At 39.2% G+C, this 68,592-nt stretch overlaps 1 protein-coding gene across 1 annotated transcript; it reads left to right on the top strand.

Annotated features, from left to right (window-relative positions):
- Positions 1-10,798: 10,798 nt before the first annotated feature.
- On the top strand, positions 10,799-37,355 carry SHCBP1 (SHC binding and spindle associated 1). The gene is made up of 13 exons (XM_043600793.1): positions 10,799-10,957; positions 13,582-13,749; positions 13,929-14,044; positions 15,466-15,674; positions 20,599-20,691; positions 23,666-23,899; positions 23,990-24,158; positions 24,469-24,589; positions 27,275-27,406; positions 28,048-28,166; positions 33,706-33,792; positions 34,172-34,313; positions 36,160-37,355. Exons 1-13 carry the CDS (start codon positions 10,849-10,851, stop codon positions 36,483-36,485), a joined length of 2,025 nt encoding a protein of 674 aa, XP_043456728.1. The 5' UTR covers positions 10,799-10,848; the 3' UTR covers positions 36,486-37,355.
- The last annotated feature ends 31,237 nt before the right edge of the window (positions 37,356-68,592 follow it).

Genomic DNA, 68,592 nt, shown 5'->3' with positions numbered 1-68,592 from the left:
CATTCAGTTAAAAATATGTCTGTCTCCAAATCAGATGATTCATGAGAGTCTGCCCTGCTCTGGAGTGTTCAGATTGCATATGGTGCTGTGGTAGTTCTGTCCATGTTAGGGTTGGCTCAGAGCAGTGGGATTTCTTGGGGCTGAGCCAAATGAAGGTGAGGTAGCACCTCTGTTACCCTCCTCCCCAGGTACCTTGGGGTACCTTTGGGGGCAGGGAGAAGCATACAGGCTAGGCTTGCTGTGGTCTTGGGTCAGTGGGAGAATCCAAGGACTGGCAACTGGTCTTCATTTGAAATATATATTCATACTGTGTATGTTTGTGTGTGTGTGTGTGTGTGTGTGTGTGTGTATACACATATATGTGTGTGTATATATATATATATGAAACTCATATATATATGTATTTGACACACACAAATATATTTGACACACATATATATGTACTTCATACATACACACACACACACACACACACACACGTATAAAGGCCTGAGAGCCAGAGAGCTGATGGTATAGGTTTCAATAGATTTTAGTCTTGGTGTGAAGGGTAGGAAAAGATCAATGTCCCATCCCAGCACTCAGGCAGAGAAAGGTGCCACATTATCTTCCACCTCTTCACCTTTTTTCCCTCTAAATCCTCCCTTCCTTTACCTTTATGGCCTTCAGTGGGTTGGATGAAGCTGTCCATATGGGGAAGGCAATCCTCTCTCCTCAGTATAGTGATTCAAATTCTATAAACATCCTCACAGACAAACCCCAAAATAATGTTTAACCAGAAATCTGAACACATAAAATTGACCCATAAAATTAATCATAAGTGCACTCTTTGTTAATATGACACCCATACATATCTCCTTAAACCACACTTAATCACCAAATTAAGACAATAACAAGATCATAGTTCCACCGACCATGACACAACTATCCTGTGTAAAACCAAAAACACACTAGCCCCTTCCCCAGAAGAGGAGGTAAAGTCTGTGAATGATGCTTACTCTTCTTGATATCCTGTAACTTAAATACAATGATTTAAAATCAGCATACTTTTTTTTAATGTTTATTTATTTTTGATACAGAGAGAGTGACAGAGAATGAGTGGGGGAGGGAGGGAGAGACACACACACAGAAATCTGAAGCTGGCTCCAGGCTCTGAGCTGTCAGCACACAGCCTGATGTGGGGCTGGAACTCATGAGCTGTGAGGTCCTGACCTGAGTCGAAGTCAGATGCTTAAGTGACTGAGCCACCCAGGCGCCCCTAAAATCAACATGCTTTTTGTTTTTTTAATTTGAGAAGGAGTGCACATGCAAGCGGGGGAGAGGGGCAAAGGGAGAAAAAGGGAGAATATTAAGCAGGATCTATGCTCAGTGCCGTGACCCTGGGATCATAACTTGAGCAGAAATCAAGAGTCAGCCGCTCAACTGACTGAGCCACCAGGTGTCCCTAAAGTGAACATATCTTATAATACATGATATGGAGTGGTAGAAGAAAGAAAACGTGTGTGTGTGTGTGTAAGTGTACACAATACATTCATAACAGAATAAGGAGGAAAGACTCATGCCAATTACAGTTCTTATTTCTGTAACTGGTCACATGATCATGGCTGGTATTTATAACAACTTTCTTTCACTCTTCATTCTGGATTCCCTTTGTTTTAAGCAAGCACCTCAGCTCATCATTGTTCTTTACCTGGTGGGTGACTCATATCTTCATCCCTGAAGAGTCTGGGTCATTAATAGTCCTGCCTGGTTGGCACAAGAACAGACACTCAGATCAATGGAACAGAATGGAGAACCCAGAAATGGACCCACAAACGTATGGCCAACTAATCTTTGACAAAGCAGGAAGGAATATCCAATGGAATAAAGACAGTCTCTTTAGCAAGTGGTGCTGGGAAAACTGGACAGCGACAGGCAGAAAAATGAACCTGGAACACTTGCTTACACCATACACTAAAATAAACTCAAAATGGATGAAAGACCTCAATGTAAGACAGGAAGCCATCAAAATCCTCGAGGAGAAAGCAGGCAAAAACCTCTTTGATCTTGGCTGCAGAAACTTCTTACTCAACACATCTCCAGAGGCAAGGTAAACAAAAGCAAAAATGAACTACTGGGACCTCATCAAAATAAAAAGCTTCTGCACAGTTAAGGAAACAATCAACAAAACTAAAAGACAACCGATGGAATGGGAGAAGATAATTGCAAGCTACATATCAGATAAAGGGTTAGTATCCAAAATCTATAAAGAACTTATTAAACTCAACACCCAAAAAACAAATAATCCAGTGAAGAAATGGGCAAAAGACATGAATAGACACTTCTCCAAGGAAGACCTCCAGATGGCCAACCGACACATGAAAAAATGCTCCACATCACTCATCATCAGGGAAATCCAAACCAAAAACACCTGTCAGAATGGCTAACATTAACAACTCAGGCAACAACAGATGTTGGCAAGGATGCAGAGAAAAAGGATCTCTTTTGCATTGTTGGTGGCCACTCTGGAAAACAGTATGGAAGTTCCTCAAAAAACTAAAAATAGAACTACCCTATGACCCAGCAATTGCACTCCTATGCATTTATCCATGGGATACAGCGTACTGTTTTGAAGGGACACATGCACCCCCGTGTTTATAGCAGCACTATCAACAATAGACAAAGTATGGAAAGAGCCCAAATGTCCATCGATGGATGAATGGTAAAGAAAATGTGGTATGTATATACACACACACACACACACATATATACATATATGTATACATATGTATATATATACACCACACATCTATATACATATATGTATATATGTATATGTATATATATGTATATATGTATATGTATATATGTATATATGTATATGTATATATACATATATACATATATGTATATAGATGTGTGGTGTATATATATACATATATGTATATATACATATACACACACACAATGGAGCATTAGTCGGCAATCAAAAAGAATGAAATCTTGCCATTTGCAACTATGTGGATGGAACTGGAGGGTATTACGCTAAGTGAAATTGGTCAGAGAAAGACAAAAATCATATGACTTCACTCATATGAGGGCTTTAAGAGACAAATCAGATGAACATAAGAGAAAGGAAACAAAAATAATATAAAAACTGGGAGGGGGACAAAACAGCAGAGACTCAAACATGGAGAACAAACTGAGGGTTGTTGGAGGGGTTGTGGGAGGGGGGATGTGCTAAATGGGTAAGGGGCATTAAAGAATCTACTTCTGAAATCATTGTTTCACTATATACTAACTAATTTGGATGTAAATTTTAAAAAATAAAAAATAAAATTAAAGAAAATAGTACTGCCTGGAGAGTTATTGTAGTCTTCCATTGACTTTAATCACAGGGCATGGTAATATAAGAGATATCCTAAAGGATCTCCAGTATTTCAGACTCTTCTTTACCTCCCTGGTCAAATTTCCCTTTGTTGATCAGGATCAATCACCCCAGATGGCACAATAACTCCCTTCTTTGCCTGTTGATTCAGAGGTATGAGGAACCCAGGGTGGCCTGGTAGCAGTCTTAACTTATAGTTCAATGGAATAATTGTTGTGTCTCCTGGTAGAAGCATCCCCCCCCCCCCCACACTGGAACTAATACCCCTAGGCTAGCAGACAATAATGTTCTGGTACAGGAAGCAAAAGTTTTGCTAATGGGTCATTAAGGGTAAGAGTAAGTGGTACCACTCTCATTTCTACCTCTTGATTCCTGGACTTATGAATCCTGGCTATGGAAGAAACAGTACACTATATTGGATGCTAGTTCAGAGTATATATAGACTTTTGGAAAGCTTTGCCCCAACTCTGCAATGTATTGCCATTAGCTGGTGCTTAACAGAGTCTTCCAAAGGCCATTCTGCTCTCTAAACCAGCTGCTTTAGGATGGTAGAAAACATGGTAAAAATTTCATGAGCATGGCCAATTGCCACATTTCTTTTGCTATAAAGTAAGTTCCTTGATCAGAAACAATGCTGTGTGGAATACCATAATGGTGGATAAGGCATTGTATCAGTCCATAGATAGTAGTTTTGGCAGGAGTGCATTGCATACAAAGAAGGCAAATCCATACCCAGACTAAGTACCTCTTCCAGTAAGAACAAGATACTACCTCTTTCATGTAAGTGGTCTAAGGTAATCAACCTGCCACCAAGTAACTGGCTTATCACCCTGGGAATGGTGCCATATCTGGGACTCAAGTGTAGGTTTTTGCTGTTGGTAGATTGGGAACTCAGCGGTGACTGAAGCCAGGTCAGCTTTGGTGAGTGGAAGTCCATGCATAACTTCTATTTTTGCTACCATGGCTACTTTGTTCATGAACCCATTGGGCAATGATGAGGTGGCTGGGGAAAGAAGAGAACTGGTATCCACACAACACGTCACCCTATCTGCTTGATTATTAAAATCATCTTCCGCTGAGGTCACCCTTTGTGAACATTCACTTGGGACACAAATATCTTCACATTTTTATGCCTATTCAGAGGGTTCTATCCACATATTTCTTCTCCAAATTTCTTTGTTAAAATTTTTCCAATTATGTTCCTTCCAAGATTTGACTATCCAGTTAAGCCATTGGCCACAAACCATGAAGCTGTATATAATCACAAAGTAAACAGGTGGGAGGGCTTCTCTTCACCACTGTCCTAAGGGATGTCCCAGAGATGGGCTGTCCTGCTGCAGCTGCTCACTTTCATGTGGTGCTTATATTTTGTGCAGAACCATCTGAAAACCAAGTCTTTTCTTCCTGTGTGAACTGATTATAGGGAACTCCCCAATGAGGCCATGGTTCAGGCTGGGAGAGACAAGGCAGTGTTGTAGGAGTGGGTATTTGGGTCACTTCTTCATGTAACTTACTTATGCATTCAGGGCCTGCTCAGGTATATACTGTTTCCATTTGATGATGGAGTGCTACTGTGTATGTCATGGCTTGGTGGGTCAAATATCACCCAGTTCATCACGGGCTGTCCTGCACTAGTTCTCTAGACTACATATGTCCAGACATTTGGAGAACTAAATGCCTGACCTGTTCTCTGCAGAGTTTTGAAGATCAGGATATAGGCATCACTTTTACTTAATATGTTAGACAAATATAAATAAATAAATAATAAAATAAAAATACATATGTATAAATGTATTTATATATATCTGCATATATCAAGTAATATGTATTTGAGCTATATGGCTTAAGTCAAGATTAAAAAAGCCCTGAATTGGAAGTCCAGCAGACCTTGGTAGAGTCCAGACTCCCCCATTTATGGATCCCTCTGACTTTGGGCAACTCATGAGAACTCACCAAACAAACTTCCTCTAGGTAAGTATCTCATAGTAAAGTTGGAGAGGGGGAAAGAAATTGGGCAGAGGACTGGGATCAAATGAAATCACTCTTGTAAACTAGAGAACACTATGCAAATGTGGGATGTTCCTGTTAGTTTTACCCAATCTATGTAGGCAGGTAGCAGATGTACTCAAATGCCAAAGTCCCTCTATATGCATTCTCATTACAGCAGCCAGAATGCTCTTGCTAGAGCACCAGTCAAATCACCTCTTTTCCTTGAAACTCATCAATGTCATCCTATTACATGTTGAATAAAATCTGAACTATTTATGAGGGCTAGTCTTTGAGGCTTTGTTACCCCAGCAGTCTCCTTGCCAGCCACTTCCTCCCTCACACTCTGTGCTGAAGGCTCAAGGACTATTTTCTGTCTGTGCAACACACCAAACTCTCTCCTGCCTCAGAGCCTCTAGAGCTGGGACTGCCCTCTTCTTGCATCACCTGATTCTCCTTCCTAGGTTCCCCTGTCTTTCTGAATATCCTGCCACCTCCTACCATGACTGTTTTTGCCTTATCCTGAAGGTTTCAGCCCAATATCCTCCCCTCAGTGAGGTCTTCTTATGCCTCCCAATGCAAAGATTTTCCTGCTCTGGGCTTCTCTCTCCTTGATCGTAATTGTTTTAGGTTCCGACTCTACATTCACTGGATGTTGTCTTGTTTAATATGTGTCTCTCCCACCAGACTGTGAGTTCCATGAGGAAAGAGCTAGGTTTATTTGTTCCCTTCTCATCCCCAGAGACTCACACAGGGCCCAGAGGCTCATGAGGAAACTTGCTGAAGAGCTGAAGAGTCATTTTCTTTTGAAAGTTTAAGTTGCCCTCTAGTGGAAAATACAACCCAAAATTCGCCCCTGGCTTTGGTTTGTTTCTGTTTTTGTCAATGGAGACCTAGATTTTCAAATCAGGATAGCAGGACCTAGAAGGTCTCTCCCTGCAGCAGAGTGGACATTGTGGAATACCTGCCTACCCTGGGCCCACAAGGAGCTCCCTACAACCGCAGATGGAGGGACAAGCTTCCCCCAGAAGGATCCCTCCCAGGGTCTGGGGGCTCTCCCTACCTTTCTGTGATGGTCAGAATTGGTCCTCTCTATCCTGATTTATCTCTGCTTCCAGAAACTCATGCATGTGGATGTGTAGTTACATTCTATAGTGGGATAGTGGGACTAGAGTGGGTCCCTGACTCCCAGAGGGTCAAACCCCTCAACTATACAATGAGTCACTGCCACAGAGGTGTTTCTATCCTTGGGGAAGCTAGTGGACTGGTTTGGGAGAAGAAGTTCCCCCCAGTACAGGTAGCCTTCAGTGACCTTGCCTCAGGAAATAGGTTAATGATGAATCTGTGGTTCTAGGAGGCCTCTGGGCAGCAGCAGCAGGAATGGTCCAGACCCCTGGCCACTTGATTCTAAAACTGAGCCTTTGGCTAATGGCATCGTAATATTGCATTTGTTAAAAAACAAAATTCAACTGAAAAAAATTTAAAGTCTTATGGGCATTATTCAGCAATTCATGAATTGAGCACCATCCTATCTAGCAGAGAGGAGCTCCAAAGAGCTGAACAAAATGGGAGATTTTATAGGCAGAAGGGGACAGACAGAGACAAGGAAAAAGTGGTTACCTCATCTTTCTCTGGAGGCAGAAGGGGTCTATCAGGCGGATTACCTCACTAGTGCTAACCAGGAAGTTCCAGATTTAATGGTTTAAGATTACAGTCCTGGGGGAGGTTGAAACTTCAGTTAAATTAGGTATTAAGTCTCAATTTGGTGATGTGGATTTAACCCAAGTGACTCCGTTTGGGGCGTGTTGTCCGTCTGTCTGTCTGTCTCTTAACACATTATATATAATGTGTTAAGTTTAATAAGTGAAGTTTAGTAGTAGTGCCAGCAATACAAACATAAATATGATGAGGTACTTGTCTTCAAAGAACCCATAGCAATGTCATGATTAATCTCAGAAGTTGCAAACTGATGGTCTACAGATATGTTTATTTGGCTGGCACAGTGTTTAAGTTTTTAAAAATTAGTTGCCAACCTTTTAGTATGGGAGATTTCTTATAAAAATCTGGATTTCTGGCTTCTCTTGGAAAACCAACATGGCAACATTAGATCTATACCCACCACTTCCCATGGGACTTATACCAGTGCCCACTTCTTATGTCACTTGCCTGGTCATTCGGGCATTTACCCTTGAGACCCTTGTAGTAGCAGCAAGAGGGGAGCAATTAATTTTGGAAGCAAATGAGAAGGTGGGTAAAGTCTTCTCAGATGGAGTGACTTCCCAGATGCCATCTTGACAACCTGACTGGGAGATGGTAGTGGTCATATGAGGCTGTGGCAGGGAAGGTGGGATGAGATGAGTGTCATATAAGCTGGCAAGTAAGCTGCACTTGGGTTTGGCTTCACGGCACAGTGAATGTGAATCATGGACAGGAATTCCTGGTCAAGTGTTCCAGCAGGAAGATGAAAACTGAACTAAATTCGGGAGAGAAGTTAGGTTTGAAGGCCTTTGTGTCAAATACAAATGCTGTTGTTTGGGGACCGGGGATCCTTTTGAAATGCAGATTTCCATCCAGCACATCTGGGGAAAGGAGAGAGACTCTGCATTTCTAACAAGCTCCTGGTCCCTGGGCTACACTTTGAGCTGTTGGGGCTTAGAGCACAGGCTGCAATCTAGTGAGCTGTGGGCCAGATTTGGCCTAGGAAATAAACTTTTCTGGGTTCCATAGTGTTTACGTTTTAAAAAAAATAGTTGTTACTTGAAAATCAAGCATTTTCACATAAAAACCCAAATTTGTCTTCTTTACTCATCATTCTCTATCACATTACTAAATTTTATTTTATTTTTTAGTATTTTTCATAATAGACTCTTGCTTGTTAGTTGTATTTTTCTTGTTTGTTGTGCATCTTCACTAGGCTATGAACTCCATGCAGACAGGGGCTTCGTCTTGTTTACCCGGTTGCTTACTTGTCTTGTTTGCAAAGAGTTTATACTCTATATGTTAATTATTTGTTGAGTGAATTAGCAAATCAACTTTCCTGTGTGCTCACAGTGATTGCCACAGTCCACACTTGGCCCTCTTCACTCACTTAAGTTACCTCCTGAGAAAGGTGGAGTCAGGACATGTCCTTGGGAAAACCCTAAGGTTTAGGAAATCTGAGGGGAAGGAAGAGGAACGAGGGCAGGAAGGAAGACTAGGAGAGTAAGGTCCCAGAGGCCAAGGGAAGAGAAGTGGGGTGGTGGGCATCAGTGCTGCTTGTGAGGTTGGAGGGAGCTATTGGCCTTCAAGAAAGCAGGAGAGAAAGGCACTATAGAGAAAGAAAGCATGGGGGCTGTATTTTAGGATTGCAACTGGGCTTTAGGAAGTTTTTGGGGGAGGGGAGTTAGTTTTGAGCCCTTGCATAGACCATAGTATAAGCACCTAGTGGAGAGAAAGAGAGCAAAGATATAAAAAAGAGTGGGAATAATGGGTGCCATCCCAATTTAGGGTAGGTGGAAGGTCAAGATGGGCCACAGGTGGAAAGGAAGAATGAAAAAAATCCTTCCCTTAGGATACGGGGAAAGGGGCAGGGAAGGCAAATTCCCAAGAAAGGTGTGCTCCTTATAGGTCTCCTTTTAGGGGAAAACTCTAAAAACTTTTGATATAATCAAACAGGTAATGTGTAAATATTAATGTAGGTTTGGAAATGCATCCAATTTAATAAATAATTTGTCCTTAATGGAGTTTAAAGCAGCATAGGTATTTTGTCTTTGATTCTGCAGCCTCCTGTTCCTTTCAAGACTTTTCCAGAAGCACTGGTTTGGGTAATATCTTGATGGTTGATGAAGTATTTGGTAATTGAACAAGATGAGAGCTATGTTGTCTCCAGGGCTGAGGGGGAAAGGTGAGAGAAATCCTGACACTTTTGGGGTTTGTGGGTGGGAGGGTTAAAAGGACAATAATGAGAAAGCTAGCTTAATCTTCAAGGCCTGGTACTTGTCTTGATTTTATTGTTTTGTGTGTTTTCACCTCATGGAACTCAATAAATATCTTCTCCGTGAACAAATAAGTGTAAGGTCAGATGCTGTACACAAGAGTTAAAGAAATTGCATTTTCTGGAAAAGCTAGTGGAATTAAGTGCAGGTTTCCACAGTTGGCTGTCCCCCACCCCCATTTCATTTCAGTCATAAGGGATCTGAGAGGCTTTAGCCCAAGGTCTTCCTTCAAGGCAGTAAGTGTATACATTTTCCCTATGACAAGACTGCGTAGCCTGTCACAACCAGGCTGTTGGCCTTCTGTGGGACTTAGCCCAGCTGGTGTTCTGGTAACCTCTGCTATAACTGGCCAATCTCAGCTCTGACTAGTCACCACCAGCTGAAGCATAACGGAGTGACTTCTAGAATTGGGCTGGTTTGTAATGTTGGCTGGGCTGGGTTAAATTAGGCAAGTTATTTTACTTCTTGGTGACTGTTTCCTCAAATGAAAAATGAGAAGAAAATTATTTCCTGTCTCATAGGATTTTTTTGAAGATTGTATAAAAAATAATGCAGGTAGGAATGTATAACATGATGACTATGGCTAACACTGCTGTATCATCTACAGAAAAGTTAAGAGACTAAATCTTCTCATCACAAGGAGAAAAAATGTTTTGCCTTTATTCTTTTCTTCTTTTATTTTTATTGTATCTATATTTGAAGATGGATGTTAGCTGGACCTACTGGGGTAATCATTTCACAATATATGTAAACCAAGTTGTTACTCTGTGTGCCTTAAACTTACAGAGTGATGTAGGTCAATTATTTCTCAATAAAACTGGAAAAAGAAAAGAGTGAAGGTAAAGCATGCAGGAGGGTGTCTTGCACACAATACTTAATGAATGTTAGCTGTTATTATTGGAGATTACAGTTGCCTTTGATTAATAAATATGGGTAAAGCATACTTTTACTTACTAAACTTAATTTGACATTCTTTGAAAATATTGCGTGTGTGCATGAGCGTGTTGTGTGTACATAGTAAATGAGAGAGGTGAGGGGAGGGGTTGAGAGATAATGAGGCTGATTTGTCGTGGTGAAAGGTTCGCAGCCACCGAGACCGATACACTATTACAACTGAGGATGCCCTGAGAGGTGAAGTGACTTGCTCAAGGTAATACCACTAGTAATGGCAAAAACAAGTCTACATACTGCTTTTTGATCCCCAATTCAGTGCATTTTCTAATACCCATTTCCAGGCATTGCTTGTTAGTGTTTCGGAAATCTTCCCGAATTATGTTCCAGTTAAATTTTGTCCCAGTAAACAAAAGACCAAGAGTTTGGACAAGAACAGCAGTCCGCTCGCCCAGTAGGTGGCGCAAGGCGCTGTTTCCGGGGTTAGTGGAAGCTGGAGGGGGCGGAGCTTGTTCGGAAATGGGGCTACGTAAGCCTTCCTTTAATTGGCCCAAGAGCCTCGGCCCAGTATCCAATCAGAAACGCCTGCGTCATTCTGTTACTGGGCTAGGCGGCAGCCCGCGGAAATTTGAAATGGCTGACGGGTTGCTGGCGGCTGGCGAGCTGGGGTCGCAGGCGATGGTTCCCCAGCCGGAGCGTACGGGCTGGGCGGTCGAGGAGTCGACAGCGCCTCTGGAGAAAGGTGAGCATCTGTTATGCCGGGCCCGAGGAGCCGCCTTCTAGCGGCGGACCCTTTCCGCGGGGTCCTGGGGGCGTCGGGACTTTCAAAGGGCGCCTGGGTCTTATTTGGGCTTCCGGACCCAGCTCTCAAGAGTGGCGGTGGTGACAGTGCGAGGCTCCGACCGCCCCTCAGGACGCCAAAGTCGGGAGGTACCCTGGGCATCTCCCCTTCTCCCTGTCCTATCTGGCTTCAGCTTCCGCGAGACTGGAGGGAGTTGAGCCTGGCCAGGAATTTCCAACCTGGATATCTGGGTGGGCTTCCGGGTGCTTTGTGCGTGTTCACCTGTGGAGAGACGTCTCCTGTTTTTCATCTCCAGCTCAAGGTAGATCATGAACCATCCTCCCTTAACTGAAAGATAAGAAACTTGAACCCTTGGCCTGGGTAGCCCTGCGCACCGAGAGTAGGTGACACGCCCAAAGTTAGGGGAGCCAATATGGGACAGTCTAAAAATAGAACCGAAGTGTAATTCTCAGTCCTGTCTACCTCTTTGTGGAGATTTCCGTTATTATTATTGTCCTGATATTTTTAAGCTGTTCAGAATTTTCCTTTAACATTTGCAGTTGGATTGTGTGGTGGAAAGAGACTTGGCAAAGTGAGAAAACATGTATGACTTAATTCCACTAGTAATCCCTCTTGTGACCTGGCAAAAGTCACTTGGCCTCAGTTTTCTTTTCTGGAAAACAGAGCCAATGGTCTTAATAGAATGTTGAAGATTAAGTGAAATAATGTGTGAAAAGTAATGCTTTCAAAGTGGCGGTAAAGAATTGTGCTGAAGTAAGGTATCCTTTGCTTTTTTGTATTGTGTTAAAATACACATAAAACAAAGTTTACTGTCTTAATTTTTAATTGTACAGTTCAGTGTTATTAAATATATTCAGACTGTTATGCAGCCATCACCACCGTCCATTTCCATAACTCTGTTATCTTCTAAACTGAAACTCTATTCCTATTGAATAATAATTTCCCATCCTCCTCTCCCTCATCCCCTGGCTATGATCATTATACTTTCTGTCTTTATGATTTTGACTAAGTACCTCATTATCAGTGAAATCATACAGTATTTCTCTTCCTGTTACTGGCTTATTTCATTTAGCATCATGTCCTCATGGTTCAGCCATGGTGTAGAAGATGTCAGCATTTCCTTCCTTTTTCATTCATTTCCTTCCATTCATCCATTGATGGACACTTGGATTGCTCCCACCTTTTAGCTATTGTGAATAATGCTGCTATGAACATGGGTATACAAATATCTTTTGGAGGTCCTGCTTTCAGTTCTTTTGGATATATACTCAGAAGTCAAATTGCTGGGTCATAAGGTAATTCTATTTTTAGGGTTTTGGGGGACCACCATACTGTTCTCCATAGCAGCCGTACCATTTTACATGCCTACAACAGTTTACAAGAGTTCCTCCTTCTCCATATCCTCACTAACACTTGTTTCCCTGATAGTTTTTCTTGTTGTTTTTTGATAATTGCCATCCTAATGGGTGTGAGGCAAAGGTATTATTTCTTTAACATTTATATATACTATTTATATATTACTATTGTGATTAATAAATAATTTAATTATCTTAATTTAATTGAAATAAGCATGCTATTTTCACCTTTCCTTTATAGGAGAGGAAATTGACGCACAGAGAGATTGCCCCACAGCTAGTGAGGTATTGATGCCCTTTTAGTTTAATGTGCATTGGCATTTGTGAGCAGTAGACCTCTGAGTACACTGTGGGTCATTTGTGAGGTCAAGTAGCTCTGGTGGCCTGAACAGAAGCAAAGAAGTCAAAGCAAGGAGAAAATACATGGAGCTGGGGGGTGGGGTGGGAAGACTGCTGTTAATAACAGTCTCAGATAACCTATGGAAATTATTTTGCCAGCTTAAATGCTACCCTCTGCATTGTTTATTTAGTAGCCATTTTGTCTATTAAAAACATCGCATTACACAGAATTAGATATGCCACTGGCCAAATCATGCCTTATAAAACATAATTACATACAGCCCAAACCTAATGTGATTAGCATTTTCTAATCTTTTCCTTAGACATAGTTACTGAAATTAGTGAGGAGGAACCTAGTAGCTTTAGCGAAGTAAGCCTTATGCATTAAGAATTTCTCATCCTTGTTTATTGAGGGGCCACTGACAGACTGATATTGAAGAAAATAAAGAAAGGCTTCAACTTATTTTGAGAAGGACTATAGGAAAGCAGCTCCTAACTTTAATGAAACTTTATGGAATTGTTTTGGGGAAAAAAAATACTGTAAGATATTTGACCATTATTATAAGTTGCTAGCTACAGTAAGAATCACAGCTTTATTCTTTAAAGGAGATCTTTGGTAACTTACAGTGAATCAAAAACAACCCTTTTCCTCTGCCTCTTTGAAAAACTTCACAGAACAACAAAGACCTAACCTATGAAACATTTTAAGTTCTTACTGTTTCAAAGTAGAACTTGGTTTTTGTGATATTTTCAAGTTTGGAAAACTGGTTTCTTATGACAGTGATAAAGGTAAATAAAGCATTGCTCCCAAATCCTTGTTTATATTTTGTTTGGAGTTTCTAAGCCTGCTTATTTTCATTGTTCTTGTAGCTCTGTTCCAAGATGAAGATTCATGCAGTGATTGTAGCAATCATGATAAGCGGGGTACTAGTTTACAAAGTTTTGTGCCTGAAGGAAAGACTCATTTCCCAGAAATATTCCAGACAAGTCAACTTTTGTTCTATGAGCGATTCAGAGCTTATCAAGATTACATTTTAGGTAAGTAGGGTTTTTTTTTTTCTTTTTTACTGCTTTTATCTTTTCAGTTTACACGTAGATTGTTTATCTCAGTCCCCCAGACTTGCCAGTTGATTCTGAGAAAGTGGATTTAAGTAGATTTGTTAACTTTTCTCTGCTTTATGCAGTCTCCATTCTTATTGTGTTTAATTTGTTTGTAGCTGACTGCAAGGCCTCTGAAGTAAGAGAATTCACAGCTGAGTTCTTGGAGAAGGTCCTTGAACCATCTGGATGGCGGGCAGTCTGGCACACTAATGTGTTTGAGGTGCTGGTTGAGGTAAATTTAATTCTGTTGTTAAGGCATTTGTCTCTTGCTAAAAGCACTTTCCTTCAGACTGTTACAGCCAAAGTGCTTATTTTTAATTAAAGTTTATGAGCTGATTGAAAATAGCATGTTTTTCACATCTAATTGTCATGGTGTATGGAATGTTCCGCAAATTTTAAAGGCAGCCAAGGAGGAGTTACCAGGGAATTGAGGTGGTGTAAGTTTCAGTGTCCTTTGACAAGGGGAAATGGTTTATAAATCTATGAAGTGGAGGAGGTATTTGAGACCATTTAAGAAATAAAGAGGCCTCATTATGAAGTCAACTGAGTTTCAATTAATTTTTTACCTTCTTAGTTGTAGCCCATTAAGTAGCTCAAACCCAACAGGCATTTAAAAACTGGCCTATTTTTTTTGCCTAACAAATTTGTAGATATGTGGTTAATCTCTTGATAATGTGTCCCATTGTCAAAAGTAAAAACAATCTTATTTTTCAGCTGACTGGGCCTTTTACACTAAATTTGCACTCTAATTACAGCTGTGAATTTTTCTCAGTGTTTGTTAACTAGACCACAAAAAACCCTGTTAAACTAAAATGTTAAACCAGGGAGTAAGAATACAAGTTGTTGCTGCAGCTCCTTTTTAAAATGACATCACTTTCTGCAGTGATTATGTATGAGGCAGTAGGTGGCAGCTGTTCCTGGGGACTTTTGAATTTTGGGTTATGCTAATATCTTTGGTTGCAGTAAAGGCCTATTAATTTGATTATGATAGTGTCGTTACAATCCATGTCTTCTGTCCATGTTCAATCTCCCACCTCTACCCTGACTTATTCTCTAAAAGTTATCAGAGTCATTGTTTTAAAAGAGAAATGTGCCATTCCTCTGCTTAAAACCTCTAATGCATTGCATTTACTAAAGCCTTGGTGTTGGCTTTGTGGTTTCTCTTTATCTAGAGAACACAAAACCCAAGTTCCTTCCAATGCCCTTTCTGTCCTGATCTCCTTGCCCCTCTCTCTCACTTCATCTACTGCTGCCCCTTCCCTTGCCCATTTCTTCCCTTTGGTTCCAGCAAGAAACACTGCCTTTCTCCTGCTCCAGCAGCCAGTCTGCCACAGGGCTTTTTCACCTGCCTGATCTTCAGATGGCTGCTTCCCTTTCATCCTATACTTTTTCCCTACCATCCCAGCAAAACCAGACCATCACCCCTGCTAGTTACGCTTTGTCAAATGCTTATAACAGTTTTCTTTGTCTTCTCAATTCTCAATTACAATGTAAGCTCCATATGGGTAAGAACCAGGCCCTTCTTGTTTATTTTTTATATTATGGAAGAAGGCTCTGTGTTCCCATTTCATGCTTTAAAAAATCAGGCTATAAGTAGTGTTTTATATTTGTCTTAATTTTTTATTTCCATGTAAGTAATATTTTAAATTTCAGGTCACAGATGTGGACTTTGCAGCCTTGAAGGCAGTAGTGAGGCTTGCCAACCCGTACCTCTGTGAATCTCAAGTGAGCACTTTTACCTTGGATTGTATGAATGAGCTCCTCGATCTGAAGGAACATCGGTTGCCCCTGCAAGAGCTGTGGGTGGTGTTTGATGATTCTGGAGTATTTGACCAGACAGCTCTTGCAGTTGAACATGTCAGGTAGGAAGAGAGTTGATAAAAATAACCTTGTGGCCTGAGACTGGATGAAATGCAGTAATTCTGGTCTGCATTATATACCTAGATTTAAAACTCAAACTATAAAGTTGGTCATTGCAGTATTTTAAAATGTTCAAAGATAGGGAAATCTTTTTTAAATTAAAAAAAATTTTAAAAAGATTTTAAGTTTTCATTTTGAGATAATTTCAGACTTATAGAAAAGTTGAAAAAAAAAAACCCAAAGAATTCCTGTATGGCCTTCATTCAGTGTCCTCAAATGTTAACAAAAGATACGGGATTCTTCGTTTGGTTTGTATATGTTTAGAAACTCTTAAAAGTTCTGGAGGCTAAGGCTTATGATTAAAGTACTTGAATATGAAGAAAGGAAAGAAAGTGAAGGAGGTGGTACACTATGTCTTCTACACCGATAAGACACACTTTTTTTCCCAAGAATGTATCTGACCAAAGATGTTTTCTCAGGCCGCTTCCAGGATACTTAGGGGATACTTATAGTGATTCAGCAGTTCCATTTATCACCCAATGCCCATCAAAAGTGCTCTCCTTAATCTCCATCACCTATTTCACCCATCCCCTCATTCACCTCCTTTCTGTTAACCATCATCAGATAAATCTTTTGTCAGATAGTTCCTGATACAGATAGTTCTTTTGAATCTTCTTTATTATAAGTATATTCACTAAGGAAGGCTGACTTTTGATTATTTAAAAATGGACTTCTATTCCTCTAGGAGCTGGGAGACTGGATTATAGTAGCATAGTGTCTTGTAGTTTTCACTTTTTATGCCATTAGTGAGTTAACCTGGTTTTGCTGAGCTTAATTTCGATGTTCCACAAAGAAGCAGAGTGTTTCAGGCCCAGCTTCCAAGATCTTATGGAAAATTTCTAATTGTACACAAGAACTTTTAACCCTAGATATTCAGTATTTGGCCAAGCAGTATAAATCTAAAGAACTGGCTTCTGTTCAGAACCAGTTCCTCTCACTTGAAAAAAATCTGTCAACTGAAGCCTTTGAAGGTAAAGGGATAATTGATGAGTTTAGGAAATTAGGAATCAGGGAATGAAGCTTTATGGGTATTGAAGTTGGTAGAAAGACAAGTATCTGGAATTAGTAATGGTATTTGAAGGTGAGCCTGGCTAAATTTATTCTTCATTTTGAGGACTCAGATTCTGGTCAATGCCCAGAAAAGTTATGAGGGTTCTCGTTTGTTTTTTATTCAATGAGTATTCAAGTGCTGGGTCCTGATTTGATTGGTGCATAAAACAGACACAATCACCACCACCAGCAGGCTTCATTCTAAAGGTGGGAGATGAATCTTAATCACATGAAGGTATAAATGTGATTGGAAACTGCAGTGAGTGCAATGAAGAATTAGAGTGTTCTAAGACTAGGTCAGGTGGCTGTTACATGGTTGTTTCCTGAGGAAATGACATTTGAACCTGGGTCTGAAGGGTTGGCTACGTGAAAGGGGTGTGGCAAGGGTGGGGAGGGAACAGGTTCAGGAGCTGAGTGAATTTAAGGAACTGGAAGGCCATTATAGCTGGAACACAGACAGTAATGGGGAAGACTTATGAAACTAGCTTAGAGGTTGTCAGGAGTCAGAAGATGTGGGACTTTATCGGCCAATTAATCATTTTATCTGTAAAAGCACTGCGGAAGCACTGAAAAAGGTTTTTATTCAAGGGTGAATAGGATCAGCTTTGTGTTTTAAAAGATTTGTTCTGGCTGCTGTGTGAAAAACAAATGGAGGGAGATGGAATAAGAAGATCGGGCAAGAGAGTGGGCTAGAGTGGGGTGTGGAGAGGACACATGGAAGCTTACTGAGAAGGTAGGATGGCTGGGACTTGGTGGCCGAGTGGATGTGGGGGATGAGGAGATATGAGTGGATAAGCCAGAAGTTAAGGTTTTGGTCTTGAGAGAATAAACACTGGAGGAGGTGCAGATGTGAGTGATGTGTGTGAATGCCCAGTATGGTACTGGTGAGGATAATACTTGAGCTAAGTCTTGAAATGTAAATATAAGTTCACCAGGTGGAGAAGGTGGACAGCCTGACCAGCATTTCACATGGAAGTTTGAAAGACCTTGTGAAATGGGAGTTTGCATGCAGGAGGTCTGACAAGAGAGGTGCTCTGTAGCCAGATTGTGAATCCAAGTAATACCGCCAAGCTCAGGAATTTGAACTTCGTTGTGAGGGCAGCAGCAGCCAGCAGAGTTTTTTAACTGAGTAAACGCATGCTCAGGTTCTTTTTTTTTTTTTTTTTTTTTTGAGATGACTAGAGGGTGAAGAGACCGGCAGTCCAATCTACAAGAATTAAGAGATGGCTTTATTTTCACTGCTCCTTCCTTTTCATAGCAGAACTTTTTTTTTTTTTTAAATTTTTTTAATGCTTATTTATTTTTGAGAGATAGAGCACTAGTGAGGGAGGGGCAGAGACAGAGGGAGACACAGAATCTGAAGCAGGCTCCAGGCTGTGAGTGGTCAGCACAGAGCCTGATGTGGGTCTCGACTCATGAACTGTGAGATTATAACCTGAGTCGAAGTCGATTGCTTAACCCAGGTGCCACCCACGTGCCCTCACAGCAGAACTTCTTGACAGAATTCTGTGTAGTCACAGTCTGCACCTCCTGGCATTCCAGTAATGCTTCTGCCCCACAGCACCACTGAAATTGTGCTTAAGGTCACCAAAGTCCTCCATGTTCTCCTTCCCAGTCATCTCTTTTCTGATCTCATCTTGCTTTCCCTCTTGGTCACATTCTAGTTATTTGATCACTCCCATCTTCCTAACACACACTCTTCCAGCTTCTTAGTCATCTTGGCTCTTCCTCTCTTGCTCAAAACTTTAAAATGTTGGAGTTACCCAGGGATCGGTCCTAGACTATCTACCCTTCTCTCTCTTTAATCAGCCTTGGAAGCACATTAGAATTACCTGGGAATTGCTTTTGTTTTTGTTTTTTTAAATATTTATTTCGGGGAGAACGCAAGCAGAGGAGGGGCAGAGAGGGGGTACAGAGGATCTGAAGTGGGCTCTGCACTGACAGGCTGACAGCCGCAAGCCCAATGTGGGGCTCGAACTCATGAACTGCAAGATCATGACCTGAGCCAAAGTCAGACGTTCAACTGACTGATCCTCCAGGTGCCCCTGGGGATTGTGTTTTATAGGAGTAGGCCAACTAATACATGAAGAAAGAATGATAGGATCAGAATATCACTGTTTTGCAACTTGTAATAAAATAAAGGTTCTAGGCAATAATTGTGGTTGGCTGCTACAACCATTGGTGAAAAACTGATGGGGAACTCTGTAGTAGATGGATCCGGTTGACAACACCTGAATCCACTGGTCATTCTTAACCTCATCATCAGAAGAGATGACCAGGTATCTTATGCTTCCTGATGGAAGTACATTGTGTCCGTCTTTATTTTTTTTTTTTAATTTTTTTTCAACATTTTTTATTTATTTTTGGGACAGAGAGAGACAGAGCATGAGCGGGGGAGGGGCAGAGAGAGAGGGAGACACAGAATCGGAAACAGGCTCCAGGCTCCGAGCCATCAGCCCAGAGCCTGACGCCGGGCTCGAACTCACGGACCGCGAGATCGTGACCTGGCTGAAGTCGGATGCTTAACCGACTGCACCACCCAGGCGCCCTTGTGTCCGTCTTTAAGTATCCTTGCCAAAACATCTTTCCCAAAGCTGATCAAGTCTTTAGATCTTACTTTCTGTTTACCAGAAGTAAAAGAAGAGGAAGAACATGTTAAATGACCCCATGGGGATGCAATCAATAAAATTCAGAGTGTGGGAAACTTAAATTGCAAAGAGAAAAGGAGGGAGGGATAATCTATAGAATAACTGTGATTTAATTAAATGCAATAGCTGACCCTTGTTTGGATCCTGATTTGAACAAGCCAATGATAAAACAATAACAGCAACAATAGCAGAAGAGACAGATAGGGAAAATTCAATACTGACTGGATATTTGGATATTAAATTATAACACTTTCTTGGTGTAAAGATTTATTTTAGAGCTATATGCTAAAATTTGTGAATGTTGTATGTTTGACATTTGCTTTAAAGTAAATCCAGTGTTGAGATGGTGGGGGTGGGGAGCAGAGAAGTAAGTGGGTAGGGTAGAGATGAAATAAAATAGCCTATGCATTGATAATTGTTGAACCTGGTTAATGCATAAACGGTGTTCATGATACTACTTGCTCTTGTGGATGTTTGAAATTTTCCATAATAAAAATTTGTTCAATCGCTTGGGGGGGGGAGGGGTTAAAAAAATATGGATCTTGCACCCAACCCCTGTCCCCCTCCTGCCTTTTGCAAAGGTTCTGATTTATCGGTCTGGGATAGGTTTGGGAATCAATTTTTAAAAGCTTCCTGGGGAACTCTAACATGCAGAATCAGGTTTGAGAACTGCTGTTTTATATTATTTCCCTAGATGATCTCATCTGTTGCTTTAATGTCATCAATATGCTGACAACTCCTAGATTTATGTCTTTAGCTCTGATATTTCCCTTGAGCTTTGGGCATATATATTCATATTCGCTCTTGACATCATCCACTTGGAGGTCACATAGGCATCTCAGTTCAAACTGTTTTCAACCCCAAACCTTTTTCTCTCCCAGTCTTTCCTATCTTAACAAATGACACTACCATCTACCCAATTACAGATGGTCAATAAATAGTTCTTCTGATTAAAAAGAGGTGGTAATGGAAACAGTGTTGTAGAAAACTTCTTCTTTAGTCAATCTAAAAAAGTTCTTGTATGACTCAAAACTATCAAGTCTAGCATTTATGCAGCATTCTCTATAATCACTGATACAGTTGTTGTGATTTACTCTTTAGCTTGCACTCTCCAAAACCCTAACACTGAGCCAGTGATTAATTTGAATGATATGAGTTTCCTTTTCAGATTTTTCTATCAAAACATTTGGAGGAGCTGGGATGAAGAAGAGGAGGATGAGTATGATTATTTTGTCAGATGTGTTGAACCTCGATTGAGATTGTAAGTATTTGCTAGTGACCTTGTCCATGTTGTAAAAAGAGCTGTCCATGGTTTATTTTACCTGTCTTGTGTATGTTACTCCAAGGGCCCACACACAGAAGCAGGCCGCTATACAAATAGGATAAACCATTGACGAGTTATTAAATGAAACCTGTACGAATGCAGAGAAACCTATTTTTAGTGTTTATACACTTGAGTCTAAAAGCTGAGTTCAGGGACACTGAAATTAAACAGCTCACTGTTTGGTAAGTCTGAATAAAACTCAGTTTGAGCTAATGTGTTTAAAAGAAACCCTGTGTTAAATTCAAAGACAATTATTTGAGAAATAGAGAAGTTAGTTGAATTATAAGATATTTCTTTTGCTTTAATTTTTTAAAAGAGTACTTTTAAAAATATTTGGCTTTATTCTAAGTTCCTGTAGTAAAAGACACTGGGCTAAACTAACAGAATTATCTCAGGATGTTTTGTCAAGTTCTTGTCCTTAAATCTTATTTGACAAATAGATAAAAATACTAAACAATTAATATTGGTGGTGCATAAAAATATACTAATTACTGAAACACAATCTTCTTCTAAGAAGAAGAAGAATTGTTATATTTTTATAGGGAAAAACACATTACAAAAAATGTAACTTAACTATGCAACCCACATAGTATTCAGATTTCCACTAGATGGTACTCTAAGACCAGGTAATTTTCTTGTATTCATGCGTGGTAATTTAATACCACTCTTACTGCAGTGCTGCAGTAAGAATAAAATTAGAACTTGCACTAAAAAAAAAAAAAATTATAGAAGGTGATTTTTTTTTCCCTGTGTGAAAGATGATTTTGCTACATAAGGTAAGGCAGTAACCCTTTACATTTTCGTGGAACCCAAATAGATTTGGTAAATTTCTCTTGATGTACATAGTAAATAATAAGTAAAAAACATGTGAAAAGTATGGTTAATGGTTCCTCCTGGTTTAGAATTATGTGTGATTTCTATTTAGCCTTTCCAGTTTTTTCCATCATGCATTTCCTATTTTCCCATAACGTATTCAATAAAATGCCAGAATTTCAATAAGCTTGCATATTTTCTAGTTTTGTTATGCTTGCTCTTAGAGAGCAATGATTGGTTTTGATTGAAGTGAAATGTAATGGTAGGTGAATAATGTGTATCTAGCAAATTTGATCTTTACTTGGAAAAGACTGTATTCTGATTTGACAGCTTTACATGTTCAAACAACAAGAGATGATTTACATATTTACCTTTTACATCCCTGGCAGATAAGAAAGTGTAAGGGAGGAATTGTTTTAAGTTATGGAGAAGAAAACTATGGTACTTGATGGGGAAACTGGAATGTTATCAAATGTAGGCAGACTCTTTAAAAAGGTCCCTGGGCAAAGAGAGGAGTAGCGTTATGAACATGCAGGATTTAAAGGGAATCAAACCATACTGTCTTGATTTTGCACTGTGAGGTAAATATTTTTCCTTTTTAATTCAAAATGCTGTACTTCAAAGCTTATGGGTCTGAGACACAGATGTTGGTTCATTGCTTCCAGACCACAAAGTATCACTTTAATGAGAAGACATAGCTGATTGGCATGGATATTGGAAATGCTAAGAAATTTATTTTAAAATTTGAGTCTTAATCTTCATAACTTAATCGACCTGATCAAGCAGTCAGTGGTTTGGTTCCCAATTTTTTGTTTGCAAAGTGGATTTCTAGAATATCTTTAAATGAGTATGGATTAACCAAAGCAGACAAAATCCTTGCTTTTCAAGCTTCACCTAATTCATTTACTTGAAAAGTGGAAAAAATTATTTTTTATTCATTTTAAGTACTGTTTGAATGTTAACTGTAATTTCATGTAAATTTGTTTAGGATGTGGTTCTGTTTTTCCCCCCTATCTTATTTAGAGCATGACTAAGTTAGAAAAACATCATCTAAGGCAATAGTTTTCAACCTCGACTGCACATTAGAATCCCCAAGGAACTTTAAAAAAAAACAAAACCTCTCTACTTCTGGAGACCAGTTTAATTGGTCTGAATGGGGACCTGAGCATTTGTATTTTTAAAAGCTCTCCAGTGATTCTAATATGCAGCCAAGGTTGAAAAACTCTAGCCTCAGGCATAGCTAGTCAATATACTTTTAAGTGAGAAATAAAGCAATTATTTTAAAACACTAGGTAATGACAATAATATTGCAGTTTATTTTCAAATCCATTAATTTCATGTCCATTAACTTGATTGTACATTCATAAATTATTTTATTGCATCTAGAAATACTTTTTGTTCTGTCTATATATTTGTGAAGATATACAAACTAATAATAAATTTTAAGTACCAGTAAGGTTGTCCAGTTCAAGGTTATTTTGTTTCAATCACTCTCTAGTTTAGTAATGGCAGCTTTATATTTTTTTCTGAGAATCTCAAAGGCTTATGTTTTTGAAATACTGTTATAATCTTCCTAAGGGAATATTCAGCATAATTTTTTGCTGTAGGGCTTTAAATGTGAGGAAGGACTAGATGACTTGAATCATTTTTATTTTTCAATCTTATAAATATGGTCATCTTCGACATTGTTATGAAACTACTTGAGATACTTCCCTTCCCATCCACACTCCCAGATTGCCCTCTGACATTCACTTAAGATTTTGAATCTAATATATGAGAAAATAATTTTTATTAAATAATGATTACAAATTGTGAAACATGGACTTTCAGTGTTTGTAAATAACAAATGCTTGGATCTAAGAATAAAACCCAGCAACTCCCCAAAGCAAGAAAAGCTAGTGACTTTAATAAAGTGATCCTTAAAACTTTCAATAGCTTCCACTTATAATAGAGTGCTATTCAGAAAGACTTAACATGTACTGAGTTATGTATTATAAAATGCTTTTCTTCCTGGTCTTTAAGGACTAAATGGGCTGTTTTAATGATAGGAAAATATATCAGAAAGGCAGTGTATTTCAATTTGCTTTTAAACTTGCAGGCATTATGACATCCTTGAAGATCGAGTTCCTTCAGGACTTATTGTTGATTACCGCAATCTGTTGTCCCAATGTGAGGACAGTTACAGGAAATTTTTAAATCTGAGAAGCAGTTTGTCAAATTGTAACTCCGATTCTGAGCAGGAAAACATCTCCATGGTTGAAGGGTTAAAATTATATTCAGAGATGGAACAGTTGAAACAAAAGCTAAAACTCATTGAGAATCCATTGTTGAGGTATGTGTATCTTTGTTATTCTTAGCTAGTTGGCATCTTTTCTAACCAGCTATCTTACTGAGAACTGATAGGTCTGTTGGTTTCTCTAAGATACGTGTTTGGTTATCAGAAGAATTCGAATATCCAAGCAAAGGGCATTCGTCCAAATGGTCAGAAGGTCACGCATGTGGTCTCCTCCACCATGATGACTGGTCTGCTGCGGTCTCTGCTCAGGGACAGGCTTTGTCAGGAGCCTTGTAAGGAAGAAACAGAAATTCAGGTAAAAGGAGTTTTTTTTGCTGCAGGTGGCTTTTTTTCTTCTAATTCAGGCCAGGTTTTCCTGAATTCTACAAAGCGTTTATAGGAGCTTCCCAGAGTTGATTTTTTGTGAAATGGGTAGTAGTGAGAGCCCTGCCTTTCATAAGCATTAGTCACTTACCAAGCACGTGTTGGGTTCAGTGCAGTAGCTGAGGAGATATTTTTTTTAAGTATGTGGTTTTGGCACTTTGAAAGTGAAACATGAGAGTACCTGGAGTGATATGTAGGTTGCTTTTGGGGCTGTATATTTGCAATATGTTGTTGTTTTCTAGTTCCATAGTGATCCATTGTCTGCTATAAATGCCTGCTATGAAGGTGACACTGTGATTGTTTGTCCTGGCCATTACATGGTACATGGCACATTCGCCATTGCTGACTCCATTGAGTTGGAAGGTGAGTCCGGAATATCATGCAACCAAACTCTCTGGCATGATAATGCTTAAGAAAACAGTAAATCACTGATCTTGTTGAAACTCCAAGAATATGATTAATTCTATTTGATTTCAAATGAATTTCCTTAAAATATTTTGAGTATTTAGGAGAGCCTGGGTGGTTCAGTTGGTTAAGCTACTAACTCCTGATTTTGGCTCAAGTCATGATTTCACAGTTGTGAGATTGAGCCCTGCCTTGGCTCTGTGCTGGCTGCTTAAGATTCTCTCTCTCCCTCTGCCCTTTTCCCACGTGTGCCCGCCTGCCACATGTGTCCTCTCTCTCTGTCTCTCAAAAAAAAAAAAAAATATATATATATATTAAATATATATATATATATATATTTAAAGTGTGTGGGACATTCACTCAGTGTTTGAGCAACTTGAGGTATGATTTTTTTGTGGCATTGTATGTGTTGGGAAAACAAGCACATAGAGAAAAAAAGACCATTACGAAGAAGCATATTTTCCAGAATGTAGGTGGTTTATGGAAAGGAAATTTCATTTCTAGAATAAAAATTTTCCCTAGGAATATTTTTTAAGGTTTAGTATTTTTTATTTCCTGCCTACTCTTCATTTCTTATATGTTATGGATGTGTTGATGCATGGTTTTTGTTTTAAATTTAACGTATTTCTGCGTAGGTGCAGGTCCAACTTGAAAGTGGACCAAAAATCTTTATCTTATTCATTCTTTAAACTTGCTGAATGTCAAATTCTACTTTGTATCTTGACCAAAGTATACTTATGAGAACATTAATGTTGAAAGATTCTATTAAAAATAACTTTTTAGGCTGTCATAATCTTATTGTACATTTAGAGTGATTCCTAAATTTAGGTTACTTTACAGTTGTTCTTCATGGTCCTGTGTATTTCCATAACATATTAAATTTAGATGCACCTGTTCAACTATTTACCAAAAAAGCTTCAAGTTAGCAATAAAGCTTGTAATGCAAAAAATCATATATCATTTTGGGACTTGTGCAGCTGTTCACAAACTGCTTAAGCTATGCTCTTTATCTTTATCTTGTCAAAACTTCTTAATGGAAGCAAGGCTGGGAGTTTAATTTCCTGCTGTTCACTAGTACATCACTTTACCCCCTTTTTTATGTATGTAATTTTTGTTCTTTCCCTTCTCCAAATATTTGATATATAATAGATGTGTGTGTATAAATAACACATCTGCAGGATAAATCACTGCAATAAAAACACTTTATTTTTTAGCATAGTGAAAATAGCATTGATATTATAGATTGTATGGTGGATAGCAGTTCTTCCTAGGTTGGTGAGGAAATTAATAATGAAATTGCCAAAGTGTCATAAATAACCATATAGATATCTGAGGATTAAGTGTAAAAATGACTATAGATTTACTAACAGGGGGCATTTCTGAGAATTTGGGGAATCAGGTGGTATATCTAGTGTGAATATATGGAGTACCTGTTTATGAGTAAGAAGATTAAGGCTTATCTGATAGCTTATCTGACTGATCTATAGCTAACACTTATCACAAGAGATATATAATTGAGTACCTACTATGTGCAGGGTGTTAACAGTACCTATAGTAGGGTTTTTCTTTCTTGTTTAGTACATTTGCTTAAATGATGGTTTTATGTTTTAAATTGCTAAGAATATGTAGCTTGTTAATGTAATAAGCTTAATTTTTTTCCTCAATATGGCAAATTTTTTTAGTTTTTAATTTTTTTGATGATAAACATAATGGTTATCGTAGAAAATGTTCCAACTGCAGGCAGACACAAAAGAAATCAGAAAGAGAAATTACTTACAATCCAATCATCCAGAGTCCACCACTGGCATTACCCCCAAATATGGAGTCCTCTTATATTCTTCTTCAGTGCCCCCAAAGGCTTGTCTGTGTCCTTTGAGTACAGAAAACTTTATTGGTTTTGCCTGTTTAATGTAATGACTGCTTTCATTTACTCAAAGGCTCATCTTAGACATTGAGACTTAGTTCTTACAGCTTTTTCTATGTGATTCCGTTTTATGATGAAAGTCAGACAACTTCTCTAGGTTTCTGACACTCCAGGTTTTGTAAGCCCATTCAGAGGTCTGGCCTGCATTATTAGTTTGGAATTTGTAGAGCTCCATTGTTTTTTATTGGTTCATGAGTAGACCTGTTTTTTCAATAACTGAAATTGTTTTAAGTCCATCTGTCAGGTTCTAAGTCAACCTGTTTAAGAGAATACTAAAATTTAAAAATCTTGAGAAATGCCTAGGATTTTTCAAACCTAATTTGTATTAGAATAATAGGATTTTAGAGTGGGGAAAAAAACTTTTAAGGGTTAAATGCATTTTTAAAACTTTTTGAACCAGCTGTGAGTATTTAGGATTATTTACTTTTATATAGCAGTTTTGTAAGCAAATTTAGTGCTGACCTGGTCTGAGATGGTTGATAGGGTAGTCTTCCTGATAATGGGAGCAAATTGAGGAGTTGTTATAATTAAAAATTGTATACCCTGGTTTAAATTAAACAAGATATGTGAGGAGATAATTAGATTTTACTTAAATGCAACTTGGTTGACTGGTCTCAAATATCATTTGTGGTCATTTGAAATAGAGAAATCTACTGTAGCAATTTTGTGTTTAGACATTTCCCCTCAAGCATCTTAAACACTCTTGCTCTCTTCCTTAGGATATGGTCTACCAGATGATATTGTGATAGAAAAGAGGGGCAAAGGAGACACTTTTGTGGATTGTACAGGTGCAGATATTAAGATCTCAAGCATAAAATTTATCCAGCATGATGCTGTAGAAGGAATCTTGAGTAAGTATCTGAATATTTCATGTATTATTTTGTTCCAGGAAGGAAAACTTTACTTTCCCTGGAAAATGCAATTTAATAAACTTACTCTTGAGTATATGGAAGACTGATTAATTATTTATGTACACATAACATGATGACTTAGGAAGCTTACTCTAAAGTAAAAAATAGTTCAGTCTATTCTGAAAATTTGTTAGTTTAATATTGGTTTCTTTGTGATCATTTTTTTCTTTCAAACATTCCAATATTGTGGTCTGTGTTCTTTGTTTTCGATTAGCCCTAAACTCAATGCAGCTATTTTCCCATTGTGCTGGTATTTGTTTCCTAGGATCTGTATTCCCTTTCTAGAATTGGTCTCCTTTTCTTCTCCCTTCCAGGATACTCATGAAAGTTACTTTCTGATACTTTTTTGGTAATGAAAAGTGCTTTTTAACTTGGTTTTACGTTTCTGAGATCATTCTTTTTTAAAATGCTGCTTTTAGATTTTAGTCATTGTTTTGTAAATTATGAATTTGTAATTCCAATAACAAAGTTTACATGGTGGCTAGTGAAATATTTAGACCACCTAATGTCAGCTCTAGACCATTTCTAATATTGGAAAACACACATTACTTAAAGCATTTGATTGCATGTTTTCATTCTAGTCATTCATCGTGGTAAGACCACATTGGAAAACTGTGTGCTGCAGTGTGAAACTACAGGAGTCACGGTGCGAACATCAGCAGAATTTTTAATGAAGAACTCAGATTTATATGGTGCCAAGGTAGGATAATCTCTTATCTTTTGGGAAAGAAGTTTAGGTTTAAGTTCTAAATAAGTAAAATGTGGGACCAAGATGTAAAGATGTACACTCCCGTTCTCTTTCCTCAAAGAAGTTCAGACACTGATATACACTAAATCAGCCAGAGTCAATTGTGTAAGGAAGAAAAATAAGAAATCTGACAGTTTCTCTAGGATAACTTTGAGATTTAGACCCTTCACATTTGTTAATTTTGCAAACAGTTTTGTAGCAATTGAAGCTCAGTTGCTCTTTAAAAAAAAATTTTTTTTAACGTTTATTTATTTTTGAGACAGAGACAGAGCATGAGTTGGGGAGGGGCTGAAGGAGAGGGAGACACAGAATCTCCGAAGCAGGCTCCAGGTTTTGAGCTGCCAGCACAGAGCCCGATGCGGGGCTTGAACTCATAGGCCACGAGATCGTGACCTGAGCCGAAGTCGGACACCCAATCGACTGAGCCACCCAGGCGCCCTGAGTTGCTTTTTTTAAATGAGACTTTTTATTTTGAGATTATTGCTGAGCTAATGTACTGTTGTAAGAAATTATACAGAATGGTCCTATATGTATACTCTGTACTAGTTTCCCCATAATTGTAACATCTTGGAAAACTGTAGCACAACAGGATAACATGATTCAGTCGAGTATTTCCATCACTCCAAGGATCCTGCATGTTGCCTTTGATAGCCACATCCACTTGCATCTCCTTCAGACCTCTTCCTTAATCATTGGCAAACTTTAGTCTCTTCTCCATTTCTATTATTTCGTCAAGAATGTTACGTAAACATAATGATACAGAATGTAACCTTCTGGGATTGGCTTTTTTCACTCAGCAAAGTTCTTTGGAGATTCATCCAAGTTGTTCCAGGTGCAAAGTGTTTGTTCTTTTTTTATTGCTGAATAGTATTCTAGCATATTCCAGTTTGTTTAACTGTTTACCCGTTGAAGGATATCTGGGTTTTTTCCAGGTTTTGGCTATTGTAAATAAAGCTGCTGCAAACATTTGTGTACAGGTTACTGTGTGAGCACTTTTCATTTCTCTGGCGTAAATGCCCAGGAGTGCACATGGTAGCTACATGTTTACTTTTTTTTTTAAAGACACGGCCAAACTGTTTTCCAGAGTAGTTACACCATTTTACATTCCCATCAGCAGTGTTTGAGTGATATAGTTTCTCCATATCCTTACCAGCATTTGGTTTTTTAAATTTTAGCCATTCTGATAGGTATGTGGTTTTACTTTTCATTTACCTAGTGGTTAATGATATTGAACATTTTTTCATATTCTTACATGCCATCCTTCTCTTCAGTGAAATGTCTATTCATGACTTCTGCCCATTTTCTAATCGGATTATTTGTTCTTTTTTACTGTAGATTTTGGAGAGTTCTTTTTATATTCTAGATACTAGTCCTCTGGTGGGTATTTGGTTTGCAGATTTGTATGCTAAACTGTAGCTTGTCTTTTCATTTTCTTCACTTGGGCTTCTACAAAGAAAAGCTTTAAGTGTCGGTGAAGTCCAATTTACTGATTTTCCCTTTTGTGGGGTAGTGCTTTTGGTGTTAAGTACAAGAACTCTTTGCCCAGCCTTAGATATCAAAGATTTTCTTTTATTTTTTTTCCTAAAAATTTCATAGTTTACATTTTACATTTAAGGTCATGATCCATTTTTTGAGTAAATTTTGGTGTAAATATGAGTTTTAGATTAAGGTTATTTTTTTGCCCATAGATGTCCAGTTGTAACCACACCATTTCTTGAAAAGGCGGCTCTTCCTTTGATAAATTGGTTTTCTACCTTTGTCAAAAATCATCTGGAAAATTTGTGTAGGTCCATTTCTAGGTTCTCCATTCCATTCCACTGATCTGTGTACCTATCCCTCCACCAATATCTGCTACTGTATGTCGAGTCTTGAAATCTGATACAGTGATTCCTTCCACTTTGTCTTTTCCAAAATGGTTTCAACTATTCTGGTTCCTTTGCCTGTCAATATAAGTTTTAGAAAAATATGGTCTCTGTCTACAAAAAATCTTGGTGAGATTTTGATAGGAATTCTAATAAAACTGTATATCAATTTGGGGAGGATGGACATCTTTTTTATGTTGAGTCTTCCAATCTTGTGAACACTCTCTCTCCCATTTATTTTCATCTTTGATTTCTTTCATCAGCATTCCATAATTTTTAGAATACAAGTCTTGTATGTGTTTTCTTAGATTTCTATGTAAATATTTCATTTTTAAGTGATTATAAGTCATCTCATATTTTTAATTTCAATGTCCATGTGTTCATTGCTAGTATACAATTGACTATTGTTTGTCACATATCCTGTGACCTTGCTGACTTTTCTTATTAGTTCTAGGAATGTTTTTGTAGATTGCTTGGGATTTTCTACATGACTATCATATCATTTGCAAATAGGGACAGTTTTATTTCTTCCCTTCTGATCTGTATGGTTTTGTTTCCTTTTTTTTTTTTTTTTTTTTGCTTTATGGCACTGACTAGAACTTCCAGCACTATGCTGACTAAGAGTGGTGAGGGTGGACATCCTTACTTGTTCTTGGTATCAGGGAGAATGTATTCAGTATTATACCATTAAGTATAAGGTTAATTATAGGCTTTTTGTAGATAATCTTTATCAAGTTGAGTAAGTTCTCTATTTCTCTTTTGTGATAATTTTTGTAATCACTGTGTAATTTTAACTGGAATTTTAAACTGGAATAAACACAATTTTAACTGGAATTTTAACTGGAATTAAAACAAATTTTAACTGGAATTTTAAACTGGAATAAACACAATTTAGTCATAGTGTATATTTTTTAATATATTGCTGTAATATATTTGCCAATGTTTTGTGAGGAATTTTTACATCTGTATTCATGAGAGATATTGGTCTGAAGTTTTCTTTATTTGCACTATCTTTGTCAAGTTTTGTTATCAGGATAATATTAGCTTCATAAAATGAATTTGGAAGTATTCCCTTCACTAATTTGTATTAATTCTTTAAATGTTTGGTAGATTTTTCCAGTGAAACCATCTGGGCCTGGGGATTTCTTTTTGGGGAATTTTAAAATTATGAATTCAATTTCCTTAACAGTTATAGGGCTGTTCAAATGACCTATTTCATACTGAGTGAGTTAACAGATATGCTGATAGGTTACAGAGCTCCTGTGGATGGGTGCCAGGTCAGTGGTGAAGGGCTTTCCTGTTTGGTGGCAGTGGCACCAGTGACTCCTGGAGCACCATGTGTTATATGTACCACCTCCCACCCAGCCCGTTAGGCCTCACACCAGCCTGGGGGGGGGGGGGGGGCAGGTGACCATTTCTTCTGCTAAGTTGTCAAATTTACAGGTATAGTTATTTGTGGTATTCCCTTAGTCTTTAACCTTTTGATGTCTGCAGGGTCAGTGCTGGTATCTCATTTCATTCTTGATATTGGTAGTTTGTTATAGTCTTATTGGTCCCTGAGGCTCTGTTCACTTTTCTTTTTCAGTGAATTTTCTCTGTGTTGTTTAGGTTGGGTAATTTCTACTGTTCTATCTTACTAGTTCACGGATTCTTTCCTCCTTGTTTTCCTTTTTGCTGTTGAGTCCATCCACAGAGCTTTTTATTTCAGTTATTTTTGAGTTCTGAAATTTCCATTTGGTCTTTCATATCTTCTGTTTTTTTCACTGAGACTTTCTTTGTGCGCCTTTAATTTTTCATTTAAGTATGTTCGTAATTGCTTCTTAAAGCCTATTTATCGTGGATGCTTTAAAATCATTGTCAGCTAATTCTAACATCTTTGACATCTTGGTTTTGGCATCTATTGACCATCTTATTCAGTTTGACATCTTCCTGGTTCTTGGTATGACAGGTGATTTTCCATCAAAACCTGGCCATTTTGTACTACATTATGAGAGTCTGGATCTTCTGTTTTAGTTTAAGTGACACCCTTACAGGAGGGGATGGGATGAAGGGTACTGCTGGTGGAAGGAGGTAGAAGCCCAGGTTCCCCATTTTAGCCTCCATTGATACTTGTTTCAGTGGGATAGCTCTTTGTTACTGCTGGGAGGGGATGGAAATTCTGGTTTCCAGCATGGTGCCCACTGACACTGTGGCCCATGACAGTGGCCTTGTTACCACTGAGCAATGGTGAAAGTCCAGACTTTGTACCAGGCCTGCTCTGATACTGCTCTAGTGGTGAGAGGGAGTGGCATCTTGTGACTGTTGGGTGGGAATGTGTAGTCTCCAGCGATGCTGTTAGGGCCTTGTTACCGGCTGGTGGGGATGCAAATCCTGGCTTCCTGCTTGGCTTTCTCTGTCACCACCCCACTGGGAGAGTTGGGGTGCCTGGTTACAGCCTCGAGAAGGTGAAAGTCTATTCTCTCCTCTTAGCATTTGCCAACATGGGGATGGGCCACTATTTTTGTCTGTGGCGTTTGACTGGCATAGAGCTATAATTATCTGAAAGTCTTCTGTCTTTCTAAACTGCCTGGTCCTTTGGCTAGAGAGTTCAGGCTTTTTGGAAGGCTTTTCTGGTCTGTGTCTTGTGTTTATGGATTGCCAGATTCTTCAGCTTCATGTCTGGGGAAGAAAGCCCAATTGGAAGATTTTTTTTTACTTAGTAGAGAGTTAGATTAGCCATCTAGCCATATGTGGTGTTCTTGTATCCCCAAAAGGGGAATTAATAATAAATATTTTCTCATGGTTTACTACTACTCTTAGAAAAAAACTCAACATATATGTGGTAGGTGTCTTATAAATGGTTAATAGCAGCTCTTCTTCATGTATGATATTGTATATTAAATTATTCCCAAAATGATTTCTTAAATAACTATAGAGGTTTGAGTAAATTATTTTTACTTCCCAAAGTGCTTAGTATAGTTTTAGGAAGTAAATTATTCCTGTTACTGTTACTTAATTGGTACCATGTGGTCTCAAGGGACACTGTGAAAGAATTGTGCCATGCATGGATCTTTCTGGTTACTTTGTTTTATTGAGTCACTTGAATTGGTTGCTAATTTTAACATGTGTGTACTAGTGGAGGCTATTAATTGTTTAGCTCGTAGAAGTGATTTTTAGGTTATGTTGGGATGTTTTAAAACTAGTGTGTTTTTAAAAATATCAGGTCTTCTTTCTATACTTAAATTGCAATATTTTACTAGACTCAAATACCATTCTCCAACTAATTTAGTATCTCAGGATGATCATTTTGAATAAGTGCAAAATTGTTAAATATTTTGTTTTTTTTTATTTGGCAGAATCAAAAAACTGACTTATCCAGAATGAAAGGGAGTGGAACAATAATCAAGTGTTGATCATCTTAGCCAGTGTTTTCTGTGTGTCTCTGCGTGTGGTTTTTGAAAGTGATAAATGATAGACAACTTGCTGGAAATGGAGCAAATAGAAATGTTGATTAGAAATATCTAATAAAACTTTATGTAAAACACTTTATATTTACACTGTGTTAAGGTTTAAGAAATGATTGTAATAAATCTTCTCTTGTAGTCCTGCCTTAAAATACTGATTGTGATACCTTGAAATGTAACTTGTAGGGTGCTGGTATAGAAATATATCCCGGGAGTAAGTGCACCTTGAGTGACAATGGGATCCATCACTGCAAGGAAGGGATACTCATTAAGGTGAGCGTACCTGCTAAAACACCCCCTTTCCAAAGGTTAGAATGGTTTCATCTAAGAAATAATTGTGTTTTGTTAAATTCCCAAGTTGAGTTCTATTGTTTGGTTTTGAAAAGCACAAACAGTACATACATCTTAATAATCATCTTGATATCAATAGTTGGTGATTGAGGGTCTTTTGTGAGAATACTTTGCTATCTATAGATCTGCAGAAATGACAGAGGAATGCTGTGTCATTCAGAGCTCAGACTGTGCTACAACATATTAATAAGCATAGCTTTCTACTTTATTTTTAGAATAGCCTGAAAACAGTGAGAAGAATTTTAAAGCAGGCAGTGTTGAATGTGACAGTTCCTTAAAACATTTGTTTTCAATGTCACAGGACTTCTTAGATGAGCATTATGACATTCCCAAAATATCCATGGTGAATAATGTCATACATAATAATGAAGGTTATGGTGTTGTCTTGGTGAAACCTACAATCTTCTCTGACCTGCAAGAAAATGTCCAAGATGAAACTGAAGGTATGTTTTATTTAGTGATTTTTAAAAATAAAAATGTGATCCTAGTTTACTTTATTTCAGCATTAAACTCTTATTAAGGATCTGAGTCTTCCTCTCCTTAACAAAGATAACTGGCATATGCTTGGACTCTGAGATAGAGAAACTTGGGAAGGCTGTAACATTGTAGACTCTCAGGGTGAAAGAAACTTTCAAGGTCAACTAGTTCACCTATTCATTCAAAACCCTGGTGTGTGGTTTCTGTGGTCCTGTGGTTCTCTTCTTATCATGCTTGGCTTTCTGTGCATTTATAGAATAAAGCTGAGCATATGATAGAAATGGTAGCTCCTACTGACATTTGTTAAGGATGGAGGCAGAGAAATGCATGTGCCAGATTGAAGGCTGCATTTACTGGAGGGGATTGTGGAGTTTGTCTCTATTTTTTATTGGCAGAAGTAAATGCCTCCCTGTTAACTATCTTTCTTGGCAGGAAAACTGAGCTCAGTAGGAAATTTGTGACTTTTAAGCCATGACCCAGATTACTGTGAAATCTTAGTCAGAGAGGGATTATGCATTGGCATGGATGAGGAAAGTAGTCCTCGTCATCCATCAGGATACAGTCTAGTTATCTGTGAGTTCTTTTTCTTCTCACAGTTATGTAGGTCAGAAGTCCAGGTGGGTTTGGCTGCATTATGTGCTTAGGGTCTCAGAAGGGTGAAGTTAAGGGGAGTGGGCTTTGACCTGAGAGCTCTGAGGGGGAAATCTGCTTCTGAGCTCATTCATATTGTTGGCAAAATCCATTTCCTTGAGGTTGTAGGACTGAGGTCTCCATTTTTTTTTTTTTTTTTTAACAATTGCCTGAGGATTGCTTCAGTTTCTAGAAGCCACTGTCCAGTCCTTGCCCCCATAACCTCCTCTATCTCAGCAACTTTCCTCAAGAGAAACTTCCTTAAGGCAAATTTTGTTCATGCTTCAAATCTCTCATGTTTTGAATTTCTTCATACTTTCCTCTTCTTCATCTAGCCAGAACAAAACCCCAGCTTTTAAAAGGTCCAAGTGATTAGATTAGGGACACCTGAATTATTTCCTTAGAGTCAGCTGATTAGTAACCTTAATTACATGTGCAAAATCCTTTTGCCACTTAACAATCCCGAAAGTAACACCAGGGGGGTGGGCATCATAGGGGCCATCTAGAATTCTGCCCCTCAGTAAGCACTCACTTCTAATGCTGGCATTAGCTGCTAGAAGGAGAGTTCCTTTGGGAATTGTGGCACTCTTACTAATCTTTGTGTCTATCTCCTAACACCGTGCTTATAGTAAGTAGTCAATATCCAGAAAGGGTCCGTTGAGTGAATGAGATTCTAGGATAAAAATAGAAAATAATTCAAAATTGGTAATCCTGTATGAGGGTCAGAAAGTCTTGGTACAAAGACTAAGACAACTGCTTATTGAAATACTTATGGCAAAGAGTTCATGGAATCCAGTCAGATGACAGCAGGAATCCTTGGCAGTAAAAACTTAAAAGCTTTAATTAGAATATAGAAATATAGGGGCACCTGGGTAGCTCAGTCGGTTAAGCATCCAACTTCGGTTCAGGTCATGATCTCGTGGTTTGTGAGTTCGAGTCCTGCGTCAGGCTCTGTGCTGACAGCTCGGAGCCGGGAGTCTGCTTTGGATTCTGTGTCTCCTCTCTCTTCCCCTTCCCTGCTCATGCTCTCTCTCTCTCTCTCTCTCTCTCTCTCTCTCTCTCTCTCTCTCAATAATAAATAAACATTAAAACAATTTTTTTAGAATATAGAAGTATATATATTTTTTGTTGCATTATTTTGTACATTTTACTGTATTTGTTATAATTTGTTTGTTTCTTCAGAAAATAGAGCACTTAAAATTCCGACAAGTGAGGAGGCAGACACAGCGGAAAGGGTGGATCTAGAAGAGCTGATTCAATGTACAACTGGCAAAATGGAGCTTTATGCAAGATCTAATCTTTCTGAGCAAGTGGAAGGCAACTGTGAAATTGTAAATGAACTAGTTGCTGCCTCCACACAGAAGGGTCAGATGAAGAAGAAAAGGTTGAGTGAACTGGGGATCACACAAGCTGATGACAACTTAATGTCACAGGAGATGTTTGTTTCAATTGTGGGGAACCAGTTCAAATGGAATGGGAAAGGGAGTTTTGGCACATTTCTTTTCTGACCACCGTGATATAAATAGATAGCAAAATATTGGATTTTGCACATGCTACCCTGAGAATCACTGCTGCTATCATAGTTTGCTTCATGTCTGTATTTTATATTTGATATATTTGATTGGGTTCGAGTGAAATATACATCTATTTCTATCTGCAGGTGTTGCACATGAAACATTCCGTTTTATAAGGAAGGTCATAAAAACATATAACATAGAAAATATTTGAAGATTTCTTATCCAGAAAGTCTTGCTTTCTCAAACACATAGTTGTCTCATTAAGCCTATCAGTAACTTTCTAGTGTAAATACACTTTTAACCTAGCACTTCAAAGAAGAAAGGGAATGCAAGATAAGTGCACAGAAATGCAGTAGGTGTCAAATGTCAAATGTGCAGTGTTCTTTACACTTGTCTTTTTCTCCCAATTACAGCAAGTCTGAATTCCATGATATATTTGCATACTACTTGTCTTAAAATAAGTTTTTATTATTAGGAAGTTATCTGCATAATCAGACATACTATTGAGAATTTGAGTGGGATGCATTTTTGTGTTGAACAGTGTAATCATCAAAACAGTAATAGATAGCATGGCAGGTTTGAAACAGATATGAGATGTGTTATTCAGAGCCAATGCGTATGTAGAACATTTTCACTGTTGCTGAATATGAATGATTAAAAAGAAGGTGTTTTTCTTTGACCATAACAGTATTCTGATCAGATTTCAAATATCTTACACACAGTGGTTTCTTTTACAACCTGTATCAGCTCTGTGTTCTTGAATATCATATTGTAAGACACAGCTTTTAAAGATATTTATATTTTTAAAAAGTATATGTGACATTAATATGCTTACTGATTAAAATTAAAATTATGAAATAATAAATTGAATCTTGTTCTGTTTTTCCAGATGCATTATGGGCCATAGTGCTGTAGCATCTGTGGTCCTTTTGGAATGCACACAATGGAATGACCATTGAAAGGCATTTTTCTTTTCCTCATTTTAAATCCTATTGCAGAGGTAATGCTAATTAATTCTGCATAAACTTGACCCAAATACTGATTTAAAAACCATTTATTCAATGTTTAAAAAAATCAAATTGGTTTTCCAATAAAATTTCTTTATCTTGGAGTTTAGATTTTATGTATTCTCTTGTAACTTGGTAGAGTGTCAAGAGAATGACAAGTAGCAGGGTAAGTAAAGTTAATACCTTCTTCGTTCCTTTTTATAGCATGATGGTTTTTAGATTTCATTTCTATCTCAGTTTAAATCTAAACTTACATTCATTTTAATTCACATGATAAGTTATTAGTGAGTAGGCCTAATGTCTTATTTAAGTTATGTAGACCACATTTTGCCTCAGTCGTGAAGATTTGAACACCTTAGATGACTTAGTACAGGGAGTCAAAGGAGTGAGCTCTGGAAGGATGTGGATTTAACATTTGAGGTGAAAACACTGACATGGAAAAGGGACTATCTTCAGTGTTGAATGAATTATATGTCCTTTTTGGTCTACTCTTAGTGTAACCTTGAATTCATGGCAGGTAGCAAAGTTCTGTACCTTGATTTGAATATTTTCTTTGAGATTTCCTAGAAGTATCTCCTTTGGTTTCTTATTCTGTAATTATGCCACAAATATATACATGAATGTATTTTCATTTATTCAGCCATAGGTAATTTGTTCTCAAGTGTGTCTACCCCACTTTTCTAGAACTTCTGCAACTTCTAGTTGTAGGAGGTTGAAGAAATACCCACTTTCCAGATTTAGCTCTTCAGAGGAAGGTTGAAGAGACTTACCTATAAAACTTTGATGAGCACCTAAGGAGTAATCCCACTTACGTTGCTTTGTAATTCAATTTGCTGTTTTTTAGTTCTATTACTTTCTAGGCAAAAAATTCCATAGACTTCTATGGAAATTGATGATTCAACCTTGATGTAAATTTATATATAGCATTTAATTTTATAACATTTTATTCTGTGATTTAAAAAATCATATGTACAGGGGTGCCTGGGTGGCTCGGTCAGTTAAGCATCCGACTTTGGCTCAGGTCATGATCTCATGGTCTGTGAGTTCGAGCCCCACATTGGGCTCTTGTGCTGACAGCTCAGAGTCTGGAGCCTGTTTCAGATTCTGTGTCTCCCTCCCTCTCTACCCCTCCCCTGTTCATGCTCTGTCTCTCTCTGTCTCAAAAGTAAATAAACATTAAAAAAAAATTATATGTACAAAATTTCTACAGTCTTATATGTGTTAAAGAGAACATTCTCTTTTCCCAGTTCTCACTGTTAATAGAAAAGTATATATCCTTTGAACACACTACAAAAGGCTTAGTATATAATGTTCTCAAAATTACTTTTGCTGTTTTCTCTTAACATATTATAGAAATCTATGTCTATATATGCAGATCTATCTTAGTCTTTTTATTGATTGTGTTATACTCCATTGTCAGAATTCTTTCACTTAAAGTGATTAAAAACCTAATTCAGACAGGCTTAGAGGGTTGGGTCCTGGAGCCAGGAGGTCTGAAAATGAGAGCTGATTTGGGGCATAGTTGGGTGGTTCTATCCTTTTAATTTTGCCTTTTCTGGTCTTGGCTTCATCTTCAGGTTGGCTTTTTCCATGTGGTGGCAAAGATGGCCTTCAGTATCCCCAGTTTTTATGGTCCCAGAAGGCAGAGAGACTTTTTAACATCTGGTTGGTTCTGCCAGCATTTGCTTGTTCTTTGACCAGTCACTATAAATGGTGTCTTCTATTCTCACTGAGTCACATTTCTACCCTAATGAAGAGGGATGGAGCTTTGTGATCAAATCATTCTCCAGGTGGTGAAAGAGAAGTTTCTAGAGGAAAAGGGGTTCTGTTACTAGAAGCAGATGAAATGACTGCTTTTTAGGCAAAAACATAGATGTCTGGCTAGAGATGGATGAGGTATAACTTAACCTATTTCCCTGTATTGATGGGGAGTCAGGCTTTCAGTTTTTCATTATTACAAACAGACACACATAAAAGAATGCTCAGTGTAACACTTGGGACTTCTCTAAGATTTTCTGTGGTTAAGTTATTGAATAAAGAAGACTTCCAGTTGAAGGTTATAGATTTAAATTTTGATCGCTATTGCCAGACTTCTCCAAGAAATTGAGCACTGTTTTATACTCCTGCCCACAGTGTATGGGAGTGACACTTTGCCATATTCTGATAATAGCAAATATTGTCAGTTAAAAACAATGCTTATTCATGAGTGAAAAAAATATTTGGACTTGTGTTTATTTGATTAATATTATTGGTTTGACATTTTATCATTAACTATGTTTTCATGTATCTATTTTTCTGAAAATTGCCTGTTCATATCCTTTACCTATTGTTCTGTTGGGTGGTTTGACTTTGTTATTGATTAATAGGAGTTTTAGATACTGCATTTTTTTTTAGTATTTATTTTTGAGAGAGAGAGAGAGGGAGGGAGGGAGGGAGGGAGGGAGGAAGGGGCAGAGAGGGAGGGAGACACAGAATCTGAAGCAGGCTTCAGGCTCCAAGCTCTCAGCACAGAGCCCAATGCGGGGCTCGAACTCACGAACTGTGAGATCATGACCTGAGCCAAAGGCAGATGCTTAACCAACTGAGCCCCCCAGGTGCCCCAGATACTTATGTTTTAATCCTTTATATTGCAAGTATATGTATATACACACATACATATATATAGTATACATATTACATATAAGCATACTTAAGGTTATATATAAGAATATATATATATATATATATATATATATATATATATATATATATATATATCTTGAGCCATCTGAGCTTTATTTATGGTATTTTGTTTTACTGAATTTTTAAGTTTTAATTGCAGTCAGATCTGCTCTTCTGGGTCTTGTGTCCTGTTTACATAGATCTTACCAGATTAAAAAAAAATTTTGTATTTTAGTACTTTTATAACCTTGTTTAATTAATCTTGTTAATTCATCTTGTTTAAATTTACATTTCTAATCCATTTGGTTTTGTGTGTGGTATGACATTGAACTCTTTTTCTCTAAATGGTTAGTGAGTTCTACCCATACCATCTACTGAATTGTTCATTCTTTTCCCACTTACTTGGAAGCATACCAATTTCCCCTGTTTGTCTACTTTTGACACTCTGGCTTAAATACTACTGGCTAATAATCTCCAGCTAAATGTATATATTCTGTTACCAGGATCCAAATCACTAACACTCAATCAAATGTGACTGGAAAACCTCTTTTCTCTGACACTACCCTCCATATATCAAGGTGTTTTCCTAGTGAGATGACTTAGGGAAAATGTAGTCTCACTCCCACTCTGTTCTCATTTTTCAAAACCTTCTTGGGTATTGAACTTTTTTTTTAAATCAGCTTTTATCAGCTTTTTTGATACGAAACATTATCAATTTTAGGTATACAATTCTCTGGGTCTTGACAAATGTCCTTAGTTGTATAACCACCACCACAATCACAGTATTGAATGTTTCTATCATCTCTAAAATTCCCCTCATTTTCCTTTGCAGTCAATCCTCTCCCCCCACCCTTGGACCCTGGAGATTATCTGTCTGCTTTCTGTCACTATAGTTTTGCCTTTTCTAGAGTTACATATAAAAAGAATGATTCAGTAGGTAATCTTTTGTGCCCATCTTCTTCAGTTTAGCATAATGTGCTTATAATACATCTGCATTGTTTCATGTGTCAGTAGTTTGTTTCTTTTTATTGTTGAGTAGTTTTCCATTGTGTGGATATTGAGTATTGTCTATTCACTTACCAGTTGATGGGCCACATGGGTTGTTTGCAGTGTTTGGTTATTATGGATAAAGTTGCTAAGACTATTTGGGTAAAAGTCTTTGAACATATGTTTTCATTTTTGTGGGGACAAATACCTATGAGTGGGATTGCTAGTGCACATTTTACTTTGTTGGAAAATCCCAAATTGTTTTCCGAAGTGGCTATCCCATTTTGCTTCTCTACCATCAGTATATGAGAGTTCTAGTTGCTTTACATCCTTGCCCAATACTTGATATTTGATATATCCTTTAGATTTTAAGTTTTCTTTTTTTTCCAACATACAAAATTTATTGTCAGATTGGTTTCCATACAAAACCCAGTGCTCATCCCAAAAGGTGCCCTCCTCAATACCCATCACCTGCCCTCTCCTCCCTCCCACCCCCCATCAACCCTCAGTTTGTTCTCAGTTTTTAAGAGTCTCCTATGCTTTGACTCTCTCCCACTCTAACCTCTTTTTTTTTTTTTCCTTCCCCTCCCCCATGGGTTTCTGTTAAGCTTCTCAAGATCCACATAAGAGTGAAACCATATGGTATCTGTCTTTCTCTGTATGGCTTATTTCACTTAGCATCACACTCTCCAGTTCCATCCACGTTGCTACAAAAGGCCATATTTCATTCTTTCTCATTGCCACGTAGTAATCCATTGTGTATATAAACCACAATTTCTTTATCCATTCATCAGTTGATGGACATTTAGGCTCTTTCCACAATTTGGCTATTGTTGAGAGTGCTGCTATAAACATTGGGGTACAAGTGCCCTATGCATCAGCACTCCTGTATCCCTTGGGGAAATTCCTAGCAGTGCTATTGCTGGGTCATAGGGTAGGTCTATTTTTAATTTTCTGAGGAACCTCCACACTGCTTTCCAGAGCGGCTGCACCAATTTGCATTCCCACCAACAGTGCAAGAGGGTTCCCGTTTCTCCACATCCTCTCCAGCATCTATAGTCTCCTGATTTGTTCATTTTGGCCACTCTGACTGGCGTGAGGTGATACCTGAGTGTGGTTTTGATTTGTATTTCCCTGATAAGGAGCGATGTAGAACATCTTTTCATGTGCCTGTTGCCCATCCAGATGTCTTCTTTTGAGAAGTGTCTATTCAGTTTTCTGCCCATTTCTTCACTGGGTTATTTGTTTTTCGGGTGTGGAGTTTGGTGAGCTCTTTATAGATTTTGGATACTAGCCCTTTGTCTGATATGTCATTTGCAAATATCTTTTCCCATTCCGTTGGTTGCCTTTTAGTTTTGTTGGTGGTTTCCTTTGCTGTGCAGAAGTTTTTTATCTTCATAAGGTCCCAGTAATTCATTTTTCCTTTTAATTCCCTTGCCTTTGGGGATGTGTCGAGTAAGAGACTGCTACGGCTGAGGTCAGAGAGGTCTTTTCCTGCTTTCTCCTCTAGGGTTTTGATGGTTTCCTGTCTCACATTCAGGTCCTTTATCCATTTTGAATTTATTTTTGTGAATGGTGTGAGAAAGTGGTCTAGTTTCAACCTTCTGCATGTTGCTGTCCAGGTCTCCCAGTGCCATTTGTTAAAGAGGCTGTCTTTTTTCCATTGGATGTTCTTTCCTGCTTTGTCAAAGATGAGTTGGCCATACGTTTGTGGGTCTAGTTCTGGGGTTTCTATTCTATTCCATTGGTCTATGTGTCTGTTTTTGTGCCAATACCATGCTGTCTTGATGATGACAGCTTTGTAGTAGAGGCTAAAGTCTGGGATTGTGATGCCTCCTGCTTTGGTCTTCTTCAAAATTACATTGGCTATTCGGGGCCTTTTGTGGTTCCATACAAATTTTAGGATTGCTTGTTCTAGTTTCGAGAAGAATGCTGGTGCAATTTTGATTGGGATTGCATTGAATGTGTAGATAGCTTTGGGTAGTATTGACATTTTGACAATATTTATTCTTCCAATCCATGAGCAGGGAATGTGTTTCCATTTCTTTATATCTTCTTCAACTACCTTCATAAGCTTTCTATAGTTTTCAGCATACAGATCTTTTACATCTTTGGTTAGATTTATTCCTAGGTATTTTATGCTTCTTGGTGCAATTGTGAATGGCATCAGTTTCTTTGTCTTTCTGTTGCTTCATTGTTAGTGTATCAGAATGCAACTGATTTCTGTACATTGATTTTGTATCCTGCAACTTTGCTGAATTCATGTATCAGTTCTAGCAGACTTTTGGTGGAGTCTATCGGATTTTCCATGTATAATATCATGTCATCTGCAAAAAGCGAAAGCTTGACTTCATCTTTGCCAATTTTGATGCCTTTGATTTCCTTTTGTTGTCTGATTGCTGATGCTAGAATTTCCAACACTATGTTAAACAACAGCGGTGAGAGTGGGCATCCCTGTCGTGTTCCTGATCTCAGGGAAAAAGCTCTCAGTTTTTCCCATTGAGGATGATGTTAGCTGTGGGCTGTTCATAAATGGCTTTTATGATGTGTAAGTATGTTCCTTCTATCCCGACTTTCTCAAGGGTTTTTATTAAGAAAGGGTGCTGGATTTTGTCAAAGGCCTTTTCTGCATCGATTGACAGGATCATATGGTTCTTATCTTTTTTTTTTATTAATGTGATGTATCACGTTGATTGATTTGTGAATGTTGAACCAGCCCTGCATCCCAGGAATGAATCCCACTTGATCATGGTGAATAATTCTTTTTATATGCCGTTGAATTCGATTTGCTAGTATCTTATTGAGAATTTTTGCATCCATATTCATCAGGGATATTGACCTGTAGTTCTCTTTTTTTCCTGGGTCTCTGTCTGGTTTAGGAATCAAAGTAATACTGGCTTCATAGAATGAGTCTGTGAGTTTTCCTTCCCTTTCTATTTCTTGGAATAGCTTGAGAAGGATAGGTATTATCTCTGCTTTAAACGTCTGGTAGAACCCCCCTGGGAAGCCATCTGGTCCTGGACTCTTATTTGTTGGGAGATTTTTGATAACCGATTCAATTTCTTCACTGGTTATGGGTCTTTTCAAGCTTTCTCTTTCCTCCTGATTGAGTTTTGGAAGAGTGTGGGTGTTTAAGAATTTGTCCATTTCTTCCAGGTTGTCCAATTTGTTGGCATATAATTTTTCATAGTATTCCCTGATAATTGTTTGTGTCTCTGAGGGATTGGTTGTAATAATTCCATTTTCATTCATGATTTTATCTATTTGGGTCATCTCCCTTTTCTTTTTGAGAAGCCTGGCTAGAGGTTTGTCAATTTTGTTTATTTTTTCAAAAAACCAACTCTTGGTTTCGTTGATCTGCTCTACAGTTTTTTTAGATTCTATATTGTTTATTTCTGCTCTGCTCTTTATTATTTCTCTTCTTCTGCTGGGTTGAGGCTGCCTTTGCTGTTCTGCTTCTATTTCCTTTAGGTGTGCTGTTAGATTTTGTATTTGGGATTTTTCTTGTTTCTTGAGATAGGCCTGGATTGCAATGTATTTTCCTCTCAGGACTGCCTTCGCTGCATCCCAAAGCATCTGGATTGTTGTATTTTCATTTTCGTTTGTTTCCATATATTTTTTAATTTCTTCTCTAATTGCCTGGTTGACCCACTCATTCTTTAGTAGGGTGTTCTTTAACCTCCATGCGTTTGGAGGTTTTCCAGACTTTTTCCTGTGGTTGATTTCAAGCTTCATAGCATTGTGGTCTGAAAGTATGCATGGTATAATTTCAATTCTTGTAAACTTATGAAGGGCTGTTTTGTGACCCAGTATATGATCTATCTTGGAGAATGTTCCATGTGCACTCGAGAAGAAAGTATATTCTGTTGCTTTGGGATGCAGAGTTCTAAATATATCTGTCAAGTCCATCTGATCCAACATATCATTCAGGGCCCTTGTTTCTTTATTGACCGTGTGTCTAGATGATCTATCCATTTCTGTAAGTGGGGTGTTAAAGTCCCCTGCAATTACCACATTCTTATCAATAAGGTTGCTTATGTTTATAAGTATTGTTTTATATATTTGGGGGCTCCAGTATTCGGCGCATAGACATTTATAATTGTTAGCTCTTCCTGATGGATAGACCCTGTAATTATTATATAATGCCCTTCTTCATCTCTTGTTACAGCCTTTAATTTAAAGTCTAGTTTGTCTGATATAAGTATGGCTACTCCAGCTTTCTTTTGGCTTCCAGTAGCGTGATAAATAGTTCTCCATCCCCTCACTCTCAATCTAAAGGTGTCCTCAGATCTAAAATGAGTCTCTTGTAGACAGCAAATAGATGGGTCTTGTTTTTTTATCCATTCTGATACCCTATGTCTTTTGGTTGGTGCATTTAATCCATTTGCATTCAGTGTTATTATAGAAAGATACAGGTTTAGTGTCATTGTGATGTCTATATGTTTTATGCTTGTAGTGATGTCTCTGGTACTTTGTCTCACAGGATCCCCCTTAGGATCTCTTGTAGGGCTGGTTTAGTGGTGACAAATTCCTTCAGTTTTTGTTTGTTTGGGAAGACCTTTGTCTCTCTTACTATTCTAAATGACAGACTTGCTGGATAAAGGATTCTCGGCTGCATATTTTTTCTGTTTAGCACACTGAAGATCTTGTGCCATTCCTTTCTGGCCTGCCAAGTTTCAAAAGAGAGATCAGTCACGAGTCTTATAGGTCTCCCTTTATATGTGAGGGCACGTTTATCCCTTGCTGCTTTCAGAATTTTCTCTTTATCCTTGTATTTTGCCAGTTTCACTACGATATGTCGTGCAGAAGATCGATTCAAGTTACGTCTGAAGGGAGTTCTCTGTGCCTGTTGGATTTCAGTGCCTTTTTCCTTCCCCAGTTCAGGGAAGTTCTCAGCTATTATTTCTTCAAGTACCCCTTCAGCACCTTTCCCTCTCTCTTCCTCCTCTGGGATACCAATTATGCGTATTTCTTTTTAGTGTATCACTTAGTTCTCTAATTTTCCCCTCATACTCCTGGATTTTTTTATCTCTCTTTTTCTCAGCTTCCTCTTTTTCCATAACTTTATCTTCTAGTTCACCTATTCTCTCCTCTGCTCTTCAATCTGAGCCGTGGTGGTTTCCATTTTGTTTTGCATTTCGTTTAAAGCGGTTTTCAGCTCCTCGTGACTGTTCCTTAGTCCCTTGATCTCTGTAGCAAGAGATTCTCTGCTGTCCTCTATACTGTTTTCAAGCCCAGCGATTAATTTTATGACTATTATTCTAAATTCGTTTTCTGTTATATTATTTAAATCCTTTTTGATCAGCTCATTAGCTGTTGTTATTTCCTGGAGATTCTTCTGAGGGGAATTCTTCCATTTGGTCATTTTGGATAGTCCCTGGAGTGGTGAGGACCTGCAGGGCACTTCCCCTGTGCTGTGGTGTATAACTGGAGTTGGTGGGCGGGGCTGCAGTCAAACCTGATGTCTGCCCCCAGCCCACCACTGGGCCACAGTCAGACTGGTGTGTGCCTTCTCTTCCGCTCTCCTAGGGGCGGGATTCACTGTGGGGTGGTGTGGCCTGTCTGGGCTACTTGCACACTGCCAGGCTTATGATGCTGGGGATCTGGTGTATTAGCTGGGGTGGGTAGGCAGGGTGCACGGGGGCAGGAGGGGCAGGCTTATCTCGCTTCTCCTTAGGTGATCCACTTCAGGAGGGGCCCTGTGGCAGCAGGAGGGAGTCAGATCTGCTGCCAGAGGTTTGGCTCCGCAGAAGCACAGAGTTGGGTGTTTGCGTGGAGCGAGCAAGTTCCCTGGCAGGAACTGGTTACCTTTGGGATTTTGGCTGGGGGATGGGCGAGGGAAATGGTGCTGGCGAGCGCCTTTGTTCCCCACGAAATTGAAATCTGTCGTCCGGGGGCTCAGCAGCTCTCCCTCCCTTTGTCCTCCAGCCTTCCCGCTTTCCGAGCAGAGCTATTAACTTATGACCTCCCAGATGCTAAGTCGCGCTTGCTGTTGGAACACAGTCCCTCCGGCCCCTCCACTTTTGCCAGCCAGACTCGGGGGCTCTGTTTGGCCGGTGGGCTGCCCCTCCACCCCAGCTCCCTCCTGCCAGTCCGTGGAGCGCGCACCACCTCGCCGCCCTTCCTACCCTCTTCCGTGGGCCTCTCGTCTGCGCTTGGCTCCGGCGACTCCGTTCTGCTAATCCTCTGGTGGTTTTCTGGGTTATTTAGGCAGGTGTAGGTGGAATCTAAGTGATCAGCAGGACGTGCAGTGAGCCCAGCGTCCTCTTATGCCGCCATCTTCCCAGTCAACCCAAATTTTAAGTTTTCTAATGGGTATGCTGTGATAGCTCATTGTGCTTTCAGTTTGCATTTCCCTTATGATTAATGATGTTTAGCATCTTTTTAATGTGCATATGTGCCAGTCCTTTATCTTCAGTGAAGTGTGTATTGAAATCTTTTGCCTATTCTCCCCCATCTCCCCTGCTGTCCCCAATCAGGTTGTTTGTATTATTGAGTTTAAGTTTTGTTTGTTTTTTTTTTTGTTTGTTTTTTTTTTTTAATTTTTTTTTTCAACATTTATTTATTTTTGGGACAGAGAGAGACAGAGCATGAACGGGGGTGGAGCAGAGAGAGAGGGAGACACAGAATCGGAAACAGGCTCCAGGCTCTGAGCCATCAGCCCAGAGCCCGACGCGGGGCTCGAACTCACGGACCGCGAGATCGTGACCTGGCTGAAGTCGGACGCTTAACCGACTGCGCCACCCAGGCGCCCCTGTTTGTTTTTTATTTTGGATACAAGTTTTTATCAAATATTACATTTTGCAAATATTTTCTTTCTATCTGTGGCTTGAGTTTCCATTTTCTTTTTTTTTTTTTTTTAATTCTTTTTTTTCAACATTTATTTATGTTTGGGACAGAGATAGAGCATGAACAGGGGAGGGGCAGAGAGAGAGGGAGACACAGAATCGGAAACAGGCTCCAGGCTCTGAGCCATCAGCCCAGAGCCCGACGCAGGGCTCGAACTCTCGGACCGTGAGATCGTGACCTGGCTGAAGTCGGATGCTTAACCGACTGCGCCACCCAGGCGCCCCTGAGTTTCCATTTTCTTAACAGTATAATTTGAGTAGCAGAAATTTAAATTTTGGTGACGTCAGTTTATTAATATTTTCTTTCATGGTTTGTGTTTTCTATGTCTTATCTGACCAATCTTTGTTTTTGTTGCCTTCTTTTGGATTAAGGGTTTAAAAAATTTTTTTAATGGATCCATTCTACCTTTACTATTGGCTTATTAGCTATACTATTTTTTTTTTTTTAAGTTGTGCTCTAGGGCAATAGTTATCAACCATAAGCAAGTTTGCCAAAAGGACATTTGCCAGAGTCCAGGGACATTTTTGGTTTTCACAGCTGGGAGTGGGGTGCTAATAGCATTTATTAGTTAGAAACCAGGGATGCTACCAAATATCTCATAATGCACAAGACTCTCCTCACATCATGGAATGACATTTTGGCCTAAAATGTCAAATGTACCAAGGTTGAGAAATCCTACTTAAGGACCAGGCTTATTAGCAACTTATTCTCTAAAGAATCAGATAGTGAATACTTTAGGCTTTGTATGACATATATGGTCTTTTTTTTTTTTAAGTTTATTTATTTATTTTGAGAGAGAGACAGTGAGTAGGAGAGGGGCAGAGAGAGAGGGAGAGAGAGAATTCCAAGCTGTCAGCTGTCAACATGGAGCCCAATGTGGGGCTTGAACCCACAAACCGGGAGATCATGACCTGAGCCGAAACCAAGAGTCCGATGCTTAACCAATTGAGCCACTGAGGAGCCCTGACATATATGGTCTTATATCTCCTTTCCACTCTCCACTCTGTGAAATGGTAGTGTAATGGTACTGTAAAAACCACTCTTCATTCTGAACTGTACAAAAATAGGTAGCAGGCTGGATTTGGCCTGTGGCTTGAGTTTGCTTGAGTTTGTTTACAATATACATGTACTACCTTCAAATAATATTTTATCACCTTATATGTAAGGTCAATTTCCCCCTTCTATCCTTTGTGCTATTGCTATCAAATATTGTACTCATATGTATGTTATAAGCCCCTCAATATTTTGCTCTTATTTTTGCCTTAAACTATTATTCAACAAGATTTTTAAAATATGTCTTATATTTATTAACATATATACCATTTCTAGTGTTTTTCATTATTTTGTGTTGATCCAAAATTCTATTTGGTGTCATATTGTACTTGAATAACTTCCCTTATCATTTCTTTTGGTACAGATCTGCTGACGGAATTCTTCTAGCACTTGTCTGAAAATCCCGTTATTTTGTCTTCAATTTTGAAAGATGAGTTTTGCTGCTTAGAGAATTCTAAACTGACAGTTTATTTCAGTATCTAAGGATGTTGTTCCACTGTCAGTTGGCTTACATAGTTTCTGACAAGTAGACTGCTGTTATGTGTCTTTTTCTCCTGGCTGTTTTAAAGTTTTATCATTGGTTGTCAGCAATTCATTATCCTGTATTTTGTGTGGACTTCTTTATGTTTATTCTGCATGGAGTTCATTGTACTTCATTGTGTGAGAATTTTTTTCCCAGATATTATTTTGTCTCAGTTCTTTTCTTGACTCTTAACACATGCATGCTACTCTGTTTTGTTTTGCCCAATGGGTAAAATAATGTGTTTCATTTTGGATAATTTTTATTGCTGTGTCTTTAAGTTTACTAATCTTTTCTTCTACACTTTTTTAACTGCTATTCATCCCATCCAGTGAATTTTCATTTCAGATATTATATTTTTTATCCCAAGAGGGTGTTTTGGGAGGACTCTTTTTAATATCTTTTCTTTCTCTTTTCATCATGATCATATTCTACTTTCTTGAATATGTAGAGCATATTTATAATAGCTATTTTAGGTTCCTTATTTATTAGCTTTATCATCTTGTGGTAAGTTCCCTTGCCTAAGGAGAGAAAAAAAAAAAAAACAGAGAGAAAACTTCAAGGGAACCTGGCTATGCGCCTTCGTGACAACATCCCTCATGACCTTGTAAACTGAAACTACTTAATCAGAGTACATGTTTGTGTGCGTTACCATACGTGGGAGACAAAGAAATAGAAAATGTGTAAAAATCTATGCCATGGGACATTCAGTGCTCAGTTCTTTGGGTACGAACCCAACTGAGCGGTGCCAGCACGAATAAAGTTTCTTCCTAGAAATTAAAAAGTCTTGGTGTCATGATTCTGTGCATGAATCCTGCTATAATCTCTGTTTCTATTGATTGGTTTCTCTCTTGGTTATGGATCATATTTTCCAGCTTCTTCTCTGTCTCATTATTTCTGATTAGATGCTAGACATTATGCATTTTATGTTATTGCAGTAATTTGTTTTGTTCCTTTAAGTAGTGTTGGATATTTTTCTGGAATACAGTTATTTGGAATCAGTTGGATTCTTTCAGTGTTTGCTTTTAAGCTTTGGGCAGGACAAGAGCAACTTTCATTCTAGAGCTAAATTATCCCCACTTCTCCCCATTTTTAGAATTCTATCTGGTGTCCCATGTATTATGAGATCTTTTCATTCTAGCTGCTAGGAGTTAATTTTTTTTCTCTTATTCTTTTCTGGCAGCTTTTCCCCATCCTTGGGTAGTTCTCACACATACACAGGTTGGTACTCAACCAATATTCAAGGGGATCCACTGCAGGTTTCTGGAGCTCTCTGTGCCTCTCCTTCTTCTGGTATTCTGCCTTGGAAAATTCTGGTTGCTTAGTCTCCTAACTTTGATTTCTGTTTCTTTACCTTCCTGAATCACCTGGGGTCTGTTTCTCCTCCATGTACTGAGGCCTGAAAACTGCCTCTAGGCAGAAAGCTGATATAATTATAGAGCTCCCCTTTTTTGTTTTTATTCTCAAGTATCACAGTCCTGAGTTGACTGTTGTCTGATGTCTAGAAAACCATTGTTTCATTTGTTTTACCCAGTTAAGGCAGGAGGGTAAATCTGATACATGTTATTCAAGCTTCACTAAAACTGGAAATATTTTTGGATCTTACCGGTTGGAACCATTTCTAAAGGAAGTAAGGGACTCTGTTAGCAACCAATTTGTAACTGGCTCAAATTTCCAAGTTTCTTTAGCTCATTTCTGTTGAAATCTTTACTAGAATGGTTGGTATTTGACCATAAAAATATTTTTGGAATATTTAACTAAAGGGAAATATGGGTGGGTGATATCACAGGGCATTAACTCTTTCAACTGAAAACATACAAATTCCAGAATCTCAGCCAACCCTAATTTGGTTTACTTATTGCCAGACTTACTTATTGCCTAATTTGGTTTGCTTATTGCCAAACTTTACTTATTCTGCATTTAGGCTTATTTGTGTGGGTAAGGTCAAGGCTGGTTGGCAAATAATATCCTACCTTACTAAAGAGCCAGTGTGAGCTCACCATGTGTACATACTTTGGGAGTTTAGCTTTTACTACTTTCAGGCCAGGTGGGCTGACAGCTTTCTTACTGAAATATTGGAAATAATCTTGGTGTGTAGCTCTTTAAAATCCATTTTGAATGAAATTGGACCAATTTAGCAAGCAATTAAAAACTGATTAGAATCTTTGCATTATTTTCATGGGAAGCATAATACATTGCAGTTTCTTGTGAATGTTCTTGCAAAATCAAGTATCCCTAATTTATAGTTGGCCCTTGAGCTAGATGCAGCTCTCTAGTGATAGCTGGTGATATTTTTCATCAAGGCTTTTAGGAACTCACATGCTGTTTTATTTTAGATCTCTTAAAAAACTTTCTGAATGTGTTAGGCATGCTAACAGTGATGTGGCTTTTGGTACATTAATAAAGTGCTCCAGCACTTAACTTTTCTTCAGTGCTTACAAGGTACCAAATGAGCTGCCAAGGAAGATGAGCAGACAGTGTAACACTTTCTAAAGTAATAGTAAGCTTAATAGCACTAGAAATCTATTTAATTCCCTGTCATTGCATCTAAAATGCATTTGAATCTGTTGTCATTGGTAAAATGCTCACAGTCATTGGAGAATTATTTTTGACTTAGTGTTTAGATCTAAAATTTGCTAGTGAGACAAATCTCCAGTGCTGGAGGAAGTTAACATTTTGGCTTTTCAACATAGTATCGATATTAGGTTAGAGTTTATGGTTCCCTGGTGTCTTTCAATCTTATGGGTTTAGAAAGGCTAAAGGATTTCATACTCCTTGTTTTTGGGAAGTCACATTGTCTTGGTCACAGAGTTTTCCTCTAAATCCAATATTCTCTTCTTTTAAATAATCATTTTGTTTAGCCAAGTCTGTGTAATTCCATATTACATAGATGTTGTCTCCTAATTTCAAAAGCAGATTCAACGGCTGCAATTCTTTTTTTAATCAGTGTAAAATGTGTATGTCCAGACTGTAATTGACTATTCAGCAGTTGACAGGGGAGGGTTCTGCTTGACTTTGTGGAATGTAATGACTAATTTGCTGATGGTGTTATTCTGCCATAGGGGAAGTGTGGAAATCTGCTCTGTAGAACACAATACAGAAAAGCTTTTCTGAAGGGGAGACTGATAGAAACTAGTAATGTTAGACATATGCCCACACTATGAAATTAACTGCATAATTCATAAGGAAAGATCTGAGGATATTAAAGCAAACATTGACAGTAGTAAAGCTAAGTCATTTCCCCAAAATAAAAATGTTGGTCTACATGTGTTTTTCTGTAGCATGTGTTAGGGCACCTACTAGCTTAAGGAAAGAGATTGGATCTTCTTCCATATCCAATTTTTGAAGATTTAAGGGCATGGAAATGGCAGGGAATATGAGGCTCTCAGAAGATCCTATTTTGGAGATGGTGGAAATGTCTGAATATCTCATGTCTATCCAGCACCTTTGCTTCTAGGGAGTCTAGGGATTATTTCCTTAGAAGATGAAGGCAGAATTTTTTCAGGTTTGTCACTTATGTTGGTTATGAATGCATGTGAGTTTGAATCTCTCATCATTGCTCTAGCCATTTTTAGAGACCACACATGTAGGGGCATTTTTTTCAGCCCCTTTATGTTCCATTTCCATGCCAGCTTGATAAAATGATACCAAGCTAGAGCATTAGGTGATATTTCTCAGCACTTGGCTGAACATTAGAATCACTTCATGTACTTAAAAAAAAAAAAATGACCCTATACTTAGGCCCCCACACTCCTCCTGAGATTCTGAATTAATTGGTCTAGAGTTTGTTTAGGCATAGGTAATTTTTAAAAACATTCCAGGAGATTCTGATATGCTGAGAGGATTAAGTACTGGTGTAAGTGATGGTAGTCAATGGGAATAGTACCTTAATACTTTTAGACAATAATGGTGGTGGGCTGTGCCCCAGGCTGGAGAGTGTAGCTGTAATGAGGGTGCAATCCATAGCAATTGCACTGGAGAACCTCAGATATCAAGTAAATTTCTAAGAAATGTTTTATTTTTAATCTCAAAACTCACATGGGCCTTGTTATATATTGTTACTACCATTGACTTTTGTTTTGTCTTTTGAAGTTTTTTTTTTTAATTACCTTTTAACCCATTCTCAAAAATCATCAGTTTTCTTACAAAATGGGCCTCTGAACTTGCTCCAGATCTCCTATCCTCTGGGTAGCGGATGGAAAGGGTACCAGGAAGTTTTGGGGGCAAATCTTATTTCATTTTCTTTAAAAAAAATTTTTTTTTAATGTTTATTTATTTTTGAGACAGAAAGAGACAGAGCATGAACAGAGGAGGGGCAGAGAGAGAGGGAGACACAGAATCTGAAACAGGCTCCAGGCTCTGAGCTGTCAGCACAGAGCCCGATGCAGGGCTCAAACTCACGGACCGTGAGATCATGACCTGAGCTGAAGTTGGACGCTTAACTGACCAAGCCACCCAGGCACCCCAATCTTCTAACACTGATGAGCAGCAGAGTTTTGGGGTCCAGGACATGAGGCTAGGTTGAAGGCCACTTGTGCAAGATTCCTTTGGCCTTTCCCAACGTCTTTCTTCATTAGTCAACTTGCCTTCAGAGCTGCTTGGTCACAAAGTTGGCCCTCTCAGAAGGTTCTGAAGAATGGAGCTGAGTGTTTTTAGTGGGAAATAACTTAGTCTATTTGGGTGGAAGATCTGGACCCCCCGTCCTGGATTTTCTGCTGTCTGACCATGTGGCTTGGGCAAATCCTTTCACATTTCCCTAGTAGTTTTTCCTGCCTGTGGTGGGGGAATATGGGAATAATCCTGCCTGTCCTGCCTCTTTTCACACATTTGCCGGAATAGAGGGAGGCAACGTCTCTGAGGGAGCTCTCCAGCCTGAAAGCAACATGCTTTTTATGTTAGTTTCTCTCTTGATTGATTCTAAACCTTTTATTTCTCCTCATCTTCTTTTGGGCAGTTAAATGCCCCTTAGTTACTAATGATGATGATACTCAGTCCTCAATGAATGTTGGCTAAATAATTATGTTTCAGGAACTGAGCTAAGAATTGTCATGTTGGCTTGTGAGGCAGTTGTTAGCTTCTTTGTCTGAGAACCTGGGCCAGTGAGCCTCAGTGAGGTTAGGCCACCTGCCTTGGGTCACACAACTGGAAGTTAAGCCCAGACTCTCAAACAGACTCTCAAGCCTGAACTATTAACCCCTTTATTGGCTTGCACTTAGGTCAGACCTGATTATAAGAAGGCAACCTGGGGTCTATAAGGGAAATAAAACAATGACCCTATATTATCCACCTTGGGACAAAGTGGACAAGCCAATTGGGACTTTTTTTTTTTAATTTTTTAAATGTTTTATTTATTTTTGAGAGAGAGAGAGAGAGACAGACAGAATCTGAAGCAGGCTCCAGGCTCTGAGCTGTCAGCACAGAGCTTGATGTGAGGCTCAAACTCATGGACTATGAGATCATGACCTGAGCCAAAGTTGGACACTTAACCAACTGAGCCACCCAGGTGCCCAGAGACTCCTTCTTTACCACACCACTGTCACTGGCTCCTCCTCCTCCTTTTTTTTTTAATGTTAATTTATTTGAGAGAGAGAGAGCAAGGGAGGGGCAGAGGGAGAGAGGGAGGGGGAGGAAGAATCTTAAGCAGGCTCTATGCTCAGTGTGGAGCCAGAATGTGGGACTGAATTTCACAACTGTGTGATCTTTACCTGAGCTGAGATCAAGACTCTGGGCACTTAACTGACTGAGCCACCCAAGTGCCCGGGTACTCCTTTACCATACCACTGTCACTGGATTATCCTCAGGAAAGTCATATGTGGGCATAAATCTGATTTTCTGCTAGGGGCGACAGTTTAAAAGGCCAAGGGATTGGGGGCTGGAAATGCTGCTTTGCCACTTTTCATCTTTAGGGTATGGTCCCAAGTTTCAAGGGTCTTTTTTGAAACCACTGGAAAACCCCCAAATCCTTGGTGAGTGAGGTGGAGCAGGACTTTGGGCCAGCATGGAAGTTTAGAAAGACAGGACTGGAATGATGAATTAGAAGGATTGAGTCCAGCTGGCAAGCTCAAAGGCCTCTTCTTTTTTTTTTTTTTTTCAAAGGCCTCTTCTTGCACAAGAAACAGTGCAAGTGACATTCTAGGGGGGCCTGTAGCTCACTTTGCTAGTTAGGGCTTTCCTTGCACTGGGGTGACTCTGCCCTGCTCCCATATCTTGAAAAATTCCTTCCTGGAAAGAAGCACTTCCTAATTTAGATTTTGTAATAAAAAGGCAGGCTCTCCACTGAAGCTGCAGATATTGGGAGAGTGAACTGACTGACCTAATATATATTTTTTTTAAGTTTATAGAGACGGATTCACGGAATGAACCACCCAATCATCTCAGTCCAATTTCCAAGTTTTTGTTTTTTTATTAAAAAAGAGGAGATGTGGTTAAATATTTAAAAACAAAACTAAAAACTTATTAAGTCTAAAAGCAAAATGCAAGATAAATGAATAATGGCCTCCAGCCTAGAATGATTTCATCTAGAAGAAGGGAAATGAACTACACAGGAAGCCAATACCTGAACAGTGAACTGGACAGACCCTTCTGCCCACTGTCTGCCCACTTCCTGTACACTGCTTGCTATGTGAGGTCTCCATGTGCCTGGGGAAGTATGTATGGTAGGATTTACTGAAGGGAGAGGACAATGAGCTGAGATGTGCAAGTTCAGCATTTCTCAATTTGATCTTCATAATATTTCCGTATCTTGATGTTTACAGGCATTCTTTGTAGCAACAAATATGTAAGTTAATTTATTTAACTCAGTGTTTCTCAAAGTCAGGCCTTTAACATGTAAAAACTCTGAGAAGTCCTACAGAAAAAGTCCCTTGTCAGACTCCCAGAGGAAGATGTATGCAGTTTTTCCTAAAATTTCTGGTCACTAGCTCTTTTACACACATTTTCTAGCATATCTGTCACTGAGAGTAGTAGAAACCATGGTATTGCTAGTCAATATTTACTCTGCACTTTGTACCTGGTACTGTGCTAAGCCCTTTCCTCTCTTTTCTTGCTAATGCTTTGAGATAATGTGAGGATTGTTTCCTTTACAAACTGGAGATAGCAATAGCAGCTACCTGCAGGATTGTTAAATTTCCCCAAGATCACACAGTTGATGAGTAGTCGGTGTCCATATCTGAACCCCCAAAATGTTGCCTGGCATTTGAGCTGTTTTCCTGTCCTGCCTCACTTCCCCAGTTGCCAGGCTCCAACCCCTCATTACTTGGGGTCACTTAAACAGGAATCAGTTCCTACCAGCTTGGCAGAGCAGCTGACATTCTGTAGGTGGTCACATGTTCCTGGGCTGTTAGGTCCCAGGTCCCCTCAGACCAGTGCCATGCTCACATCTTCACCAAGCCCTGTTCTTCCCTAGCCCCGATGGAGTTGCTGTGGGCATGTAAGAGAAGAAATGTGGTTCTAAACTCAAACATCTTTAGTAGCAGGGAGCCTTTCCCCTTTTCTGGCTTGTAGGAGACATCAAAGATGGGTGGAAGTTTGCCCGTCTGGTTACAAAGTTGCCTGGAGGAGCTCTTGTTGCCAAGCTTCTCCCAAGGTCAGAGACCCCTTTGAAAAGGCTGTGTGGGGTTAGCCAGGGAGAAAATAGCAACACCTCTGAAGTGTGCTGAACTTGGCTCTAATTGAGCTCTTCCTGATGATTAGAATTTATTTGCATTCATTTTCCAGCAGAAGGGTTTCTCTGCCTCCTCAGATGGCACAGCATCAGAGCAGGGCCACATGTGCCACTGATGATTCTTTTTGGCAAAATTAGCCAAGGTGCATTAGGCAAAAGAAGAAAAGATCAGAGATCTTGGGAGGCTCATACATCATGTTCTGTGAGCTCGCTGCCTCCAGTCCTCTTCTCTTGGAGGCAGTGGTCTTGGTGAGGTTGGAAGGACCAGCTGATGGAGGGGGTAGGAAGAGAGAGACTATTTTGGGAGATAAAAGGCTGTTTGGAGGTGGTGAAGCTGCTCCCATTAGAGCACCAGGAAAGCTTCTGAAAACATTAACTCATTAAGCCTCCCACTCTTGTTGACTGGGAAGCCACTCTCTCAAGCCCCATTAAGCAGCCTAGATCTTAGGTGATGATCACCCCTTATTACCCTGGGCCACAGCTGTGCTGGGCGGGTGTGTCAGCAGGGTTCCCAACTCTGAAGACTTTTTGAAATCTCTCATTTTCAAGGGACATATTTTCAAATTCTCAAAGAGGATTTTTGAGTTCAAGGTTTGTTGTTTCCTTGTTCACTTGGCAATCACTAATGAGTTACTTGAACATTGCACTGAACTTTGAGTATGACCCCAAACTCATCTCTAAGTGTCTGCTCTGCATCTGATCTCCCTACTGCAGGTGGGGATTTGAGAAGAAGGTGGGAAGGGAACACAGTCTGGGTTCCATATCATAATATGCTTTCTTAAATGAGGAGTCATACATGTATTCCCATGAAATATCCTCCCCCAGAATCAGTGTGGCTATCTGTGGATGGATGGTTAAGGTCACTGGAGAAACATCTGATTTTGCTAAGACAAACTGTTGCTCCTTCTCTCCTTGGATGCAGTTTTGGGGATGGTCATTGCTGGTTTCTTGTTCTCTCCTGGCCCAGACGTGGACCAGTGATGTAAGCTCAGGCTATCACACACAACTTGGATATATATATTTTTCCATGTTCTAACATCATTATTATTATTATTATTATTTTAAACATAAAGCTATAGTTACATTTCAAATCATTTCAAGGTTGTTAATTTGTTACTTTGGATGAAATTGTGGATGGTGGGCATAAATTAAAGTGTCTGACTTGTATGACCAAAAGTGGTCCTAGATTGACACTGGAAACAAAAAATGAAATTGCAACAAGGTAAAAGGAAGATGCAAAATAATAAGTGTTTTACTGTGTATAAAGGCTCATCCTGTTTTATGCAGAAAGAAGTCATAGTACTTCCACTGTGGAGGTTTAGCTCTACATGAGCCTGTGGGACTGTCCTGAGGGTCCAGGCCAGGAAGGTAGCAATTCTCCTTTTCTGAGTTAGGACAGCTTGGGGACCATGTTATTCCTGGTCTTGCCAAGTTGTGGGCCCAACCACTTAATCTTCCTCTGTAAAATCAGGATATCATTGGCTCCTTTCCTGTGATCTTGGGAGGGTCTTCCCAGAGATATATCTGTGAATTGCTACAGATACTCAGTCAAACTCCCAAGAATTTGGTTCTTGAGCAGGATGACTGAAGAATGAAAATGGGATTTTGCTCATTCCAAAGGTCATGCTGAATCCAGGTTTCTGCTCCTGGGTCTCCAGGATGACTCTATTTCTGTCCTTTCAGACAGCTTTGCCTTAGGCAATGAACATAAAGGAATCTCCTGGAAAGATACATGGTAGGAGGCTCAAAGACTCCTCTGTAAAAAAGGCTATAAAACTTCTCAGAATTTTTGTAAGGATTAAAAGAAAGATGGTATGTGCACACAGACTTATTTCCAACAAACATGGTACCAGTGTAAGGCTTTGTTGTTGAAAGTAATGGTTAAGTGGCCATAGGTCCAGCCTCTCACTTGGTTGTGCTGTCAAAAAGACTTCTGCGCAGTTAATGTTTGAATAACTTTGGTGATGAGGAGCTCACCACTTGTAAAGCATTCTGCTTCATTGTTGGATGCTTCAAGTTAGAAAGTAGAAATGGCTTAAGACAGATGTCATGGGTCTTTATTCCACCTTGTTCCAGGGAATGGAACTGGCTCCTGTGTACCGTGTATAATGATCATATCAAATTCCTCCAGCTTAAAGGGAGGTTCATTTTGTTAGTGCCCTGGAAGCCTCTCCTGAATGGAGAGGGAGTCTGAAGCATTCTCCATGTGCTTGATATAGGAAACTTTGGGGTGGGGAGGAATTCAAGGGACAGCAGGGGCCTCAGGCATTTGGGGAGGGACAACAGTTTGGGCAATATCCAGCATCTGCAGTGGCTATTAGACCAACACATCATTCCTCTGTGCCAAGCTCAGAGGAGAAGTCATTTATTTCCTGCTCTGCCAAGCTGTTTTAGATCTACACTGGCTGCCCCATCTTTGTTGGAATCTGGGGTAATGTGAGGTAAGGGAATCCACATCATGATAATCTACTAATGGTTTCTTAAACACCTCTTCTAGGAATAGGGCCTGGAATTCTATTATCCAGTTGACTAGAGGGGAAAATTGTTTTCGGGAGTGTAATTAATGTGACTTTCAAAACCAGAAGTGATCCAGAGAAGACGATGACTTGGTCTTAAGAAATCCCTGCCCCACTTCCTGCCCTGGAGTGTGTTAAGAAACTCAGGAGATAAAAATGAAAACGAATTCAAGCCCAAAAGGTCCTAGGATAGCAATTTATTCAGGTGACTTGTTAGGAGTAGAAAGATCTGAAGTCAACATCAAACTTAAGGTAAAACGCTGAGACTGAAAACTGGTTGGCCTACAGATGTTTTTTTTTGTTTGTTTTTTGCCTACACAGTGTTTAAAAAATCGAATTAGCAACTAAGAAAAAAAGAATGGGAGTTTACATAAAAATCAGAATTTCCATTTTTTTTTTTTTTTTTTGTAAAAACCTAGAAGACCTGGCCCTGGGACCCCAAGTCTGGCATGCCCGGAGCTGAGAGGCTGCAGGTCCCTCTGTCTGGCACGGGATCTCCCACCCACAGTGTTTCTGAGATGGGTGAGGCAGCCAGGTGGGAGAGGAGCCTCTGCCCTTCACAGTCTTCCTCTCATCTGAGTCCTGCCAGGCCGATGTTATGTATGGCTAGTCAGGACTGCACTCTGGTAGACATTCCTTGTTTAACTGCTCCAAAGCAGGAGTCATGGAGAACAGAAGTGACATAGAGAAACTAAAACAATATACAAGAAACTGTTGTGTCAAATGAAAAATTGTTCCTGGGTTTGCTCTTCTGTTGTTCCCAATCTGAGAGTCAAAGAAAATGATGTTTGTTATTAAGACCCTTTAAGAGAGAAGTAGCTTTCCAGTAGCTTGGAAATAGCAAGCTAGTGGATTGTTTTTTCCGTTAACCTTTTGATCATTGACACACTGGGTTGTTTCTTCCCCCTGATGACACACACGTGGGGGCTTTAGCCAATGTCAGCCGCTGCAGAATTACTGAATAGATATCAAAGAGTCTGTTGTTTATTATACCTGAATGCAGACAGATTCTCGATAACTGGGTCAGGAGTGGCCCACCAACACCTGTGGCTGTGCTTGAACATTATCATTTGAATTTCACAAGTAGGTTTGGATATATTTGGGTAAGTCCTTTATGTCAAAGAGCTAAGTGGATTTAGACCTTCAGAACAACTAAAGCTGTTCAGTAAAAGCATCTAACATGTCCAGTTAGCAGTCTTCAAAATTATATTGTAAGCAACATTATAAAAAATTGTTAGAAATGGAAGTAGTTTCATCGTACTAAACTTCCTCTTGAAATTTTGAAATTTAATGGATGTTCATAGATATATTCATCTATCCAAGATTCACTGAGCACATGGTATGTGCCAGACTCTAGGAGCTCTAGGAGCTACAGATTTGTGAATACAGCTGAGACAGAAAGCAAGTCAACTTTGCCCACAACTGACATGTGAAATGAGTGGTCAAACGTGTAGTGTCATTTTGCCTGGTCAACAATTATATTTATTTATTTAAAAAAATGTTTATTTTTTTTATTTGAGAGAGACAGAGAAAGTGTGCAAGGATGGGAGGGGCAGAGAGAGAGGGAGAAAAAAATCCCAAGCAGGCTTTGTGCTGTCAGCTCAGAACCAGATGTGGGGCTCAATCCCATGAACCATGAGATCATGACCTCAGCAGAAATCAGGAGTCTGAGGCTTAACTGACTGAGCCATCCAGGCACCCAAGCAATTATTCTTATTATTTATTATTTATAAAGGTTTATTTATTTATTTTGAGAGAGAGAGCATGAGTGTGCACAAATGAACAGGAGAGGGGAAGAGAGAGAGGGAGAGAAAGAATCCTCAGCAGGCTCTGCACTGTCAGCACAGAGCCCAATGTGGGGCTCAATCCCATGAACCATGAGATCACGACCTGAGCTGAAATCAAGAGTCATACACTTAACACACTGAGCCACTCAGGTGCGCCTATTTAGCTACTCTTGCTAGACATTTAAGTTATTTACACATTTTCACTATTATATGAAGATAATAGTGAACATGCTAAAGTGAACACTTGTACCCATGTATCACTGTGTGCTTGTTTGATTATTTTCTTAGAACAGGGTTTTTAACCCTGACACTATTGCCACTTTGGCCTGGACACTCTTTTGAGGGGAGCTGTCCTGTGCAAGGTAGGATGTTTAGCAGCATTTCTGGTCTCTTTCTACTAGATGCCAGTAGCAGCTCTCCAGTTGTGACAATCAAAAATGTCTCTAGACATTGCCAAATGTTCCCTGGGAGAAAAAGTTGCCTTCAATTGGGAGCCATTGCCTTAGAATAAATTCCAATAACTAGAAATTGCATCAAAGGGGATGTACAACTCCAAGGTTTTGTTTATGTGCTCCAAATTAAAGGCTGTGGGAGATTATACCTTGTTGTTGATGAAGGTGTGGGGGAGCAGGTATCCTCCTGCACTGGTGGGGGTATAATTTTTTTAAGGATTTGTTTTAATGTTTATTTTTGAGAGACAGAGATAGAGTGTGAGCAGGGAAAGGTCAGAGAGAGAGGGAGACACAGCATCCAAGGCAGGGTCCAGGCTCTGAGCTGTCAGCACAGAGCCCAATGCGGGGCTTGAACTCCTGAACCGAACCGTGAGATCATGACCTGAGCCGAAGTTGGACGTTCAACCGACTGAGCCACCCAGGCACCTGGGGTATAGTTTTTTTTTTTTAATTTGAGTTGAAGTTTACATAACATACAGTTACCATTTTAAAGTGTACAGTTCAATGAGATTTAGTGCATTCACAATGCTGTGCAACTATCAGTTCTCTCTAGTTTCAAATATTTTCATTACCCCAAGAAAAATACCCATTAGTCACTCCAGGTTTCTCCCTTACCCTATCTACTTTCTGTCTCTGGATTTGCCAATTCTGTCAAATATTTATTTTGCTAAATAAATAAATCACACAACATGTGATTTTTGTGTCTGGCTTTTTTCACTTAGCATAGTATTTTTGAGGTTCTTCTAAGTTGTAGCATGTATCATACTTTACTTCTTTTTATGACTGAATAATATTCCATTGTATGTATATATCACAATTTGTTTATCCATTCATCATTGATGGTCATTTGGTTTGTTTACATTTTTTTGGCTATTGTGAATTATAGTGCTACAAGGTGCATACATTTAAACATTTTCAACCTATCAGATTGACAGAGGTTAAAAACAACATTGAGATATTTTAAATGCCTTTGTTATAAGTGGCCAGTAAATATGTTTAAGAATATTCAGATTCCTTGGTTTGGACAATGGCAGCCATTTTGATGTTTGTCATCAATAAGTGAATGTGAAAATATGTGCTGAGATTTTATTTATTTATTTATTTTTGGTCTGGTCCTGTGTTAAGTGTTGGGAATGGTGGGATTTTCAAAAGAAGCATAGAGTTGTTTATTACTTTACTCACCCACTGCCCTTACCCTCAGGAGTTTTTTCTCTGGAGTTGCATGGGGGACAAGAATTCTGAGTTTGATTTGTTATTAGGCTATTGCTTTTGTACCTCTTGGCCTTAAACATCTGTCATGAAGCAAATGATCCTCCCATGAGTTAGCCCAATGACTGAAGTTTCACAAAATTCATTTCCTCAAAGGCGCCAGGCAGAATAGCCTGTGTACATCATGTTTGTAGAATTCTGGGCAGTAATCTTCCAATGTTTACCTTCTGTGCATCAGTGGAATTTGCAAGCTGCTTTAAAAAAATATTCTATTGCTTTAGAAAGAATTTCAGTTTTACCTCTGTGGAGAAAAAAGCCTCCGTAGAGTTCAATGTTACATTAAGGATTTAGGGAAATAGGATTAAAAACCCTGGTAGTGGTTGGTTCACTCTTTGCTAGTTCACTATTATATGCTTCAGCATATGATAATTATAATTTAAAGGGAGTCAGATACTGAATTTAATACATTAATACTTCCTATATTTGCTTACTATGGCTGCCGTAAAGTACCACAGAATGGGTGGCTTAAACAGCAGATATTTATTTTTTCACATTTCTGGAGGCTGGAAGTCCAAGATCAAAATGTTGACAAGGTTGATTTCTTCTGAGGCCTCTCTCTCTTTGACTTACAGATGATTTTATTCTCTGTGTATCTTCATGTGGTCTTCTCTGCTTGTCTGTTCCCTAGTCTCTTCTTGTAAGGACATTGGTCATATTGGATTAGGGCCCTCTCATATGACATTATTATTATTTTTTTTTTAAACTTTTTTTTTTTTCAACGTTTATTTATTTTTGGGACAGAGAGAGACAGAGCATGAACGGAGGAGGAGCAGAGAGAGAGGGAGACACAGAATCGGAAACAGGCTCCAGGCTCCGAGCCATCAGCCCAGAGCCCGACGCGGGGCTCGAACTTGCGGACCGCGAGATCGTGACCTAGCTGAAGTCGGACGCTTAACCGACTGCGCCACCCAGGCGCCCCTCATATGACATTATTTTACCTTCATTATCTCTTCATTAAAGACCCTATCTTCAAATGCAGTCACATTCTCAGGTACAGGGATTAGGACTCCAACAGAAGAATTTGGGGGAGATACAGTTCAGCCCATACTCTTCCTAATGTGGACAATGATTAGAAGCCATATAGAATGTAAAAAAAGGTTGGTACTTGAAAATCTTCAAAAGCAATTCACCTTTATCACTTTCAAGTCCATTTAGTTAACTTTAAACTATCCACCTCAAAGTGTTGCTAAATTGGGCTAAATTGGACTTGCTTTATTAAATAGATCTCTTATTTGTATTTGCTGCATTATTTATATTTAAGATGATGAGAAAATACATCTGCCAAATAGGGTAACCACTCCTATCACAGATATTCTTTCTTTTTATTGAGATACAATTCACATATAATAAAATTCACTCTTTCAAAGTGTACAACTCAGTGGTTTTCGTATATTCTTAAAGTTGTACATTCTTAAAGTTGTACCATGGCTTTAATCCCAAGATGTTCATTACCTCCAAAAGAAAACTGTACTCCTTAGTAGTCACCCTTGGTCCCTCTCCACCCAAAGGTAGTGACTCTCCACCCTTCCTTCCCCAGCCCTGCTAATGACTAATCTACTTTCTACAATCTGGATTTGCCTGTGTTGGACTTTTCCTATAAATGGAACCATACAATATGTGGTCTTTTGCATCTGCTTTCTTCCGCTGAGGATAATGTTTTCAAGGGTCACCACAGTGACAAGTGTCGGTACTTCAGTGGGGTTTTTTTTTTAATGCTGAATAAAATTCCATTGCATGGAAGTGCCACATTTAATTTGTTTATTTATCAGTTGATGGATACTTGTTTCCACTTTTTGACTGTTATGAATAATGCTACTATGAACGTTCATGTGTAAGTTTTTATATAAAAATTTATATAAACAATTATTTTCAATTCTCTTGGATATATACCATATACTGGGTCATTTGGTATCTCTGTTCAGAGCTAAGGAGCTGCCAAATGGTTTTCCAAAGCAGTTCCACCATTTTACATTCCCAGCAGAAATGTATGAGTGTTCCAATTTCTCCACATCCTTACCAACTTCTGTTACTGTCTTTTTTATTATTATAGAAAGACTAGGGAGCCCATATTTACTTTAAATTTGCTTAGCAAAGCTTTACTCATGGTACTGTGGAGGCAAGCACCTGACTCCTGACTTGGAAGGTTCAAGCTGCTCTGTTTTGTTCCCCGGGGGACCTAACTTGCTATCGTCCCTTTCCCACTTCCCCTCGGTGAGTTTTGGTTCTGCAGCAAACAATGCAGCTCCAGCCCATCCTTTGCACTTGGTGAGAGTCAGGTGCAGACAGGCTCCCTCCACACCCCTTGGGTGTGAGGAGGGAGTGGGGCGGGGTGTGTGGCTGATGAATTCACACTTCTGGCATGCAGGCTTGCATTCCTCTCCTGTGTTGTCACCTTGCCTTGTGCAGCACGGAGGGATTAAATGAGTGTTCAACTCTTTTTTTATTTTTGTTGTTTTTCCTGAATCAATAAGGAATTTACCCCCTTCTACTGTCTCACCCTTCTCCTAATTATGCAGTTTAACATTGATTTTTTCCCCCTCCTTCTAGGCATATAAAGTACTTGTAGCTTTCTCTTTAATGACAAATCAATTCCAACACCTTAATATTACAGAGTTGGGAGAGCTGTTGAGTTTAAAGCTTTCGTTCTGTCTTTCTGTTTAAAAAGCCTGAGTCATCTGTGATTGATGGAGGACATTACTGAGAGAAGTTAGCACCATTTTGATTTATTTTGTTTACTTTGAAAATAGTTTTCTCACTTGTCAAATTAATTATGAGAAATGAATTGTGGAATGGTTGGGGAGGAAGGACAGAGAAAGCCAAGGTTTAGACTCCCCTCCTTAGCTGAGGATGGCCTCTGCAGGGCCCCCCTTGCCTCTTCCCTTGCACCCTGGTGTGAGCTGCAGGTTCCAGGGCACTGACTCCTTGGCTGTGTACTGTCAGGAGGGGTTGGAGCTGGGGAGAAAAAGCATTTGTGTAATTGTAGTGCTTTAACTCCAATTGCCTCACCTCAGGTTCTTTGCATACCATTTCCTCATAGCTCAAGGTACTTTTCTTTCCTAGCATGTAAATATCAAATATTGTAATAAAATATCTGTTATGCAATATCAATGATACCCCCTACCAATAGCATGGACTATTTTTTTCTTGATCGTGGCTGAATTCCCAGTGCCTACCTCTGTACCTGTTACTAGTTAATGCTCAATATTTATTGAAGAATAGAAGGAATAAATGTCATGAAGATGAAACAGAGTGCACACTATGGCATCTAATCATGATGGGGGAGGAGGGATGGTGTGCAGGGTGGTCTCTGAAGAAATGAAGGATGAGCAGGAGTTGGTGATCTGGGTAAAGAGTTTCAGGGAGGGGAATTCTAGGAACAATGGAAATGAATGAAATCACAAAAGCAAACATGAAACATTCAGTGCCTAAGAAGCTGGAGCCCCAGGGAGTTCCAGCATTTGGTGGACTTGTCTTTTTCTGGCATCATTTTCTGCAGGATAACCTATGAGCTAATGAGACAAAGAGGATTCTGGAATTTGGGTGCTAGAAAGAATCTACAACCCCAAAGTCAGGGGACTGGTGGATGGCTTCAGAGGGCTGGGGCCTGAATACTTAGTCCAGTGGTGGTATCTAAAAGTGATCCTGGGGGCGCCTGGTGGCGCAGTCGGTTAAGCGTCCGACTTCAGCCAGGTCATGATCTCGCGCTCCGTGAGTTCGAGCCCCGCGTCGGGCTCTGGGCTGATGGCTCAGAGCCTGGAGCCTGTTTCCGATTCTGTGTCTCCCTCTCTCTCCGCCCCTCCCCCGTTCATGCTCTGTCTCTGTCCCAAAAATGAATAAAAAACGTTGAAAAAAAATTAAAAAAAAATAAAATAAAAATGATCCTGGTGAGCCAGACTGCAGAGGGCAGTTTCCCTTAACTGTCCCAGTGAAGCCCAAGGTGGGAAGCCTCTGCTGCTATCTTAAAACTCCTTCCCTGTAATTGCAGGGCTTTGCCTTTGTCCTTTCTCAACCAGAAACAAGGCAAGGCTGATCCTTTATGGCTGATTCAGCTTGGGGTTGGATTCTTTTGGCACCATCCTGCAGCCTCCTTGGTTCATCCCCACTTCCTGGTAGGCTACAAATGCAGGTAGCTGATTTTGCTTCCCTGGGGAGGAGGCCCTCAGTGCCATCCTGGCTCCTCCTGGTGCCTGAGGGCTGCTGGCTGTCACCTCCTGTTGCTATCTGTAACACTTGGCTTCACATTTGCCTGTCTTCTGTGCCTTTCCCAATTTGTCATTATTATTTTAGTGATAATAGAGAGACCACTGGGAGAAGAGGCAGCAGGCAGCAGCTTTTACAGTTGATTAAATGCCTAAAGAACTAAAAGAGATGTGGGCTGGCTTGCCCTTTGCTCACCTGGAGCCTGTCACATGTCATCTTGCCTTTGGTTTCCTCTCTGCTTGGTGGTCACAACCCATCTTACTCGCAATGCAGATACTTGTTCTAATTAGGGAACCTGGCTTAACATTTCCCTTAGTGTAAACATTTTGAAAATAGACATTTGCAAGTGTGTGGTTTCTTGGGCTCATTTTGGCTTGCAGAGCTTGTTAATACTTCTGATCTCTAAGTGGAGAAGCTTTTAAAAGCACCCTTGCCTAGAGTGAAGGTGAGTTGCAGGCAGAGACAGTGTGACACTCTGGCTGAGATGTGGCAAGGTTTTGGTAAGTGAAAGTTAACCTTTAGTTTGGTTATCTCATAAGAAAGAAGATAGCATGCATTTAAATTTGCCTCCCAGAAAATTACTGCTCTGACTGATGGGATTTCCATTCAGTGGCTCACATAGGCATAACTATGGGGTTTGCTCACAGTAGAAACAGGGGCCACCCCCTGCAGAATGTTTTCATCTTGCTCTATGAAAAAGCTGATATGCTGGGTGTTTCTTGATTTCCTACAAGGTGGGCTACTTGTATTCTCTACTGCAGTGTGAGGCTGAGTGTCCTGTGACAGAAATGGGGTACTCTGAAATCTAACCACTCTCCTTATACATTACTTACTTTTTTGTAAAGTCTCTTCATTCATTCAAAATTGTCCTGTTCCCCTAGCACATCTGAATAATTGAAGTTTGACTGTAATTGCCATAATTCACAATTTTACAGCAATTTTGAAGACAATTCAGAATTGTGTGCTTCTTATCACATGGAAAGGTCCAGATGACAAAGCCAAGAATGCAGTAAATTTTACTTATGGTATAGGACAGGCCTTGTCTGGGGAGGTTGAGGCATGGCCAGGCAGATTGTGATAGTTAATTTGGGCAAGGGGGACACCCGGGCATTTGTTTCACAACAAGAGGAATCA

The sequence above is a fragment of the Prionailurus bengalensis genome, chromosome E2 (genome assembly GCF_016509475.1).
Source record: "Prionailurus bengalensis isolate Pbe53 chromosome E2, Fcat_Pben_1.1_paternal_pri, whole genome shotgun sequence".
In the NCBI taxonomy this organism is placed as follows: domain Eukaryota; kingdom Metazoa; phylum Chordata; class Mammalia; order Carnivora; family Felidae; genus Prionailurus; species Prionailurus bengalensis.
Note: the sequence above shows the minus strand (reverse complement) of the source record. Positions and strands in the feature narration are given on the sequence as shown.

What these genes read in the sequence shown, in the direction of transcription:
- SHCBP1 (XM_043600793.1), top strand. Translation starts at nt 10,849, where the DNA reads ATGGCTGACGGGTTGCTGGCGGCTGGCGAGCTGGGGTCGCAGGCGATG. An exon ending in AGGAAGAAACAGAAATTCAG is followed by an intron (nt 24,159 to 24,468) that starts GTAAAAGGAGTT and finishes GTTGTTTTCTAG; the next exon opens with TTCCATAGTGATCCATTGTC. An exon ending in TGTCCAAGATGAAACTGAAG is followed by an intron (nt 34,314 to 36,159) that starts GTATGTTTTATT and finishes TTGTTTCTTCAG; the next exon opens with AAAATAGAGCACTTAAAATT.